Raw genomic sequence first — 72,089 nt, 5'->3', positions numbered from 1 at the left:
TGAATTTTTCAACTCCAATTGAATTGTATGCGAAGGATATCGACTCACAGAGCACAAAAATGTATTTTCTATAAGTTTTGGACTTGTAGTTTTGTTTTTAGAGAATTTTGAATTTTGCAAGTTTTGACCTGTTTAGAAGCTCGGTTAACGAGATATGACGATTTAAAGATTTTGAAATGACATTTTCTTCAAACATGAATTTTTCAACTCCAATTGAATTGTATGCGAAGGATATCGACTCACAGAGCACAAAAATGTATTTTCTATAAGTTTTGGACTTGTAGTTTTGTTTTTAGAGAATTTTGAATTTTGCAAGTTTTGACCTGTTTAGAAGCTCGGTTAACGAGATATGACGATTTAAAGATTTTGAAATGTCATTTTCTTCAAACATGAATTTTTCAACTCCAATTGAATTGTATGCGAAGGATATCGACTCACAGACCACAAAAATGTATTTTCTATATGTTTTGGACATGTAGTTTTGTTTTTAGAGAATTTTGAATTTTGCAAGTTTTGACCTGTTTAGACGCTCGGTTAACGAGATATGACGATTTAAAGATTTTGAAATGTCATTTTCTTCAAACATGAATTTTTCAACTCCAATTGAATTGTATGCGAAGGATATCGACTCACAGACCACAAAAATGTATTTTCTATATGTTTTGGACATGTAGTTTTGTTTTTAGAGAATTTTGAATATTGCAAGTTTTGACCTGTTTAGACGCTCGGTTAACGAGATATGACGATTTAAAGATTTTGAAATGTCATTTTCTTCAAACATGAATTTTTCAACTCCAATTGAATTGTATGCGAAGGATATCGACTCACAGAGCACAAAAATGTATTTTCTATAAGTTTTGGACATGTAGTTTAGTTTTTAGAGAATTTTGAATTTTGCAAGTTTTGACCTGTTTAGACGCTCGGTTAACGAGATATGACGATTTAAAGATTTTGAAATGTCATTTTCTTCAAACATGAATTTTTCAACTCCAATTGAATTGTATGCGAAGGATATCGACTCACAGAGCACAAAAATGTATTTTCTATAAGTTTTGGGGTTGTAGTTTTGTTTTTAGAGAATTTTGAATTTTGCAAGTTTTGACCTGTTTAGACGCTCGGTTAACGAGATATGACGATTTAAAGATTTTGAAATGTCATTTTCTTCAAAAATGAATTTTTCAACTCCAATTGAATTGTATGCGAAGGATATCGACTCACAGAGCACAAAAATGTATTTTCTATAGGTTTTGGGGTTGTAGTTTTGTTTTTAGAGAATTTTGAATTTTGCAAGTTTTGACCTGTTTAGACGCTCGGTTAACGAGATATGACGATTTAAAGATTTTGAAATGTCATTTTCTTCAAACATGAATTTTTCAACTCCAATTGAATTGTATGCGAAGGATATCGACTCACAGAGCACAAAAATGTATTTTCTATAAGTTTTGGACATGTAGTTTTGTTTTTAGAGAATTTTGAATTTTGCAAGTTTTGACCTGTTTAGACGCTCGGTTAACGAGATATGACGATTTAAAGATTTTGAAATGTCATTTTCTTCAAAAATGAATTTTTCAACTCCAATTGAATTGTATGCGAAGGATATCGACTCACAGAGCACAAAAATGTATTTTCTATAAGTTTTGGGGTTGTAGTTTTGTTTTTAGAGAATTTTGAATTTTGCAAGTTTTGACCTGTTTAGACGCTCGGTTAACGAGATATGACGATTTAAAGATTTTGAAATGTCATTTTCTTCAAAAATGAATTTTTCAACTCCAATTGAATTGTATGCGAAGGATATCGACTCACAGAGCACAAAAATGTATTTTCTATAAGTTTTGGACATGTAGTTTTGTTTTTTAGAGAATTTTGAATTTTGCAAGTTTTGACCTGTTTAGACGCTCGGTTAACGAGATATGACGATTTAAAGATTTTGAAATGTCATTTTCTTCAAACATGAATTTTTCAACTCCAATTGAATTGTATGCGAAGGATATCGACTCACAGAGCACAAAAATGTATTTTCTATAAGTTTTGGGGTTGTAGTTTTGTTTTTAGAGAATTTTGAATTTTGCAAGTTTTGACCTGTTTAGACGCTCGGTTAACGAGATATGACGATTTAAAGATTTTGAAATGTCATTTTCTTCAAACATGAATTTTTCAACTCCAATTGAATTGTATGCGAAGGATATCGACTCACAGAGCACAAAAATGTATTTTCTATAAGTTTTGGACTTGTAGTTTTGTTTTTAGAGAATTTTGAATTTTGCAAGTTTTGACCTGTTTAGACGCTCGGTTAACGAGATATGACGATTTAAAGATTTTGAAATGTCATTTTCTTCAAACATGAATTTTTCAACTCCAATTGAATTGTATGCGAAGGATATCGACTCACAGAGCACAAAAATGTATTTTCTATAAGTTTTGGACATGTAGTTTTGTTTTTAGAGAATTTTGAATTTTGCAAGTTTTGACCTGTTTAGACGCTCGGTTAACGAGATATGACGATTTAAAGATTTTGAAATGTCATTTTCTTCAAACATGAATTTTTCAACTCCAATTGAATTGTATGCGAAGGATATCGACTCACAGAGCACAAAAATGTATTTTCTATAAGTTTTGGACATGTAGTTTTGTTTTTTAGAGAATTTTGAATTTTGCAAGTTTTGACCTGTTTAGACGCTCGGTTAACGAGATATAACGATTTACAGATTTTGAAATGTCATTTTCTTCAAACATGAATTTTTCAACTCCAATTGAATTGTATGCGAAGGATATCGACTCACAGAGCACAAAAATGTATTTTCTATAAGTTTTGGACATGTAGTTTTGTTTTTAGAGAATTTTGAATTTTGCAAGTTTTGACCTGTTTAGACGCTCGGTTAACGAGATATGACGATTTAAAGATTTTGAAATGTCATTTTCTTCAAACATGAATTTTTCAACTCCAATTGAATTGTATGCGAAGGATATCGACTCACAGAGCACAAAAATGTATTTTCTATAAGTTTTGGACATGTAGTTTTGTTTTTAGAGAATTTTGAATTTTGCAAGTTTTGACCTGTTTAGACGCTCGGTTAACGAGATATGACGATTTAAAGATTTTGAAATGTCATTTTCTTCAAACATGAATTTTTCAACTCCAATTGAATTGTATGCGAAGGATATCGACTCACAGAGCACAAAAATGTATTTTCTATAAGTTTTGGACTTGTAGTTTTGTTTTTAGAGAATTTTGAATTTTGCAAGTTTTGACCTGTTTAGACGCTCGGTTAACGAGATATGACGATTTAAAGATTTTGAAATGTCATTTTCTTCAAAAATGAATTTTTCAACTCCAATTGAATTGTATGCGAAGGATATCGACTCACAGAGCACAAAAATGTATTTTCTATAAGTTTTGGACATGTAGTTTTGTTTTTAGAGAATTTTGAATTTTGCAAGTTTTGACCTGTTTAGACGCTCGGTTAACGAGATATGACGATTTAAAGATTTTGAAATGTCATTTTCTTCAAACATGAATTTTTCAACTCCAATTGAATTGTATGCGAAGGATATCGACTCACAGTACACAAAAATGTATTTTCTATAAGTTTTGGACATGTAGTTTTGTTTTTAGAGAATTTTGAATTTTGCAAGTTTTGACCTGTTTAGACGCTCGGTTAACGAGATATGACGATTTAAAGATTTTGAAATGTCATTTTCTTCAAACATGAATTTTTCAACTCCAATTGAATTGTATGCGAAGGATATCGACTCACAGAGCACAAAAATGTATTTTCTATAAGTTTTGGACTTGTAGTTTTGTTTTTAGAGAATTTTGAATTTTGCAAGTTTTGACCTGTTTAGAAGCTCGGTTAACGAGATATGACGATTTAAAGATTTTGAAATGACATTTTCTTCAAACATGAATTTTTCAACTCCAATTGAATTGTATGCGAAGGATATCGACTCACAGAGCACAAAAATGTATTTTCTATAAGTTTTGGACATGTAGTTTTGTTTTTAGAGAATTTTGAATTTTGCAAGTTTTGACCTGTTTAGACGCTCGGTTAACGAGATATGACGATTTAAAGATTTTGAAATGTCATTTTCTTCAAACATGAATTTTTCAACTCCAATTGAATTGTATGCGAAGGATATCGACTCACAGACCACAAAAATGTATTTTCTATAAGTTTTGGACATGTAGTTTTGTTTTTAGAGAATTTTGAATATTGCAAGTTTTGACCTGTTTAGACGCTCGGTTAACGAGATATGACGATTTAAAGATTTTGAAATGTCATTTTCTTCAAAAATGAATTTTTCAACTCCAATTGAATTGTATACGAAGGATATCGACTCACAGAGCACAAAAATGTATTTTCTATAAGTTTTGGACATGTAGTTTTGTTTTTAGAGAATTTTGAATTTTGCAAGTTTTGACCTGTTTAGACGCTCGGTTAACGAGATATGACGATTTAAAGATTTTGAAATGTCATTTTCTTCAAACATGAATTTTTCAACTCCAATTGAATTGTATGCGAAGGATATCGACTCACGGAGCACAAAAATGTATTTTCTATAAGTTTTTTACTTGTAGTTTTGTTTTTAGAGAATTTTGAATTTTGCAAGTTTTGACCTGTTTAGACGCTCGGTTAAAGAGATATGACGATTTAAAGATTTTGAAATGTCATTTTCTTCAAACATGAATTTTTCAACTCCAATTGAATTGTATGCGAAGGATATCGACTCACAGAGCACAAAAATGTATTTTCTATAAGTTTTGGAGTTGTAGTTTTGTTTTTAGAGAATTTTGAATTTTGCAAGTTTTGACCTGTTTAGACGCTCGGTTAACGAGATATGACGATTTAAAGATTTTGAAATGTCATTTTCTTCAAACATGAATTTTTCAACTCCAATTGAATTGTATGCGAAGGATATCGACTCACAGAGCACAAAAATGTATTTTCTATAAGTTTTGGACTTGTAGTTTTGTTTTTAGAGAATTTTGAATTTTGCAAGTTTTGACCTGTTTAGACGCTCGGTTAACGAGATATGACGATTTAAAGATTTTGAAATGTCATTTTCTTCAAACATGAATTTTTCAACTCCAATTGAATTGTATGCGAAGGATATCGACTCACAGAGCACAAAAATGTATTTTCTATAAGTTTTGGACATGTAGTTTTGTTTTTAGAGAATTTTGAATTTTGCAAGTTTTGACCTGTTTAGACGCTCGGTTAACGAGATATGACGATTTAAAGATTTTGAAATGTCATTTTCTTCAAACATGAATTTTTCAACTCCAATTGAATTGTATGCGAAGGATATCGACTCACAGAGCACAAAAATGTATTTTCTATAAGTTTTGGACATGTAGTTTTGTTTTTAGAGAATTTTGAATTTTGCAAGTTTTGACCTGTTTAGACGCTCGGTTAACGAGATATGACGATTTAAAGATTTTGAAATGTCATTTTCTTCAAACATGAATTTTTCAACTCCAATTGAATTGTATGCGAAGGATATCGACTCACAGAGCACAAAAATGTATTTTCTATAAGTTTTGGACATGTAGTTTTGTTTTTAGAGAATTTTGAATTTTGCAAGTTTTGACCTGTTTAGACGCTCGGTTAACGAGATATGACGATTTAAAGATTTTGAAATGTCATTTTCTTCAAACATGAATTTTTCAACTCCAATTGAATTGTATGCGAAGGATATCGACTCACAGAGCACAAAAATGTATTTTCTATAAGTTTTGGACATGTAGTTTTGTTTTTAGAGAATTTTGAATTTTGCAAGTTTTGACCTGTTTAGACGCTCGGTTAACGAGATATGACGATTTAAAGATTTTGAAATGTCATTTTCTTCAAACATGAATTTTTCAACTCCAATTGAATTGTATGCGAAGGATATCGACTCACAGAGCACAAAAATGTATTTTCTATAAGTTTTGGAGTTGTAGTTTTGTTTTTAGAGAATTTTGAATTTTGCAAGTTTTGACCTGTTTAGACGCTCGGTTAACGAGATATGACGATTTAAAGATTTTGAAATGTCATTTTCTTCAAACATGAATTTTTCAACTCCAATTGAATTGTATGCGAAGGATATCGACTCACAGAGCACAAAAATGTATTTTCTATAAGTTTTGGACATGTAGTTTTGTTTTTAGAGAATTTTGAATTTTGCAAGTTTTGACCTGTTTAGACGCTCGGTTAACGAGATATGACGATTTAAAGATTTTGAAATGTCATTTTCTTCAAACATGAATTTTTCAACTCCAATTGAATTGTATGCGAAGGATATCGACTCACAGAGCACAAAAATGTATTTTCTATAAGTTTTGGACATGTAGTTTTGTTTTTAGAGAATTTTGAATTTTGCAAGTTTTGACCTGTTTAGACGCTCGGTTAACGAGATATGACGATTTAAAGATTTTGAAATGTCATTTTCTTCAAACATGAATTTTTCAACTCCAATTGAATTGTATGCGAAGGATATCGACTCACAGAGCACAAAAATGTATTTTCTATAAGTTTTGGACATGTAGTTTTGTTTTTAGAGAATTTTGAATTTTGCAAGTTTTGACCTGTTTAGACGCTCGGTTAACGAGATATGACGATTTAAAGATTTTGAAATGTCATTTTCTTCAAACATGAATTTTTCAACTCCAATTGAATTGTATGCGAAGGATATCGACTCACAGAGCACAAAAATGTATTTTCTATAAGTTTTGGAGTTGTAGTTTTGTTTTTAGAGAATTTTGAATTTTGCAAGTTTTGACCTGTTTAGACGCTCGGTTAACGAGATATGACGATTTAAAGATTTTGAAATGTCATTTTCTTCAAACATGATTTTTTCAACTCCAATTGAATTGTATGCGAAGGATATCGACTCACAGAGCACAAAAATGTATTTTCTATAAGTTTTGGACATGTAGTTTTGTTTTTAGAGAATTTTGAATTTTGCAAGTTTTGACCTGTTTAGACGCTCGGTTAACGAGATATGACGATTTAAAGATTTTGAAATGTCATTTTCTTCAAACATGAATTTTTCAACTCCAATTGAATTGTATGCGAAGGATATCGACTCACAGAGCACAAAAATGTATTTTCTATAAGTTTTGGACATGTAGTTTTGTTTTTAGAGAATTTTGAATTTTGCAAGTTTTGACCTGTTTAGACGCTCGGTTAACGAGATATGACGATTTAAAGATTTTGAAATGTCATTTTCTTCAAACATGAATTTTTCAACTCCAATTGAAATGTATGCGAAGGATATCGACTCACAGAGCACAAAAATGTATTTTCTATAAGTTTTGGACATGTAGTTTTGTTTTTAGAGAATTTTGAATTTTGCAAGTTTTGACCTGTTTAGACGCTCGGTTAACGAGATATGACGATTTAAAGATTTTGAAATGTCATTTTCTTCAAACATGAATTTTTCAACTCCAATTGAATTGTATGCGAAGGATATCGACTCACAGAGCACAAAAATGTATTTTCTATAAGTTTTGGACATGTAGTTTTGTTTTTAGAGAATTTTGAATTTTGCAAGTTTTGACCTGTTTAGACGCTCGGTTAACGAGATATGACGATTTAAAGATTTTGAAATGTCATTTTCTTCAAACATGAATTTTTCAACTCCAATTGAATTGTATGCGAAGGATATCGACTCACAGAGCACAAAAATGTATTTTCTATAAGTTTTGGACATGTAGTTTTGTTTTTAGAGAATTTTGAATTTTGCAAGTTTTGACCTGTTTAGACGCTCGGTTAACGAGATATGACGATTTAAAGATTTTGAAATGTCATTTTCTTCAAACATGAATTTTTCAACTCCAATTGAATTGTATGCGAAGGATATCGACTCACAGAGCACAAAAATGTATTTTCTATAAGTTTTGGAGTTGTAGTTTTGTTTTTAGAGAATTTTGAATTTTGCAAGTTTTGACCTGTTTAGACGCTCGGTTAACGAGATATGACGATTTAAAGATTTTGAAATGTCATTTTCTTCAAACATGAATTTTTCAACTCCAATTGAATTGTATGCGAAGGATATCGACTCACAGAGCACAAAAATGTATTTTCTATAAGTTTTGGAGTTGTAGTTTTGTTTTTAGAGAATTTTGAATTTTGCAAGTTTTGACCTGTTTAGACGCTCGGTTAACGAGATATGACGATTTAAAGATTTTGAAATGTCATTTTCTTCAAACATGAATTTTTCAACTCCAATTGAATTGTATGCGAAGGATATCGACTCACAGAGCACAAAAATGTATTTTCTTTAAGTTTTGGACATGTAGTTTTGTTATTAGAGAATTTTGAATTTTGCAAGTTTTGACCTGTTTAGACGCTCGGTTAACGAGATATGACGATTTAAAGATTTTGAAATGTCATTTTCTTCAAACATGAATTTTTCAACTCCAATTGAATTGTATGCGAAGGATATCGAGTCACAGAGCACAAAAATGTATTTTCTATAAGTTTTGGACATGTAGTTTTGTTTTTAGAGAATTTTGAATTTTGCAAGTTTTGACCTGTTTAGACGCTCGGTTAACGAGATATGACGATTTAAAGATTTTGAAATGTCATTTTCTTCAAACATGAATTTTTCAACTCCAATTGAATTGTATGCGAAGGATATCGACTCACAGAGCACAAAAATGTATTTTCTATAAGTTTTGGAGTTGTAGTTTTGTTTTTAGAGAATTTTGAATTTTGCAAGTTTTGACCTGTTTAGACGCTCGGTTAACGAGATATGACGATTTAAAGATTTTGAAATGTCATTTTCTTCAAAAATGAATTTTTCAACTCCAATTGAATTGTATGCGAAGGATATCGACTCACAGAGCACAAAAATGTATTTTCTTTAAGTTTTGGACATGTAGTTTTGTTATTAGAGAATTTTGAATTTTGCAAGTTTTGACCTGTTTAGACGCTCGGTTAACGAGATATGACGATTTAAAGATTTTGAAATGTCATTTTCTTCAAACATGAATTTTTCAACTCCAATTGAATTGTATGCGAAGGATATCGACTCACAGAGCACAAAAATGTATTTTCTATAAGTTTTGGAGTTGTAGTTTTGTTTTTAGAGAATTTTGAATTTTGCAAGTTTTGACCTGTTTAGACGCTCGGTTAACGAGATATGACGATTTAAAGATTTTGAAATGTCATTTTCTTCAAACATGAATTTTTCAACTCCAATTGAATTGTATGCGAAGGATATCGACTCACAGAGCACAAAAATGTATTTTCTATAAGTTTTGGAGTTGTAGTTTTGTTTTTAGAGAATTTTGAATTTTGCAAGTTTTGACCTGTTTAGACGCTCGGTTAACGAGATATGACGATTTAAAGATTTTGAAATGTCATTTTCTTCAAAAATGAATTTTTCAACTCCAATTGAATTGTATGCGAAGGATATCGACTCACAGAGCACAAAAATGTATTTTCTATAAGTTTTGGAGTTGTAGTTTTGTTTTTAGAGAATTTTGAATTTTGCAAGTTTTGACCTGTTTAGACGCTCGGTTAACGAGATATGACGATTTAAAGATTTTGAAATGTCATTTTCTTCAAACATGAATTTTTCAACTCCAATTGAATTGTATGCGAAGGATATCGACTCACAGAGCACAAAAATGTATTTTCTATAAGTTTTGGAGTTGTAGTTTTGTTTTTAGAGAATTTTGAATTTTGCAAGTTTTGACCTGTTTAGACGCTCGGTTAACGAGATATGACGATTTAAAGATTTTGAAATGTCATTTTCTTCAAACATGAATTTTTCAACTTCAATTGAATTGTATGCGAAGGATATCGACTCACAGAGCACAAAAATGTATTTTCTATAAGTTTTGGAGTTGTAGTTTTGTTTTTAGAGAATTTTGAATTTTGCAAGTTTTGACCTGTTTAGACGCTCGGTTAACGAGATATGACGATTTAAAGATTTTGAAATGTCATTTTCTTCAAACATGAATTTTTCAACTCCAATTGAATTGTATGCGAAGGATATCGACTCACAGAGCACAAAAATGTATTTTCTATAAGTTTTGGACTTGTAGTTTTGTTTTTAGAGAATTTTGAATTTTGCAAGTTTTGAACTGTTTAGACGCTCGGTTAACGAGATATGACGATTTAATGATTTTGAAATGTCATTTTCTTCAAAAATGAATTTTTCAACTAAAATTGAATTGTATGCGAAGGATATCGACTCACAGAGCACAAAAATGTATTTTCTATAAGTTTTGGACATGTAGTTTTGTTATTAGAGAATTTTGAATTTTGCAAGTTTTGACCTGTTTAGACGCTCGGTTAACGAGATATGACGATTTAAAGATTTTGAAATGTCATTTTCTTCAAACATGAATTTTTCAACTCCAATTGAATTGTATGCGAAGGATATCGACTCACAGAGCACAAAAATGTATTTTCTATAAGTTTTGGACTTGTAGTTTTGTTTTTAGAGAATTTTGAATTTTGCAAGTTTTGACCTGTTTAGACGCTCGGTTAACGAGATATGACGATTTAAAGATTTTGAAATGTCATTTTCTTCAAACATGAATTTTTCAACTCCAATTGAATTGTATGCGAAGGATATCGACTCACAGAGCACAAAAATGTATTTTCTATAAGTTTTGGACATGTAGTTTTGTTTTTAGAGAATTTTGAATTTTGCAAGTTTTGACCTGTTTAGACGCTCGGTTAACGAGATATGACGATTTAAAGATTTTGAAATGTCATTTTCTTCAAACATGAATTTTTCAACTCCAATTGAATTGTATGCGAAGGATATCGACTCACAGAGCACAAAAATGTATTTTCTATAAGTTTTGGACTTGTAGTTTTGTTTTTAGAGAATTTTGAATTTTGCAAGTTTTGACCTGTTTAGACGCTCGGTTAACGAGATATGACGATTTAAAGATTTTGAAATGTCATTTTCTTCAAACATGAATTTTTCAACTCCAATTGAATTGTATGCGAAGGATATCCACTCACAGAGCACAAAAATGTATTTTCTATAAGTTTTGGACTTGTAGTTTTGTTTTTAGAGAATTTTGAATTTTGCAAGTTTTGACCTGTTTAGACGCTCGGTTAACGAGATATGACGATTTAAAGATTTTGAAATGTCATTTTCTTCAAACATGAATTTTTCAACTCCAATTGAATTGTATGCGAAGGATATCGACTCACAGAGCACAAAAATGTATTTTCTATAAGTTTTGGACATGTAGTTTTGTTTTTAGAGAATTTTGAATTTTGCAAGTTTTGACCTGTTTAGACGCTCGGTTAACGAGATATGACGATTTAAAGATTTTGAAATGTCATTTTCTTCAAACATGAATTTTTCAACTCCAATTGAATTGTATGCGAAGGATATCGACTCACAGAGCACAAAAATGTATTTTTTATAAGTTTTGGAGTTGTAGTTTTGTTTTTAGAGAATTTTGAATTTTGCAAGTTTTGACCTGTTTAGACGCTCGGTTAACGAGATATGACGATTTAATCAGTTTCAAACAGACATTCAAAGCAGATAGACGTGCAGCGGATAGTTTTAAACACTTAACAAAAACAACCACCAAATCTACCAGCGAAGGGTTTTACCTGCGACGATTTTCAAAAGTTTTATTACCCTGTGGTAATAAAACCCGAAATCATTAGCAGAGTTAAGCTACCTAAGCCAACCCTTAATTAATGTGCGCATGAAAGTTTTTCTTAAAATATCGTGCGAGGATTAAACTAAGTGGTGCCATATAATAATTAAAGTAAAAACAATTAGCAGCAATTAAAAATGGGTGAGCCTTTTAATCTTGAAAGTGCGTTTATTGCCCTGGAAGAACTAATTAAGAGGAAATCCGGAAAAGGAGCAACTGCAGCCAAAAAACTAATAATCACGGATTTCTACAAGCAGCCAACATCAGCCAGTTCAAACAAGCCGCCAACAGCACAACAGTCACAAGCTGCAACACAGCCACCAACAGCTAAACAACCAGCAACAGCAAGTACAACTGCCGCCCAGCCAACGCCTCCAATCACCACCACCAAGACAACAGGAATGCCACCAATCTTCTGTTTTTCCGCTAACATCGCGGAAATCAGCAGATTTTGCAAAAATAAAAACATCAAGGTGACATTTAAAAACCGGAGCACAAAGACAACCATCATTTCAACTGGGAACCGCCAATCTTTTGAGGACATTAAAAACTTCCTAAAGGCGAGGAAGATCCAATTTAATACCTTTACACCCCGAGAAGATAGGAAGAACCTACTAATGCTGAAAGGACTTCACTTCACACTCGCAGCCATTGAAATAGAAGATGAACTTAGGATCGAGGGTCTCCCAGTGATCAAAGTCACTGAATTCAAGTCCAAAAAGGCACAGGGCAAAGAATTCAACAACTTCGTCGTAGAACTAAGTAAGAGCTGTGACATCGCCGAGGTCTACTCAAAGACATTGATAATGAACCACCGGGTTCATTGGGAACGTCTTAGGACCAACGACATCGTGCAATGCCGAAACTGCCAACGTTTTGGTCACGTTGCCACAAACTGCGGCCGCCAATATGTTTGCGTTAAGTGCAAAGAAGACCATGAACCAGGACAATGTAGAAGGAAGGAAAACACCGCATCGGATGTATGGTGCGCCAACTGTAAGAAGGAAGGACATCCAGCTAGCTTCAAAGGATGCCCGACACTGAAAGCTAAGCTTACCGAAAGGAATAAGGTGCTGGCGCAGAAAAAGTCTCACCAGGAGTTTGCTGCTAAGTCAGCATGTACCATTACCCGGCCAACAGTGAGCTATGCAGCAATGGCCCTAAAAGCACAACCACCAAAGGCAGCAACACCCAAGCCAATAGCACCAATGAAGAACCAAACACAACAACGGCAAACCAGGACTCCAGCAAAGAGCATCCCAGTTAAGACAGGGCCAACTAAGCCGGCCAAACCAGCATCTACATCAGCACCACCACCGATGAATCTCAACAACGAAGTTGAGCGCCTCTTCGGAAGTGACCTCTTGTCAGTGATGCAGAAAGCCCGGAGTGCCGTTCCGTCTAACTATGGGCTTCTGAGTGATAAAGATAAGTCCGCGGCCTTAGCCACCTTCATCTACACACTATGTCATTAAAGAAGCTCCGCATACTGACGTACAATGTCAATTCATTGTACAGCCTGGAGAAGAGGACATCATTCAACTTGTTCTTGAAGAACAACAGCCCAGACATCGCCCTCATCAGCGAGACCAACGTGACACGGAAAAATAACATTGACATCGTTGGATTTAACACCTTCCGACAGGACAAAGCCGAGAACCGAAGAGGGACTGCAATTTTTGTAAAGAAAAATATAAGCACCAGTGAAACCATCATCAAAGGACTCTCGACCAGTGAAGCTACTGCCGTAATCTTAAACCTAGGAAGAGATGAGACACTCACCATAATAAGCGTGTATACTTCAAATGCAATTCCACGGCCAAAAACATCCAGAGCGACTTACAGACCCTCAACGGCACACTCTCGAGAAGCACTTATGGACTCATCGGCGGTGATTTCAATGCTAGACATCACCTTTGGATGGATACAACAATCAACACTGAAGGGAAGGCAATATCCGACTGGTTGGATTTCAACAGTGCCCAACACTCGTTAGTTGTAATTTCTCAACCGAAACCAACCTACCCAAGAACACCTTCAACATTGGACTTCTTCTTAGTAACATCAAATTTTGTGCATATTCATCCTGATTTCTGCAACTTTATCTGTTCAACAGTATCCAGCGACTCGGACCATGAAGCAGTTCAGCTCAGTATTAAGCTTCATCAGCCCATCAACTTAGTGACACAACCAGCGGAACACTTCATCAACTATAGGAGATTGGATATAGACAGGCTGCAGAGAGAGGTTGAACAATCCATCACTTTCCCACCACACAACAGAAATCTCCAGAATGTTGAAATTGATGCTGCTATTGATTCTCTGGAAACGGCAATCACAAGTGCACTGGACAATCAAAAACAGCCGAAGACATCAAAGGACCGCTACCAACATCTCCCAGTACACGTGCAAAATTTATACGCACACAGACAGCGGTTAAGAAAACGCCTCCAAAGGATCCACAAGCGGGACTTAAACACATCAAATGCCAACTACCGGACAGTGTGGAGTGAGCTGCAGTGCACCAACATCATGCTCCGTAACGCCATTCAACACTTCAACAACACACAGTTCCAGAAGAGACTGCAGTCAATAAAGCCCGGACCTGATGCCTTCAAGAATATCAAACGAATTGTTGGACAGAAGTCACCAATGCCGGAAGTTATTAACACCAACAATGGAGAAGCAACAACATCTCAGGAAAAAGCAGAAGCATTTGCAGCCCACTTCGAAGGTAACTTCACACCGAACCCTTCCGCAGACCCAGTCTTCTTACAGGAAATGGAAGCATCCATCCGAAGGACCTTAGTACCTAACATCGATGTAGCAACATTCAGCAACACCAATCCCGCAAGTGATCCAGTTGACAGCCCAAACCTGAGCACCCCAGAAGAGATTGCCGAAATAATAAGCCTATCCAAACCTAAGAAATCAGCCGGACCGGATGGCATTTCCAACTTCGTCATTAAGAGGCTCCCGCAGACAATATTAATCTTCTTAACCATTATCCTAAACAACTGCATCAACAACAGCTACTTCCCGCAGAAATGGAAAACTGCAAGAATCGTGGCAATTCCTAAGAAAGGTGCGAGGAACATTATATCTAATTACAGGCCAATTTCTCTTCTCAACAACCTAAGTAAGCTCTTGGAAGAGCTGACACTGAGGAAGCTCAAGAAGTTTTGCAGCGATTTCAACATTATCCCAGACATGCAGTTCGGCTTTCGGGAGAAGCACTCCACACTGCATCCGCTCATGAAGTTCCACCAAGACATCACCTCAGCTTTGAACAACCATCAAGTTACCGTCGCATGCTTTCTGGATGTCGAGAAAGCATTTGACAGCGTATGGATAGAAGCCCTTATCCATAAACTTCATTTACTAGGCTTCCCTGTAGCACTAATAAAAATCATTTTTTCTTTTCTTTCTTCTAGGAACTTCTTCGTACAAGTGGAGGATAGAAAATCAGCAAAGAAGTGCATTAGAGCTGGAGTTGCCCAAGGATCAAAACTTGGTCCCTTCCTCTATAGTATCCTGACGTCAGACCAGCCGCTTGCAAGTGAGTGCGAGAACCTGCTTTACGCTGACGATTCGCTCACATACTACAAGTCCGTCTCGCCAACGATAGCTGCCAGGAAAGTTGAAGCTCACATTCGAAAACTGTATGAGTTCTACAGTAAATGGGGTATCCGGATCAACTCATCCAAATCGGAATTACTTTGCTTTAGACGAACAGGAGGACGAAGCATTCGGTCAGCTGCAAACTGTAGGAGCATCACACTTACACTACCTGATGGTACTAAATTGGCAGCCAAACGCAACGCGAAGTATTTAGGGATCAACTTTAACGAGCTCCTGAGGTTCAACCTTCACTCTAGGTCTGTCCTGAAAAAAGCCAACTACGCCTTCCATCGCCTTCACCCCCTGATGAAGAGAAGAAACGGATTAAGCCAACCAACGAAACTCCTGATCTACAAGCAGCTTCTACGACCTGTCATCGCCTATAGCTTTCCGGTATGGTATACCATTTCCAAGACAGCCATGAAGGAACTTCAAATTTTTGAGAGGAAAATCCTGAGGATCTGCACCGGACTTTACTTCGATCGACAGCGACAAAAATACTACAGCAACGAGCGACTTTACGAGGAAGCAAACATCATGACGTTGGAAAAGTATCTGCTGCAATCTGCAAAGAAACTTGTCGGAAGCATCGCCAACCACCCCAATCAGCTGATGAGAAGCATGAGAACCCAACAACGACATCCCGAACCCAGATACCTTAGTGCTTTGGATATTCTGGATGAACACATAATCCCAACCGACAACGAGGAAGTAGTTTACTTTTACGCCGATACGCAATCGGCCTACTACCGCGGCTAAATGCCATACCACCCAACCCACCATTATCAATACCACAACTGGACAACCGGGACGGAACACCCCGAGAATAACCTAGTCAGCAGACTTGTAAAATTAAGCCTATTCATGTACTATATTTATATATATTTTATCTTTTATCCATTGTATAAGGTTAGGCCCCATATGTGCCAACAAATTTTATATCAATCAATGTATCTTATTAGAAATAAGTTAAGCTTAAGTCAATTGTATATAGTATGTTCAATAAAACAAAAATTGAAAAATATGACGATTTAAAGATTTTGAAATGTCATTTTCTTCAAAAATGAATTTTTCAACTCCAATTGAATTGTATGCGAAGGATATCGACTCACAGAGCACAAAAATGTATTTTCTATAAGTTTTGGACATGTAGTTTTGTTTTTAGAGAATTTTGAATTTTGCAAGTTTTGACCTGTTTTTTAAAGATTTTGAAATGTCATTTTCTTCAAACGTGAATTTTTCAACTCCAATTGAATTGTATGCGAAGGATATCGACTCACAGAGCACAAAAATGTATTTTCTATAAGTTTTGGACTTGTATTTTTGTTTTTAGAGAATTTTGAATTTTGCAAGTTTTGACCTGTTTAGACGCTCGGTTAACGAGATATGACGATTTAAAGATTATGAAATGTCATTTTCTTCAAAAATGAATTTTTCAACTCCAATTGAATTGTATGCGAAGGATATCGACTCACAGAGCACAAAAATGTATTTTCTATAAGTTTTGGACTTGTAGTTTTGTTTTTAGAGAATTTTGAATTTTGCAAGTTTTGACCTGTTTAGACGCTCGGTTAACGAGATATGACGATTTAAAGATTTTGAAATGTCATTTTCTTCAAACATGAATTTTTCAACTCCAATTGAATTGTATGCGAAGGATATCGACTCACAGAGCACAAAAATGTATTTTCTATAAGTTTTGGACTTGTAGTTTTGTTTTTAGAGAATTTTGAATTTTGCAAGTTTTGACCTGTTTAGACGCTCGGTTAACGAGATATGACGATTTAAAGATTTTGAAATGTCATTTTCTTCAAACATGAATTTTTCAACTCCAATTGAATTGTATGCGAAGGATATCGACTCACAGAGCACAAAAATGTATTTTCTATAAGTTTTGGACTTGTATTTTTGTTTTTAGAGAATTTTGAATTTTGCAAGTTTTGACCTGTTTAGACGCTCGGTTAACGAGATATGACGATTTAAAGATTTTGAAATGTCATTTTCTTCAAACATGAATTTTTCAACTCCAATTGAATTGTATGCGAAGGATATCGACTCACAGAGCACAAAAATGTATTTTCTATAAGTTTTGGACTTGTATTTTTGTTTTTAGAGAATTTTGAATTTTGCAAGTTTTGACCTGTTTAGACGCTCGGTTAACGAGATATGACGATTTAAAGATTTTGAAATGTCATTTTCTTCAAACATGAATTTTTCAACTCCAATTGAATGGTATGCGAAGGATATCGACTCACAGAGCACAAAAATGTATTTTCTATAAGTTTTGGAGTTGTAGTTTTGTTATTAGAGAATTTTGAATTTTGCAAGTTTTGACCTGTTTAGACGCTCGGTTAACGAGATATGACGATTTAAAGATTTTGAAATGTCATTTTCTTCAAAAATGAATTTTTCAACTCCAATTGAATTGTATGCGAAGGATATCGACTCACAGAGCACAAAAATGTATTTTCTATAAGTTTTGAAGTTGTAGTTTTGTTTTTAGAGAATTTTGAATTTTGCAAGTTTTGCCCTGTTTAGACGCTCGGTTAACGAGATATGACGATTTAAAGATTTTGAAATGTCATTTTCTTCAAACATGAATTTTTCAACTCCAATTGAATTGTATGCGAAGGATATCGACTCACAGAGCACAAAAATGTATTTTCTATAAGTTTTGGACTTGTAGTTTTGTTTTTAGAGAATTTTGAATTTTGCAAGTTTTGACCTGTTTAGACGCTCGGTTAACGAGATATGACGATTTAAAGATTTTGAAATGTCATTTTCTTCAAACATGAATTTTTCAACTCCAATTGAATTGTATGCGAAGGATATCGACTCACAGAGCACAAAAATGTATTTTCTATAAGTTTTGGACTTGTAGTTTTGTTTTTAGAGAATTTTGAATTTTGCAAGTTTTGACCTGTTTAGACGCTCGGTTAACGAGATATGACGATTTAAAGATTTTGAAATGTCATTTTCTTCAAACATGAATTTTTCAACTCCAATTGAATTGTATGCGAAGGATATCGACTCACAGAGCACAAAAATGTATTTTCTATAAGTTTTGGACTTGTATTTTTGTTTTTAGAGAATTTTGAATTTTGCAAGTTTTGACCTGTTTAGACGCTCGGTTAACGAGATATGACGATTTAAAGATTTTGAAATGTCATTTTCTTCAAACATGAATTTTTCAACTCCAATTGAATTGTATGCGAAGGATATCGACTCACAGAGCACAAAAATGTATTTTCTATAAGTTTTGGACTTGTATTTTTGTTTTTAGAGAATTTTGAATTTTGCAAGTTTTGACCTGTTTAGACGCTCGGTTAACGAGATATGACGATTTAAAGATTTTGAAATGTCATTTTCTTCAAACATGAATTTTTCAACTCCAATTGAATTGTATGCGAAGGATATCGACTCACAGAGCACAAAAATGTATTTTCTATAAGTTTTGGACTTGTATTTTTGTTTTTAGAGAATTTTGAATTTTGCAAGTTTTGACCTGTTTAGACGCTCGGTTAACGAGATATGACGATTTAAAGATTTTGAAATGTCATTTTCTTCAAACATGAATTTTTCAACTCCAATTGAATGGTATGCGAAGGATATCGACTCACAGAGCACAAAAATGTATTTTCTATAAGTTTTGGAGTTGTAGTTTTGTTATTAGAGAATTTTGAATTTTGCAAGTTTTGACCTGTTTAGACGCTCGGTTAACGAGATATGACGATTTAAAGATTTTGAAATGTCATTTTCTTCAAAAATGAATTTTTCAACTCCAATTGAATTGTATGCGAAGGATATCGACTCACAGAGCACAAAAATGTATTTTCTATAAGTTTTGAAGTTGTAGTTTTGTTTTTAGAGAATTTTGAATTTTGCAAGTTTTGCCCTGTTTAGACGCTCGGTTAACGAGATATGACGATTTAAAGATTTTGAAATGTCATTTTCTTCAAACATGAATTTTTCAACTCCAATTGAATTGTATGCGAAGGATATCGACTCACAGAGCACAAAAATGTATTTTCTATAAGTTTTGGACTTGTAGTTTTGTTTTTAGAGAATTTTGAATTTTGCAAGTTTTGACCTGTTTAGACGCTCGGTTAACGAGATATGACGATTTAAAGATTTTGAAATGTCATTTTCTTCAAACATGAATTTTTCAACTCCAATTGAATTGTATGCGAAGGATATCGACTCACAGAGCACAAAAATGTATTTTCTATAAGTTTTGGACTTGTAGTTTTGTTTTTAGAGAATTTTGAATTTTGCAAGTTTTGACCTGTTTAGACGCTCGGTTAACGAGATATGACGATTTAAAGATTTTGAAATGTCATTTTCTTCAAACATGAATTTTTCAACTCCAATTGAATTGTATGCGAAGGATATCGACTCACAGAGCACAAAAATGTATTTTCTATAAGTTTTGGACTTGTATTTTTGTTTTTAGAGAATTTTGAATTTTGCAAGTTTTGACCTGTTTAGACGCTCGGTTAACGAGATATGACGATTTAAAGATTTTGAAATGTCATTTTCTTCAAACATGAATTTTTCAACTCCAATTGAATTGTATGCGAAGGATATCGACTCACAGAGCACAAAAATGTATTTTCTATAAGTTTTGGACTTGTATTTTTGTTTTTAGAGAATTTTGAATTTTGCAAGTTTTGACCTGTTTAGACGCTCGGTTAACGAGATATGACGATTTAAAGATTTTGAAATGTCATTTTCTTCAAACATGAATTTTTCAACTCCAATTGAATGGTATGCGAAGGATATCGACTCACAGAGCACAAAAATGTATTTTCTATAAGTTTTGGAGTTGTAGTTTTGTTATTAGAGAATTTTGAATTTTGCAAGTTTTGACCTGTTTAGACGCTCGGTTAACGAGATATGACGATTTAAAGATTTTGAAATGTCATTTTCTTCAAAAATGAATTTTTCAACTCCAATTGAATTGTATGCGAAGGATATCGACTCACAGAGCACAAAAATGTATTTTCTATAAGTTTTGAAGTTGTAGTTTTGTTTTTAGAGAATTTTGAATTTTGCAAGTTTTGCCCTGTTTAGACGCTCGGTTAACGAGATATGACGATTTAAAGATTTTGAAATGTCATTTTCTTCAAACATGAATTTTTCAACTCCAATTGAATTGTATGCGAAGGATATCGACTCACAGAGCACAAAAATGTATTTTCTATAAGTTTTGGACTTGTATTTTTGTTTTTAGAGAATTTTGAATTTTGCAAGTTTTGACCTGTTTAGACGCTCGGTTAACGAGATATGACGATTTAAAGATTTTGAAATGTCATTTTCTTCAAAAATGAATTTTTCAACTCCAATTGAATTGTATGCGAAGGATATCGACTCACAGAGCACAAAAATGTATTTTCTATAAGTTTTGGACATGTAGTTTTGTTTTTAGAGAATTTTGAATTTTGCAAGTTTTGACCTGTTTAGACGCTCGGTTAACGAGATATGAAGATTTAAAGATTTTGAAATGTCATTTTCTTCAAAAATGAATTTTTCAACTCCAATTGAATTGTATGCGAAGGATATCGACTCACAGAGCACAAAAATGTATTTTCTATAAGTTTTGGACTTGTAGTTTTGTTTTTAGAGAATTTTGAATTTTGCAAGTTTTGACCTGTTTAACCGCTCGGTTAACGAGATATAACGATTTAAAGATTTTGAAATGTCATTTTCTTCAAACATGAATTTTTCAACTCCAATTGAATTGTATGCGAAGGATATCGACTCACAGAGCACAAAAATGTATTTTCTATAAGTTTTGGACTTGTAGTTTTGTTTTTAGAGAATTTTGAATTTTGCAAGTTTTGACCTGTTTAGACGCTCGGTTAACGAGATATGACGATTTAAAGATTTTGAAATGTCATTTTCTTCAAAAATGAATTTTTCAGCTCCAATTGAATTGTATGCGAAGGATATCGACTCACAGAGCACAAAAATGTATTTTCTATAAGTTTTGGACATGTAGTTTTGTTTTTAGAGAATTTTGAATTTTGCAAGTTTTGACCTGTTTAGACGCTCGGTTAACGAGATATGACGATTTAAAGATTTTGAAATGTCATTTTCTTCAAAAATGAATTTTTCAACTCCAATTGAATTGTATGCGAAGGATATCGACTCACAGAGCACAAAAATGTATTTTCTATAAGTTTTGGACTTGTAGTTTTGTTTTTAGAGAATTTTGAATTTTGCAAGTTTTGACCTGTTTAGACGCTCGGTTAACGAGATATGACGATTTAAAGATTTTGAAATGTCATTTTCTTCAAAAATTAATTTTTCAACTCCAATTGAATTGTATGCGAAGGATATCGACTCACAGAGCACAAAAATGTATTTTCTATAAGTTTTGGACTTGTAGTTTTGTTTTTAGAGAATTTTGAATTTTGCAAGTTTTGACCTGTTTAGACGCTCGGTTAACGAGATATGACGATTTAAAGATTTTGAAATGTCATTTTCTTCAAAAATGAATTTTTCAACTCCAATTGAATTGTATGCGAAGGATATCGACTCACAGAGCACAAAAATGTATTTTCTATAAGTTTTGGACTTGTAGTTTTGTTTTTAGAGAATTTTGAATTTTGCAAGTTTTGACCTGTTTAGACGCTCGGTTAACGAGATATGACGATTTAAAGATTTTGAAATGTCATTTTCTTCAAAAATTAATTTTTCAACTCCAATTGAATTGTATGCGAAGGATATCGACTCACAGAGCACAAAAATGTATTTTCTATAAGTTTTGGACTTGTAGTTTTGTTTTTAGAGAATTTTGAATTTTGCAAGTTTTGACCTGTTTAGACGCTCGGTTAACGAGATATGACGATTTAAAGATTTTGAAATGTCATTTTCTTCAAAAATGAATTTTTCAACTCCAATTGAATTGTATGCGAAGGATATCGACTCACAGAGCACAAAAATGTATTTTCTATAAGTTTTGGAGTTGTAGTTTTGTTTTTAGAGAATTTTGAATTTTGCAAGTTTTGACCTGTTTAGAAGCTCGGTTAACGAGATATGACGATTTAAAGATTTTGAAATGTCATTTTCTTCAAAAATGAATTTTTCAACTCCAATTGAATTGTATGCGAAGGGTATCGACTCACAGAGCACAAAAATGTATTTTCTATAAGTTTTGGAGTTGTAGTTTTGTTTTTAGAGAATTTTGAATTTTGCAAGTTTTGACCTGTTTAGACGCTCGGTTAACGAGATATGACGATTTAAAGATTTTGAAATGTCATTTTCTTCAAAAATGAATTTTTCAACTCCAATTGAATTGTATGCGAAGGATATCGACTCACAGAGCACAAAAATGTATTTTCTATAAGTTTTGGACTTGTAGTTTTGTTTTTAGAGAATTTTGAATTTTGCAAGTTTTGACCTGTTTAGACGCTCGGTTAACGAGATATGACGATTTAAAGATTTTGAAATGTCATTTTCTTCAAAAATGAATTCTTCAACTCCAATTGAATTGTATGCGAAGGATATCGACTCACAGAGCACAAAAATGTATTTTCTATAAGTTTTGGACTTGTAGTTTTGTTTTTAGAGAATTTTGAATTTTGCAAGTTTTGACCTGTTTAGACGCTCGGTTAACGAGATATGACGATTTAAAGATTTTGAAATGTCATTTTCTTCAAAAATTAATTTTTCAACTCCAATTGAATTGTATGCGAAGGATATCGACTCACAGAGCAGAAAAATGTATTTTCTATAAGTTTTGGAGTTGTAGTTTTGTTTTTAGAGAATTTTGAATTTTGCAAGTTTTGACCTGTTTAGACGCTCGGTTAACGAGATATGACGATTTAAAGATTTTGAAATGTCATTTTCTTCAAAAATGAATTTTTCAACTCCAATTGAATTGTATGCGAAGGATATCGACTCACAGAGCACAAAAATGTATTTTCTATAAGTTTTGGACTTGTAGTTTTGTTTTTAGAGAATTTTGAATTTTGCAAGTTTTGACCTGTTTAGACGCTCGGTTAACGAGATATGACGATTTAAAGATTTTGAAATGTCATTTTCTTCAAAAATTAATTTTTCAACTCCAATTGAATTGTATGCGAAGGATATCGACTCACAGAGCACAAAAATGTATTTTCTATAAGTTTTGGACTTGTAGTTTTGTTTTTAGAGAATTTTGAATTTTGCAAGTTTTGACCTGTTTAGACGCTCGGTTAACGAGATATGACGATTTAAAGATTTTGAAATGTCATTTTCTTCAAAAATGAATTTTTCAACTCCAATTGAATTGTATGCGAAGGATATCGACTCACAGAGCACAAAAATGTATTTTCTATAAGTTTTGGACATGTAGTTTTGTTTTTAGAGAATTTTGAATTTTGCAAGTTTTGACCTGTTTAGACGCTCGGTTAACGAGATATGACGATTTAAAGATTTTGAAATGTCATTTTCTTCAAAAATGAATTTTTCATCTCCAATTGAATTGTATGCGAAGGATATCGACTCACAGAGCACAAAAATGTATTTTCTATAAGTTTTGGACTTGTAGTTTTGGACTTGTAGTTTTGTTTTTAGAGAATTTTGAATTTTGCAAGTTTTGACCTGTTTAGACGCTCGGTTAACGAGATATGACGATTTAAAGATTTTGAAATGTCATTTTCTTCAAACATGAATTTTTCAACTCCAATTGAATTGTATGCGAAGGATATCGACTCACAGAGCACAAAAATGTATTTTCTATAAGTTTTGGACTTGTATTTTTGTTTTTAGAGAATTTTGAATTTTGCAAGTTTTGACCTGTTTAGACGCTCGGTTCACGAGATATGACGATTTAAAGATTTTGAAATGTCATTTTCTTCAAAAATGAATTTTTCAACTCCAATTGAATTGTATGCGAAGGATATCGACTCACAGAGCACAAAAATGTATTTTCTATAAGTTTTGGACTTGTATTTTTGTTTTTAGAGAATTTTGAATTTTGCAAGTTTTGACCTGTTTAGACGCTCGGTTAACGAGATATGACGATTTAAAGATTATGAAATGTCATTTTCTTCAAAAATGAATTTTTCAACTCCAATTGAATTGTATGCGAAGGATATCGACTCACAGAGCACAAAAATGTATTTTCTATAAGTTTTGGACTTGTAGTTTTGTTTTTAGAGAATTTTGAATTTTGCAAGTTTTGACCTGTTTAGACGCTCGGTTAACGAGATATGACGATTTAAAGATTTTGAAATGTCATTTTCTTCAAACATGAATTTTTCAACTCCAATTGAATTGTATGCGAAGGATATCGACTCACAGAGCACAAAAATGTATTTTCTATAAGTTTTGGACTTGTAGTTTTGTTTTTAGAGAATTTTGAATTTTGCAAGTTTTGACCTGTTTAGACGCTCGGTTAACGAGATATGACGATTTAAAGATTTTGAAATGTCATTTTCTTCAAAAATGAATTTTTCAACTCCAATTGAATTGTATGCGAAGGATATCGACTCACAGAGCACAAAAATGTATTTTCTATAAGTTTTGGACTTGTATTTTTGTTTTTAGAGAATTTTGAATTTTGCAAGTTTTGACCTGTTTAGACGCTCGGTTAACGAGATATGACGATTTAAAGATTTTGAAATGTCATTTTCTTCAAACATGAATTTTTCAACTCCAATTGAATTGTATGCGAAGGATATCGACTCACAGAGCACAAAAATGTATTTTCTATAAGTTTTGGAGTTGTAGTTTTGTTATTAGAGAATTTTGAATTTTGCAAGTTTTGACCTGTTTAGACGCTCGGTTAACGAGATATGACGATTTAAAGATTTTGAAATGTCATTTTCTTCAAAAATGAATTTTTCAACTCCAATTGAATTGTATGCGAAGGATATCGACTCACAGAGCACAAAAATGTATTTTCTATAAGTTTTGAAGTTGTAGTTTTGTTTTTAGAGAATTTTGAATTTTGCAAGTTTTGCCCTGTTTAGACGCTCGGTTAACGAGATATGACGATTTAAAGATTTTGAAATGTCATTTTCTTCAAACATGAATTTTTCAACTCCAATTGAATTGTATGCGAAGGATATCGACTCACAGAGCACAAAAATGTATTTTCTATAAGTTTTGGACTTGTATTTTTGTTTTTAGAGAATTTTGAATTTTGCAAGTTTTGACCTGTTTAGACGCTCGGTTAACGAGATATGACGATTTAAAGATTTTGAAATGTCATTTTCTTCAAAAATGAATTTTTCAACTCCAATTGAATTGTATGCGAAGGATATCGACTCACAGAGCACAAAAATGTATTTTCTATAAGTTTTGGACTTGTAGTTTTGTTTTTAGAGAATTTTGAATTTTGCAAGTTTTGACCTGTTTAACCGCTCGGTTAACGAGATATAACGATTTAAAGATTTTGAAATGTCATTTTCTTCAAACATGAATTTTTCAACTCCAATTGAATTGTATGCGAAGGATATCGACTCACAGAGCACAAAAATGTATTTTCTATAAGTTTTGGACTTGTAGTTTTGTTTTTAGAGAATTTTGAATTTTGCAAGTTTTGACCTGTTTAGACGCTCGGTTAACGAGATATGACGATTTAAAGATTTTGAAATGTCATTTTCTTCAAAAATGAATTTTTCAGCTCCAATTGAATTGTATGCGAAGGATATCGACTCACAGAGCACAAAAATGTATTTTCTATAAGTTTTGGACATGTAGTTTTGTTTTTAGAGAATTTTGAATTTTGCAAGTTTTGACCTGTTTAGACGCTCGGTTAACGAGATATGACGATTTAAAGATTTTGAAATGTCATTTTCTTCAAAAATGAATTTTTCAACTCCAATTGAATTGTATGCGAAGGATATCGACTCACAGAGCACAAAAATGTATTTTCTATAAGTTTTGGACTTGTAGTTTTGTTTTTAGAGAATTTTGAATTTTGCAAGTTTTGACCTGTTTAGACGCTCGGTTAACGAGATATGACGATTTAAAGATTTTGAAATGTCATTTTCTTCAAAAATTAATTTTTCAACTCCAATTGAATTGTATGCGAAGGATATCGACTCACAGAGCACAAAAATGTATTTTCTATAAGTTTTGGACTTGTAGTTTTGTTTTTAGAGAATTTTGAATTTTGCAAGTTTTGACCTGTTTAGACGCTCGGTTAACGAGATATGACGATTTAAAGATTTTGAAATGTCATTTTCTTCAAAAATGAATTTTTCAACTCCAATTGAATTGTATGCGAAGGATATCGACTCACAGAGCACAAAAATGTATTTTCTATAAGTTTTGGACTTGTAGTTTTGTTTTTAGAGAATTTTGAATTTTGCAAGTTTTGACCTGTTTAGACGCTCGGTTAACGAGATATGACGATTTAAAGATTTTGAAATGTCATTTTCTTCAAAAATTAATTTTTCAACTCCAATTGAATTGTATGCGAAGGATATCGACTCACAGAGCACAAAAATGTATTTTCTATAAGTTTTGGACTTGTAGTTTTGTTTTTAGAGAATTTTGAATTTTGCAAGTTTTGACCTGTTTAGACGCTCGGTTAACGAGATATGACGATTTAAAGATTTTGAAATGTCATTTTCTTCAAAAATGAATTTTTCAACTCCAATTGAATTGTATGCGAAGGATATCGACTCACAGAGCACAAAAATGTATTTTCTATAAGTTTTGGAGTTGTAGTTTTGTTTTTAGAGAATTTTGAATTTTGCAAGTTTTGACCTGTTTAGAAGTTCGGTTAACGAGATATGACGATTTAAAGATTTTGAAATGTCATTTTCTTCAAAAATGAATTTTTCAACTCCAATTGAATTGTATGCGAAGGGTATCGACTCACAGAGCACAAAAATGTATTTTCTATAAGTTTTGGAGTTGTAGTTTTGTTTTTAGAGAATTTTGAATTTTGCAAGTTTTGACCTGTTTAGACGCTCGGTTAACGAGATATGACGATTTAAAGATTTTGAAATGTCATTTTCTTCAAAAATGAATTTTTCAACTCCAATTGAATTGTATGCGAAGGATATCGACTCACAGAGCACAAAAATGTATTTTCTATAAGTTTTGGACTTGTAGTTTTGTTTTTAGAGAATTTTGAATTTTGCAAGTTTTGACCTGTTTAGACGCTCGGTTAACGAGATATGACGATTTAAAGATTTTGAAATGTCATTTTCTTCAAAAATGAATTTTTCAACTCCAATGTATTTTCTATAAGTTTTGGACATGTAGTTTTGTTTTTAGAGAATTTTGAATTTTGCAAGTTTTGACCTGTTTAGACGCTCGGTTAACGAGATATGACGATTTAAAGATTTTGAAATGTCATTTTCTTCAAAAATGAATTTTTCAACTCCAATTGAATTGTATGCGAAGGATATCGACTCACAGAGCACAAAAATGTATTTTCTATAAGTTTTGGACTTGTAGTTTTGTTTTTAGAGAATTTTGAATTTTGCAAGTTTTGACCTGTTTAGACGCTCGGTTAACGAGATATGACGATTTAAAGATTTTGAAATGTCATTTTCTTCAAAAATTAATTTTTCAACTCCAATTGAATTGTATGCGAAGGATATCGACTCACAGAGCACAAAAATGTATTTTCTATAAGTTTTGGACTTGTAGTTTTGTTTTTAGAGAATTTTGAATTTTGCAAGTTTTGACCTGTTTAGACGCTCGGTTAACGAGATATGACGATTTAAAGATTTTGAAATGTCATTTTCTTCAAAAATGAATTTTTCAACTCCAATTGAATTGTATGCGAAGGATATCGACTCACAGAGCACAAAAATGTATTTTCTATAAGTTTTGGAGTTGTAGTTTTGTTTTTAGAGAATTTTGAATTTTGCAAGTTTTGACCTGTTTAGAAGTTCGGTTAACGAGATATGACGATTTAAAGATTTTGAAATGTCATTTTCTTCAAAAATGAATTTTTCAACTCCAATTGAATTGTATGCGAAGGGTATCGACTCACAGAGCACAAAAATGTATTTTCTATAAGTTTTGGAGTTGTAGTTTTGTTTTTAGAGAATTTTGAATTTTGCAAGTTTTGACCTGTTTAGACGCTCGGTTAACGAGATATGACGATTTAAAGATTTTGAAATGTCATTTTCTTCAAAAATGAATTTTTCAACTCCAATTGAATTGTATGCGAAGGATATCGACTCACAGAGCACAAAAATGTATTTTCTATAAGTTTTGGACTTGTAGTTTTGTTTTTAGAGAATTTTGAATTTTGCAAGTTTTGACCTGTTTAGACGCTCGGTTAACGAGATATGACGATTTAAAGATTTTGAAATGTCATTTTCTTCAAAAATGAATTTTTCAACTCCAATTCTATAAGTTTTGGAGTTGTAGTTTTGTTTTTAGAGAATTTTGAATTTTGCAAGTTTTGACCTGTTTAGACGCTCGGTTAACGAGATATGACGATTTAAAGATTTTGAAATGTCATTTTCTTCAAAAATGAATTTTTCAACTCCAATTGAATTGTATGCGAAGGATATCGACTCACAGAGCACAAAAATGTATTTTCTATAAGTTTTGGACATGTAGTTTTGTTTTTAGAGAATTTTGAATTTTGCAAGTTTTGACCTGTTTAGACGCTCGGTTAACGAGATATGACGATTTAAAGATTTTGAAATGTCATTTTCTTCAAAAATTAATTTTTCAACTCCAATTGAATTGTATGCGAAGGATATCGACTCACAGAGCACAAAAATGTATTTTCTATAAGTTTTGGACTTGTAGTTTTGTTTTTAGAGAATTTTGAATTTTGCAAGTTTTGACCTGTTTAGACGCTCGGTTAACGAGATATGACGATTTAAAGATTTTGAAATGTCATTTTCTTCAAAAATGAATTTTTCAACTCCAATTGAATTGTATGCGAAGGATATCGACTCACAGAGCACAAAAATGTATTTTCTATAAGTTTTGGAGTTGTAGTTTTGTTTTTAGAGAATTTTGAATTTTGCAAGTTTTGACCTGTTTAGAAGTTCGGTTAACGAGATATGACGATTTAAAGATTTTGAAATGTCATTTTCTTCAAAAATGAATTTTTCAACTCCAATTGAATTGTATGCGAAGGGTATCGACTCACAGAGCACAAAAATGTATTTTCTATAAGTTTTGGAGTTGTAGTTTTGTTTTTAGAGAATTTTGAATTTTGCAAGTTTTGACCTGTTTAGACGCTCGGTTAACGAGATATGACGATTTAAAGATTTTGAAATGTCATTTTCTTCAAAAATGAATTTTTCAACTCCAATTGAATTGTATGCGAAGGATATCGACTCACAGAGCACAAAAATGTATTTTCTATAAGTTTTGGACTTGTAGTTTTGTTTTTAGAGAATTTTGAATTTTGCAAGTTTTGACCTGTTTAGACGCTCGGTTAACGAGATATGACGATTTAAAGATTTTGAAATGTCATTTTCTTCAAAAATGAATTTTTCAACTCCAATTGAATTGTATGCGAAGGATATCGACTCACAGAGCACAAAAATGTATTTTCTATAAGTTTTGGACTTGTAGTTTTGTTTTTAGAGAATTTTGAATTTTGCAAGTTTTGACCTGTTTAGACGCTCGGTTAACGAGATATGACGATTTAAAGATTTTGAAATGTCATTTTCTTCAAAAATGAATTTTTCAACTCCAATTGAATTGTATGCGAAGGATATCGACTCACAGAGCACAAAAATGTATTTTCTATAAGTTTTGGAGTTGTAGTTTTGTTTTTAGAGAATTTTGAATTTTGCAAGTTTTGACCTGTTTAGACGCTCGGTTAACGAGATATGACGATTTAAAGATTTTGAAATGTCATTTTCTTCAAAAATGAATTTTTCAACTCCAATTGAATTGTATGCGAAGGATATCGACTCACAGAGCACAAAAATGTATTTTCTATAAGTTTTGGACTTGTAGTTTTGTTTTTAGAGAATTTTGAATTTTGCAAGTTTTGACCTGTTTAGACGCTCGGTTAACGAGATATGACGATTTAAAGATTTTGAAATGTCATTTTCTTCAAAAATGAATTTTTCAACTCCAATTGAATTGTATGCGAAGGATATCGACTCACAGAGCACAAAAATGTATTTTCTATAAGTTTTGGACTTGTAGTTTTGTTTTTAGAGAATTTTGAATTTTGCAAGTTTTGACCTGTTTAGACGCTCGGTTAACGAGATATGACGATTTAAAGATTTTGAAATGTCATTTTCTTCAAAAATGAATTTTTCAACTCCAATTGAATTGTATGCGAAGGATATCGACTCACAGAGCACAAAAATGTATTTTCTATAAGTTTTGGACTTGTAGTTTTGTTTTTAGAGAATTTTGAATTTTGCAAGTTTTGACCTGTTTAGACGCTCGGTTAACGAGATATGACGATTTAAAGATTTTGAAATGTCATTTTCTTCAAAAATGAATTTTTCAACTCCAATTGAATTGTATGCGAAGGATATCGACTCACAGAGCACAAAAATGTATTTTCTATAAGTTTTGGAGTTGTAGTTTTGTTTTTAGAGAATTTTGAATTTTGCAAGTTTTGACCTGTTTAGAAGTTCGGTTAACGAGATATGACGATTTAAAGATTTTGAAATGTCATTTTCTTCAAAAATGAATTTTTCAACTCCAATTGAATTGTATGCGAAGGGTATCGACTCACAGAGCACAAAAATGTATTTTCTATAAGTTTTGGAGTTGTAGTTTTGTTTTTAGAGAATTTTGAATTTTGCAAGTTTTGACCTGTTTAGAAGTTCGGTTAACGAGATATGACGATTTAAAGATTTTGAAATGTCATTTTCTTCAAAAATGAATTTTTCAACTCCAATTGAATTGTATGCGAAGGGTATCGACTCACAGAGCACAAAAATGTATTTTCTATAAGTTTTGGAGTTGTAGTTTTGTTTTTAGAGAATTTTGAATTTTGCAAGTTTTGACCTGTTTAGACGCTCGGTTAACGAGATATGACGATTTAAAGATTTTGAAATGTCATTTTCTTCAAAAATGAATTTTTCAACTCCAATTGAATTGTATGCGAAGGATATCGACTCACAGAGCACAAAAATGTATTTTCTATAAGTTTTGGACTTGTAGTTTTGTTTTTAGAGAATTTTGAATTTTGCAAGTTTTGACCTGTTTAGACGCTCGGTTAACGAGATATGACGATTTAAAGATTTTGAAATGTCATTTTCTTCAAAAATGAATTTTTCAACTCCAATTGAATTGTATGCGAAGGATATCGACTCACAGAGCACAAAAATGTATTTTCTATAAGTTTTGGACTTGTAGTTTTGTTTTTAGAGAATTTTGAATTTTGCAAGTTTTGACCTGTTTAGACGCTCGGTTAACGAGATATGACGATTTAAAGATTTTGAAATGTCATTTTCTTCAAAAATTAATTTTTCAACTCCAATTGAATTGTATGCGAAGGATATCGACTCACAGAGCAGAAAAATGTATTTTCTATAAGTTTTGGACATGTAGTTTTGTTTTTAGAGAATTTTGAATTTTGCAAGTTTTGACCTGTTTAGACGCTCGGTTAACGAGATATGACGATTTAAAGATTTTGAAATGTCATTTTCTTCAAAAATGAATTTTTCAACTCCAATTGAATTGTATGCGAAGGATATCGACTCACAGAGCACAAAAATGTATTTTCTATAAGTTTTGGACTTGTAGTTTTGTTTTTAGAGAATTTTGAATTTTGCAAGTTTTGACCTGTTTAGACGCTCGGTTAACGAGATATGACGATTTAAAGATTTTGAAATGTCATTTTCTTCAAAAATGAATTTTTCAACTCCAATTGAATTGTATGCGAAGGATATCGACTCACAGAGCACAAAAATGTATTTTCTATAAGTTTTGGACATGTAGTTTTGTTTTTAGAGAATTTTGAATTTTGCAAGTTTTGACCTGTTTAGACGCTCGGTTAACGAGATATGACGATTTAAAGATTTTGAAATGTCATTTTCTTCAAACATGAATTTTTCAACTCCAATTGAATTGTATGCGAAGGATATCGACTCACAGAGCACAAAAATGTATTTTCTATAAGTTTTGGACATGTAGTTTTGTTTTTAGAGAATTTTGAATTTTGCAAGTTTTGACCTGTTTAGACGCTCGGTTAACGAGATATGACGATTTAAAGATTTTGAAATGTCATTTTCTTCAAACATGAATTTTTCAACTCCAATTGAATTGTATGCGAAGGATATCGACTCACAGAGCACAAAAATGTATTTTCTATAAGTTTTGGACTTGTAGTTTTGTTTTTAGAGAATTTTGAATTTTGCAAGTTTTGACCTGTTTAGACGCTCGGTTAACGAGATATGACGATTTAAAGATTTTGAAATGTCATTTTCTTCAAACATGAATTTTTCAACTCCAATTGAATTGTATGCGAAGGATATCGACTCACAGAGCACAAAAATGTATTTTCTATAAGTTTTGGACTTGTAGTTTTGTTTTTAGAGAATTTTGAATTTTGCAAGTTTTGACCTGTTTAGACGCTCGGTTAACGAGATATGACGATTTAAAGATTTTGAAATGTCATTTTCTTCAAAAATGAATTTTTCAACTCCAATTGAATTGTATGCGAAGGATATCGACTCACAGAGCACAAAAATGTATTTTCTATAAGTTTTGGACTTGTAGTTTTGGACTTGGAGTTTTGTTTTTAGAGAATTTTGAATTTTGCAAGTTTTGACCTGTTTAGACGCTCGGTTAACGAGATATGACGATTTAAAGATTTTGAAATGTCATTTTCTTCAAACATGAATTTTTCAACTCCAATTGAATTGTATGCGAAGGATATCGACTCACAGAGCACAAAAATGTATTTTCTATAAGTTTTGGAGTTGTAGTTTTGTTTTTAGAGAATTTTGAATTTTGCAAGTTTTGACCTGTTTAGACGCTCGGTTAACGAGATATGACGATTTAAAGATTTTGAAATGTCATTTTCTTCAAAAATGAATTTTTCAACTCCAATTGAATTGTATGCGAAGGATATCGACTCACAGAGCACAAAAATGTATTTTCTATAAGTTTTGGACTTGTAGTTTTGTTTTTAGAGAATTTTGAATTTTGCAAGTTTTGACCTGTTTAGACGCTCGGTTAACGAGATATGACGATTTAAAGATTTTGAAATGTCATTTTCTTCAAAAATGAATTTTTCAACTCCAATTGAATTGTATGCGAAGGATATCGACTCACAGAGCACAAAAATGTATTTTCTATAAGTTTTGGACATGTAGTTTTGTTTTTAGAGAATTTTGAATTTTGCAAGTTTTGACCTGTTTAGACGCTCGGTTAACGAGATATGATGATTTAAAGATTTTGAAATGTCATTTTCTTCAAAAATTAATTTTTCAACTCCAATTGAATTGTATGCGAAGGATATCGACTCACAGAGCACAAAAATGTATTTTCTATAAGTTTTGGAGTTGTAGTTTTGTTTTTAGAGAATTTTGAATTTTGCAAGTTTTGACCTGTTTAGAAGCTCGGTTAACGAGATATGACGATTTAAAGATTTTGAAATGTCATTTTCTTCAAAAATGAATTTTTCAACTCCAATTGAATTGTATGCGAAGGATATCGACTCACAGAGCACAAAAATGTGTTTTCTATAAGTTTTGGAGTTGTAGTTTTGTTTTTAGAGAATTTTGAATTTTGCAAGTTTTGACCTGTTTAGACGCTCGGTTAACGAGATATGACGATTTAAAGATTTTGAAATGTCATTTTCTTCAAAAATGAATTTTTCAACTCCAATTGAATTGTATGCGAAGGATATCGACTCACAGAGCACAAAAATGTATTTTCTATAAGTTTTGGACTTGTAGTTTTGTTTTTAGAGAATTTTGAATTTTGCAAGTTTTGACCTGTTTAGACGCTCGGTTAACGAGATATGACGATTTAAAGATTTTGAAATGTCATTTTCTTCAAACATGAATTTTTCAACTCCAATTGAATTGTATGCGAAGGATATCGACTCACAGAGCACAAAAATGTATTTTCTATAAGTTTTGGACTTGTAGTTTTGTTTTTAGAGAATTTTGAATTTTGCAAGTTTTGACCTGTTTAGACGCTCGGTAAACGAGATATGACGATTTAAAGATTTTGAAATGTCATTTTCTTCAAACATGAATTTTTCAACTCCAATTGAATTGTATGCGAAGGATATCGACTCACAGAGCACAAAAATGTATTTTCTATAAGTTTTGGACATGTAGTTTTGTTTTTAGAGAATTTTGAATTTTGCAAGTTTTGACCTGTTTAGACGCTCGGTTAACGAGATATGACGATTTAAAGATTTTGAAATGTCATTTTCTTCAAAAATGAATTTTTCAAATCCAATTGAATTGTATGCGAAGGATATCGACTCACAGAGCACAAAAATGTATTTTCTATAAGTTTTGGACTTGTAGTTTTGGACTTGTAGAATTTTGAATTTTGCAAGTTTTGACCTGTTTAGACGCTCGGTTAACGAGATATGACGATTTAAAGATTTTGAAATGTCATTTTCTTCAAAAATGAATTTTTCAACTCCAATTGAATTGTATGCGAAGGATATCGACTCACAGAGCACAAAAATGTATTTTCTATAAGTTTTGGAGTTGTAGTTTTGTTTTTAGAGAATTTTGAATTTTGCAAGTTTTGACCTGTTTAGACGCTCGGTTAACGAGATATGACGATTTAAAGATTTTGAAATGTCATTTTCTTCAAAAATTAATTTTTCAACTCCAATTGAATTGTATGCGAAGGATATCGACTCACAGAGCACAAAAATGTATTTTCTATAAGTTTTGGAGTTGTAGTTTTGTTTTTAGAGAATTTTGAATTTTGCAAGTTTTGACCTGTTTAGACGCTCGGTTAACGAGATATGACGATTGAAAGATTTTGAAATGTCATTTTCTTCAAAAATGAATTTTTCAACTCCAATTGAATTGTATGCGAAGGATATCGACTCACAGAGCACAAAAATGTATTTTCTATAAGTTTTGGACTTGTAGTTTTGGACTTGTAGAATTTTGAATTTTGCAAGTTTTGACCTGTTTAGACGCTCGGTTAACGAGATATGACGATTTAAAGATTTTGAAATGTCATTTTCTTCAAAAATGAATTTTTCAACTCCAATTGAATTGTATGCGAAGGATATCGACTCACAGAGCACAAAAATGTATTTTCTATAAGTTTTGGAGTTGTAGTTTTGTTTTTAGAGAATTTTGAATTTTGCAAGTTTTGACCTGTTTAGACGCTCGGTTAACGAGATATGACGATTTAAAGATTTTGAAATGTCATTTTCTTCAAAAATGAATTTTTCAACTCCAATTGAATTGTATGCGAAGGATATCGACTCACAGAGCACAAAAATGTATTTTCTATAAGTTTTGGAGTTGTAGTTTTGTTTTTAGAGAATTTTGAATTTTGCAAGTTTTGACCTGTTTAGACGCTCGGTTAACGAGATATGACGATTTAAAGATTTTGAAATGTCATTTTCTTCAAAAATTAATTTTTCAACTCCAATTGAATTGTATGCGAAGGATATCGACTCACAGAGCACAAAAATGTATTTTCTATAAGTTTTGGAGTTGTAGTTTTGTTTTTAGAGAATTTTGAATTTTGCAAGTTTTGACCTGTTTAGACGCTCGGTTAACGAGATATGACGATTGAAAGATTTTGAAATGTCATTTTCTTCAAAAATGAATTTTTCAACTCCAATTGAATTGTATGCGAAGGATATCGACTCACAGAGCACAAAAATGTATTTTCTATAAGTTTTGGACTTGTAGTTTTGGACTTGTAGAATTTTGAATTTTGCAAGTTTTGACCTGTTTAGACGCTCGGTTAACGAGATATGACGATTTAAAGATTTTGAAATGTCATTTTCTTCAAAAATGAATTTTTCAACTCCAATTGAATTGTATGCGAAGGATATCGACTCACAGAGCACAAAAATGTATTTTCTATAAGTTTTGGAGTTGTAGTTTTGTTTTTAGAGAATTTTGAATTTTGCAAGTTTTGACCTGTTTAGACGCTCGGTTAACGAGATATGACGATTGAAAGATTTTGAAATGTCATTTTCTTCAAAAATGAATTTTTCAACTCCAATTGAATTGTATGCGAAGGATATCGACTCACAGAGCACAAAAATGTATTTTCTATAAGTTTTGGACTTGTAGTTTTGGACTTGTAGTTTTGTTTTTAGAGAATTTTGAATTTTGCAAGTTTTGACCTGTTTAGACGCTCGGTTAACGAGATATGACGATTTAAAGATTTTGAAATGTCATTTTCTTCAAAAATTAATTTTTCAACTCCAATTGAATTGTATGCGAAGGATATCGACTCACAGAGCACAAAAATGTATTTTCTATAAGTTTTGGAGTTGTAGTTTTGTTTTTAGAGAATTTTGAATTTTGCAAGTTTTGACCTGTTTAGACGCTCGGTTAACGAGATATGACGATTGAAAGATTTTGAAATGTCATTTTCTTCAAAAATGAATTTTTCAACTCCAATTGAATTGTATGCGAAGGATATCGACTCACAGAGCACAAAAATGTATTTTCTATAAGTTTTGGACTTGTAGTTTTGGACTTGTAGAATTTTGAATTTTGCAAGTTTTGACCTGTTTAGACGCTCGGTTAACGAGATATGACGATTTAAAGATTTTGAAATGTCATTTTCTTCAAAAATGAATTTTTCAACTCCAATTGAATTGTATGCGAAGGATATCGACTCACAGAGCACAAAAATATATTTTCTATAAGTTTTGGAGTTGTAGTTTTGTTTTTAGAGAATTTTGAATTTTGCAAGTTTTGACCTGTTTAGACGCTCGGTTAACGAGATATGACGATTTAAAGATTTTGAAATGTCATTTTCTTCAAACATGAATTTTTCAACTCCAATTGAATTGTATGCGAAGGATATCGACTCACAGAGCACAAAAATGTATTTTCTATAAGTTTTGGAGTTGTAGTTTTGTTTTTAGAGAATTTTGAATTTTGCAAGTTTTGACCTGTTTAGACGCTCGGTTAACGAGATATGACGATTTAAAGATTTTGAAATGTCATTTTCTTCAAAAATGAATTTTTCAACTCCAATTGAATTGTATGCGAAGGATATCGACTCACAGAGCACAAAAATGTATTTTCTATAAGTTTTGGACATGTAGTTTTGTTTTTAGAGAATTTTGAATTTTGCAAGTTTTGACCTGTTTAGACGCTCGGTTAACGAGATATGACGATTTAAAGATTTTGAAATGTCATTTTCTTCAAACATGAATTTTTCAACTCCAATTGAATTGTATGCGAAGGATATCGACTCACAGAGCACAAAAATGTATTTTCTATAAGTTTTGGACTTGTAGTTTTGTTTTTAGAGAATTTTGAATTTTGCAAGTTTTGACCTGTTTAGACGCTCGGTTAACGAGATATGACGATTTAAAGATTTTGAAATGTCATTTTCTTCAAAAATGAATTTTTCAACTCCAATTGAATTGTATGCGAAGGATATCGACTCACAGAGCACAAAAATGTATTTTCTATAAGTTTTGGAGTTGTAGTTTTGTTTTTAGAGAATTTTGAATTTTGCAAGTTTTGACCTGTTTAGACGCTCGGTTAACGAGATATGACGATTTAAAGATTTTGAAATGTCATTTTCTTCAAAAATGAATTTTTCAACTCCAATTGAATTGTATGCGAAGGATATCGACTCACAGAGCACAAAAATGTATTTTCTATAAGTTTTGGACTTGTAGTTTTGTTTTTAGAGAATTTTGAATTTTGCAAGTTTTGACCTGTTTAGACGCTCGGTTAACGAGATATGACGATTTAAAGATTTTGAAATGTCATTTTCTTCAAACATGAATTTTTCAACTCCAATTGAATTGTATGCGAAGGATATCGACTCACAGAGCACAAAAATGTATTTTCTATAAGTTTTGGACATGTAGTTTTGTTTTTAGAGAATTTTGAATTTTGCAAGTTTTGACCTGTTTAGACGCTCGGTTAACGAGATATGACGATTTAAAGATTTTGAAATGTCATTTTCTTCAAACATGAATTTTTCAACTCCAATTGAATTGTATGCGAAGGATATCGACTCACAGAGCACAAAAATGTATTTTCTATAAGTTTTGGACTTGTAGTTTTGTTTTTAGAGAATTTTGAATTTTGCAAGTTTTGACCTGTTTAGACGCTCGGTTAACGAGATATGACGATTTAAAGATTTTGAAATGTCATTTTCTTCAAAAATGAATTTTTCAACTCCAATTGAATTGTATGCGAAGGATATCGACTCACAGAGCACAAAAATGTATTTTCTATAAGTTTTGGACTTGTAGTTTTGTTTTTAGAGAATTTTGAATTTTGCAAGTTTTGACCTGTTTAGACGCTCGGTTAACGAGATATGACGATTTAAAGATTTTGAAATGTCATTTTCTTCAAACATGAATTTTTCAACTCCAATTGAATTGTATGCGAAGGATATCGACTCACAGAGCACAAAAATGTATTTTCTATAAGTTTTGGAGTTGTAGTTTTGTTTTTAGAGAATTTTGAATTTTGCAAGTTTTGACCTGTTTAGAAGTTCGGTTAACGAGATATGACGATTTAAAGATTTTGAAATGTCATTTTCTTCAAAAATGAATTTTTCAACTCCAATTGAATTGTATGCGAAGGATATCGACTCACAGAGCACAAAAATGTATTTTCTATAAGTTTTGGACATGTAGTTTTGTTTTTAGAGAATTTTGAATTTTGCAAGTTTTGACCTGTTTAGAAGCTCGGTTAACGAGATATGACGATTTAAAGATTTTGAAATGTCATTTTCTTCAAAAATGAATTTTTCAACTCCAATTGAATTGTATGCGAAGGATATCGACTCACAGAGCACAAAAATGTATTTTCTATAAGTTTTGGACTTGTAGTTTTGTTTTTAGAGAATTTTGAATTTTGCAAGTTTTGACCTGTTTAGACGCTCGGTTAACGAGATATGACGATTTAAAGATTTTGAAATGTCATTTTCTTCAAAAATGAATTTTTCAACTCCAATTGAATTGTATGCGAAGGATATCGACTCACAGAGCACAAAAATGTATTTTCTATAAGTTTTGGACTTGTAGTTTTGTTTTTAGAGAATTTTGAATTTTGCAAGTTTTGACCTGTTTAGACGCTCGGTTAACGAGATATGACGATTTAAAGATTTTGAAATGTCATTTTCTTCAAAAATGAATTTTTCAACTCCAATTGAATTGTATGCGAAGGATATCGACTCACAGAGCACAAAAATGTATTTTCTATAAGTTTTGGACTTGTAGTTTTGTTTTTAGAGAATTTTGAATTTTGCAAGTTTTGACCTGTTTAGACGCTCGGTTAACGAGATATGACGATTTAAAGATTTTGAAATGTCATTTTCTTCAAACATGAATTTTTCAACTCCAATTGAATTGTATGCGAAGGATATCGACTCACAGAGCACAAAAATGTATTTTCTATAAGTTTTGGAGTTGTAGTTTTGTTTTTAGAGAATTTTGAATTTTGCAAGTTTTGACCTGTTTAGAAGTTCGGTTAACGAGATATGACGATTTAAAGATTTTGAAATGTCATTTTCTTCAAAAATGAATTTTTCAACTCCAATTGAATTGTATGCGAAGGATATCGACTCACAGAGCACAAAAATGTATTTTCTATAAGTTTTGGACATGTAGTTTTGTTTTTAGAGAATTTTGAATTTTGCAAGTTTTGACCTGTTTAGACGCTCGGTTAACGAGATATGACGATTTAAAGATTTTGAAATGTCATTTTCTTCAAAAATGAATTTTTCAACTCCAATTGAATTGTATGCGAAGGATATCGACTCACAGAGCACAAAAATGTATTTTCTATAAGTTTTGGACTTGTAGTTTTGTTTTTAGAGAATTTTGAATTTTGCAAGTTTTGACCTGTTTAGACGCTCGGTTAACGAGATATGACGATTTAAAGATTTTGAAATGTCATTTTCTTCAAAAATGAATTTTTCAACTCCAATTGAATTGTATGCGAAGGATATCGACTCACAGAGCACAAAAATGTATTTTCTATAAGTTTTGGACTTGTAGTTTTGTTTTTAGAGAATTTTGAATTTTGCAAGTTTTGACCTGTTTAGACGCTCGGTTAACGAGATATGACGATTTAAAGATTTTGAAATGTCATTTTCTTCAAAAATGAATTTTTCAACTCCAATTGAATTGTATGCGAAGGATATCGACTCACAGAGCACAAAAATGTATTTTCTATAAGTTTTGGACTTGTAGTTTTGTTTTTAGAGAATTTTGAATTTTGCAAGTTTTGACCTGTTTAGACGCTCGGTTAACGAGATATGACGATTTAAAGATTTTGAAATGTCATTTTCTTCAAACATGAATTTTTCAACTCCAATTGAATTGTATGCGAAGGATATCGACTCACAGAGCACAAAAATATATTTTCTATAAGTTTTGGAGTTGTAGTTTTGTTTTTAGAGAATTTTGAATTTTGCAAGTTTTGACCTGTTTAGACGCTCGGTTAACGAGATATGACGATTTAAAGATTTTGAAATGTCATTTTCTTCAAACATGAATTTTTCAACTCCAATTGAATTGTATGCGAAGGATATCGACTCACAGAGCACAAAAATGTATTTTCTATAAGTTTTGGAGTTGTAGTTTTGTTTTTAGAGAATTTTGAATTTTGCAAGTTTTGACCTGTTTAGACGCTCGGTTAACGAGATATTACGATTTAAAGATTTTGAAATGTCATTTCCTTCAAAAATGAATTTTTCAACTCCAATTGAATTGTATGCGAAGGATATCGACTCACAGAGCACAAAAATGTATTTTCTATAAGTTTTGGACATGTAGTTTTGTTTTTAGAGAATTTTGAATTTTGCAAGTTTTGACCTGTTTAGACGCTCGGTTAACGAGATATGACGATTTAAAGATTTTGAAATGTCATTTTCTTCAAAAATGAATTTTTCAACTCCAATTGAATTGTATGCGAAGGATATCGACTCACAGAGCACAAAAATGTATTTTCTATAAGTTTTGGACTTGTAGTTTTGTTTTTAGAGAATTTTGAATTTTGCAAGTTTTGACCTGTTTAGACGCTCGGTTAACGAGATATGACGATTTAAAGATTTTGAAATGTCATTTTCTTCAAAAATGAATTTTTCAACTCCAATTGAATTGTATGCGAAGGATATCGACTCACAGAGCACAAAAATGTATTTTCTATAAGTTTTGGACATGTAGTTTTGTTTTTAGAGAATTTTGAATTTTGCAAGTTTTGACCTGTTTAGACGCTCGGTTAACGAGATATGACGATTTAAAGATTTTGAAATGTCATTTTCTTCAAAAATGAATTTTTCAACTCCAATTGAATTGTATGCGAAGGATATCGACTCACAGAGCACAAAAATACATTTTCTATAAGTTTTGGAGTTGTAGTTTTGTTTTTAGAGAATTTTGAATTTTGCAAGTTTTGACCTGTTTAGACGCTCGGTTAACGAGATATGACGATTTAAAGATTTTGAAATGTCATTTTCTTCAAACATGAATTTTTCAACTCCAATTGAATTGTATGCGAAGGATATCGACTCACAGAGCACAAAAATGTATTTTCTATAAGTTTTGGAGTTGTAGTTTTGTTTTTAGAGAATTTTGAATTTTGCAAGTTTTGACCTGTTTAGACGCTCGGTTAACGAGATATTACGATTTAAAGATTTTGAAATGTCATTTCCTTCAAAAATGAATTTTTCAACTCCAATTGAATTGTATGCGAAGGATATCGACTCACAGAGCACAAAAATGTATTTTCTATAAGTTTTGGACATGTAGTTTTGTTTTTAGAGAATTTTGAATTTTGCAAGTTTTGACCTGTTTAGACGCTCGGTTAACGAGATATGACGATTTAAAGATTTTGAAATGTCATTTTCTTCAAAAATGAATTTTTCAACTCCAATTGAATTGTATGCGAAGGATATCGACTCACAGAGCACAAAAATGTATTTTCTATAAGTTTTGGACATGTAGTTTTGTTTTTAGAGAATTTTGAATTTTGCAAGTTTTGACCTGTTTAGACGCTCGGTTAACGAGATATGACGATTTAAAGATTTTGAAATGTCATTTTCTTCAAACATGAATTTTTCAACTCCAATTGAATTGTATGCGAAGGATATCGACTCACAGAGCACAAAAATGTATTTTCTATAAGTTTTGGACTTGTAGTTTTGTTTTTAGAGAATTTTGAATTTTGCAAGTTTTGACCTGTTTAGACGCTCGGTTAACGAGATATGACGATTTAAAGATTTTGAAATGTCATTTTCTTCAAAAATGAATTTTTCAACTCCAATTGAATTGTATGCGAAGGATATCGACTCACAGAGCACAAAAATGTATTTTCTATAAGTTTTGGAGTTGTAGTTTTGTTTTTAGAGAATTTTGAATTTTGCAAGTTTTGACCTGTTTAGACGCTCGGTTAACGAGATATGACGATTTAAAGATTTTGAAATGTCATTTTCTTCAAAAATGAATTTTTCAACTCCAATTGAATTGTATGCGAAGGATATCGACTCACAGAGCACAAAAATGTATTTTCTATAAGTTTTGGACTTGTAGTTTTGTTTTTAGAGAATTTTGAATTTTGCAAGTTTTGACCTGTTTAGACGCTCGGTTAACGAGATATGACGATTTAAAGATTTTGAAATGTCATTTTCTTCAAACATGAATTTTTCAACTCCAATTGAATTGTATGCGAAGGATATCGACTCACAGAGCACAAAAATGTATTTTCTATAAGTTTTGGAGTTGTAGTTTTGTTTTTAGAGAATTTTGAATTTTGCAAGTTTTGACCTGTTTAGAAGTTCGGTTAACGAGATATGACGATTTAAAGATTTTGAAATGTCATTTTCTTCAAAAATGAATTTTTCAACTCCAATTGAATTGTATGCGAAGGATATCGACTCACAGAGCACAAAAATGTATTTTCTATAAGTTTTGGAGTTGTAGTTTTGTTTTTAGAGAATTTTGAATTTTGCAAGTTTTGACCTGTTTAGACGCTCGGTTAACGAGATATGACGATTTAAAGATTTTGAAATGTCATTTTCTTCAAAAATGAATTTTTCAACTCCAATTGAATTGTATGCGAAGGATATCGACTCACAGAGCACAAAAATGTATTTTCTATAAGTTTTGGACATGTAGTTTTGTTTTTAGAGAATTTTGAATTTTGCAAGTTTTGACCTGTTTAGACGCTCGGTTAACGAGATATGACGATTTAAAGATTTTGAAATGTCATTTTCTTCAAAAATGAATTTTTCAACTCCAATTGAATTGTATGCGAAGGATATCGACTCACAGAGCACAAAAATGTATTTTCTATAAGTTTTGGAGTTGTAGTTCTGTTTTTAGAGAATTTTGAATTTTGCAAGTTTTGACCTGTTTAGACGCTCGGTTAACGAGATATGACGATTTAAAGATTTTGAAATGTCATTTTCTTCAAAAATGAATTTTTCAACTCCAATTGAATTGTATGCGAAGGATATCGACTCACAGAACACAAAAATGTATTTTCTATAAGTTTAGGACATGTAGTTTTGTTTTTAGAGAATTTTGAATTTTGCAAGTTTTGACCTGTTTAGACGCTCGGTTAACGAGATATGACGATTTAAAGATTTTGAAATGTCATTTTCTTCAAAAATGAATTTTTCAACTCCAATTGAATTGTATGCGAAGGATATCGACTCACAGAGCACAAAAATGTATTTTCTATAAGTTTTGGAGTTGTAGTTTTGTTTTTAGAGAATTTTGAATTTTGCAAGTTTTGACCTGTTTAGACGCTCGGTTAACGAGATATGACGATTTAAAGATTTTGAAATGTCATTTTCTTCAAAAATGAATTTTTCAACTCCAATTGAATTGTATGCGAAGGATATCGACTCACAGAACACAAAAATGTATTTTGTATAAGTTTAGGACATGTAGTTTTGTTTTTAGAGAATTTTGAATTTTGCAAGTTTTGACCTGTTTAGACGCTCGGTTAACGAGATATGACGATTTAAAGATTTTGAAATGTCATTTTCTTCAAAAATGAATTTTTCAACTCCAATTGAATTGTATGCGAAGGATATCGACTCACAGAACACAAAAATGTATTTTGTATAAGTTTAGGACATGTAGTTTTGTTTTTAGAGAATTTTGAATTTTGCAAGTTTTGACCTGTTTAGACGCTCGGTTCACGAGATATGACGATTTAAAGATTTTGAAATGTCATTTTCTTCAAAAATGAATTTTTCAACTCCAATTGAATTGTATGCGAAGGATATCGACTCACAGAACACAAAAATGTATTTTGTATAAGTTTAGGACATGTAGTTTTGTTTTTAGAGAATTTTGAATTTTGCAAGTTTTGACCTGTTTAGACGCTCGGTTAACGAGATATGACGATTTAAAGATTTTGAAATGTCATTTTCTTCAAAAATGAATTTTTCATCTCCAATTGAATTGTATGCGAAGGATATCGACTCACAGAGCACAAAAATGTATTTTCTATAAGTTTTGGACTTGTAGTTTTGTTTTTAGAGAATTTTGAATTTTGCAAGTTTTGACCTGTTTAGACGCTCGGTTAACGAGATATGACGATTTAAAGATTTTGAAATGTCATTTTCTTCAAACATGAATTTTTCAACTCCAATTGAATTGTATGCGAAGGATATCGACTCACAGAGCACAAAAATGTATTTTCTATAAGTTTTGGACTTGTAGTTTTGTTTTTAGAGAATTTTGAATTTTGCAAGTTTTGACCTGTTTAGACGCTCGGTTAACGAGATATGACGATTTAAAGATTTTGAAATGTCATTTTCTTCAAAAATGAATTTTTCAACTCCAATTGAATTGTATGCGAAGGATATCGACTCACAGAGCACAAAAATGTATTTTCTATAAGTTTTGGACTTGTAGTTTTGTTTTTAGAGAATTTTGAATTTTGCAAGTTTTGACCTGTTTAGACGCTCGGTTAACGAGATATGACGATTTAAAGATTTTGAAATGTCATTTTCTTCAAACATGAATTTTTCAACTCCAATTGAATTGTATGCGAAGGATATCGACTCACAGAGCACAAAAATGTATTTTCTATAAGTTTTGGAGTTGTAGTTTTGTTTTTAGAGAATTTTGAATTTTGCAAGTTTTGACCTGTTTAGACGCTCGGTTAACGAGATATGACGATTTAAAGATTTTGAAATGTCATTTTCTTCAAAAATGAATTTTTCAACTCCAATTGAATTGTATGCGAAGGATATCGACTCACAGAGCACAAAAATGTATTTTCTATAAGTTTTGGACTTGTAGTTTTGGACTTGTAGTTTTGTTTTTAGAGAATTTTGAATTTTGCAAGTTTTGACCTGTTTAGACGCTCGGTTAACGAGATATGACGATTTAAAGATTTTGAAATGTCATTTTCTTCAAACATGAATTTTTCAACTCCAATTGAATTGTATGCGAAGGATATCGACTCACAGAGCACAAAAATGTATTTTCTATAAGTTTTGGAGTTGTAGTTTTGTTTTTAGAGAATTTTGAATTTTGCAAGTTTTGACCTGTTTAGACGCTCGGTTAACGAGATATGACGATTTAAAGATTTTGAAATGTCATTTTCTTCAAACATGAATTTTTCAACTCCAATTGAATTGTATGCGAAGGATATCGACTCACAGAGCACAAAAATGTATTTTCTATAAGTTTTGGAGTTGTAGTTTTGTTTTTAGAGAATTTTGAATTTTGCAAGTTTTGACCTGTTTAGACGCTCGGTTAACGAGATATGACGATTTAAAGATTTTGAAATGTCATTTTCTTCAAAAATGAATTTTTCAACTATAATTGAATTGTATGCGAAGGATAACGACTCACAGAGCACAAAAAATTATTTTCTATAAGTTTTGGACATGTAGTTTTGTTTTTAGAGAATTTTGAATTTTGCAAGTTTTGACCTGTTTAGACGCTCGGTTCACGAGATATGACGATTTAAAGATTTTGAAATGTCATTTTCTTCAAAAATGAATTTTTCAACTCCAATTGAATTGTATGCGAAGGATATCGACTCACAGAGCACAAAAATGTATTTTCTATAAGTTTTGGACTTGTAGTTTTGTTTTTAGAGAATTTTGAATTTTGCAAGTTTTGACCTGTTTAGACGCTCGGTTAACGAGATATGACGATTTAAAGATTTTGAAATGTCATTTTCTTCAAAAATGAATTTTTCAACTCCAATTGAATTGTATGCGAAGGATATCGACTCACAGAGCACAAAAATGTATTTTGTATAAGTTTTGGACATGTAGTTTTGTTTTTAGAGAATTTTGAATTTTGCAAGTTTTGACCTGTTTAGACGCTCGGTTAACGAGATATGACGATTTAAAGATTTTGAAATGCCATTTTCTTCAAAAATGAATTTTTCAACTCCAATTGAATTGTATGCGAAGGATATCGACTCACAGAGCACAAAAAATGTATTTTCTATAAGTTTTGGACTTGTAGTTTTGTTTTTAGAGAATTTTGAATTTTGCAAGTTTTGACCTGTTTAGACGCTCGGTTAACGAGATATGACGATTTAAAGATTTTGAAATGTCATTTTCTTCAAACATGAATTTTTCAACTCCAATTGAATTGTATGCGAAGGATATCGACTCACAGAGCACAAAAATGTATTTTCTATAAGTTTTGGAGTTGTAGTTTTGTTTTTAGAGAATTTTGAATTTTGCAAGTTTTGACCTGTTTAGACGCTCGGTTAACGAGATATGACGATTTAAAGATTTTGAAATGTCATTTTCTTCAAAAATGAATTTTTCAACTCCAATTGAATTGTATGCGAAGGATATCGACTCACAGAGCACAAAAATGTATTTTCTATTAGTTTTGGAGTTGTAGTTTTGTTTTTAGAGAATTTTGAATTTTGCAAGTTTTGACCTGTTTAGACGCTCGGTTAACGAGATATGACGATTTAAAGATTTTGAAATGTCATTTTCTTCAAAAATGAATTTTTCAACTCCAATTGAATTGTATGCGAAGGATATCGACTCACAGAGCACAAAAATGTATTTTCTATTAGTTTTGGAGTTGTAGTTTTGTTTTTAGAGAATTTTGAATTTTGCAAGTTTTGACCTGTTTAGACGCTCGGTTAACGAGATATGACGATTTAAAGATTTTGAAATGTCATTTTCTTCAAACATGAATTTTTCAACTCCAATTGAATTGTATGCGAAGGATATCGACTCACAGAGCACAAAAATGTATTTTCTATAAGTTTTGGACATGTAGTTTTGTTTTTAGAGAATTTTGAATTTTGCAAGTTTTGACCTGTTTAGACGCTCGGTTAACGAGATATGACGATTTAAAGATTTTGAAATGTCATTTTCTTCAAAAATGAATTTTTCAACTCCAATTGAATTGTATGCGAAGGATATCGACTCACAGAGCACAAAAATGTATTTTCTATAAGTTTTGGAGTTGTAGTTTTGTTTTTAGAGAATTTTGAATTTTGCAAGTTTTGACCTGTTTAGACGCTCGGTTAACGAGATATGACGATTTAAAGATTTTGAAATGTCATTTTCTTCAAACATGAATTTTTCAACTCCAATTGAATTGTATGCGAAGGATATCGACTCACAGAGCACAAAAATGTATTTTCTATAAGTTTTGGAGTTGTAGTTTTGTTTTTAGAGAATTTTGAATTTTGCAAGTTTTGACCTGTTTAGACGCTCGGTTAACGAGATATGACGATTTAAAGATTTTGAAATGTCATTTTCTTCAAAAATGAATTTTTCAACTCCAATTGAATTGTATGCGAAGGATATCGACTCACAGAGCACAAAAATGTATTTTCTATTAGTTTTGGAGTTGTAGTTTTGTTTTTAGAGAATTTTGAATTTTGCAAGTTTTGACCTGTTTAGACGCTCGGTTAACGAGATATGACGATTTAAAGATTTTGAAATGTCATTTTCTTCAAACATGAATTTTTCAACTCCAATTGAATTGTATGCGAAGGATATCGACTCACAGAGCACAAAAATGTATTTTCTATAAGTTTTGGACATGTAGTTTTGTTTTTAGAGAATTTTGAATTTTGCAAGTTTTGACCTGTTTAGACGCTCGGTTAACGAGATATGACGATTTAAAGATTTTGAAATGTCATTTTCTTCAAAAATGAATTTTTCAACTCCAATTGAATTGTATGCGAAGGATATCGACTCACAGAGCACAAAAATGTATTTTCTATAAGTTTTGGACTTGTAGTTTTGTTTTTAGAGAATTTTGAATTTTGCAAGTTTTGACCTGTTTAGACGCTCGGTTAACGAGATATGACGATTTAAAGATTTTGAAATGTCATTTTCTTCAAACATGAATTTTTCAACTCCAATTGAATTGTATGCGAAGGATATCGACTCACAGAGCACAAAAATGTATTTTCTATAAGTTTTGGAGTTGTAGTTTTGTTTTTAGAGAATTTTGAATTTTGCAAGTTTTGACCTGTTTAGACGCTCGGTTAACGAGATATGACGATTTAAAGATTTTGAAATGTCATTTTCTTCAAACATGAATTTTTCAACTCCAATTGAATTGTATGCGAAGGATATCGACTCACAGAGCACAAAAATGTATTTTCTATAAGTTTTGGAGTTGTAGTTTTGTTTTTAGAGAATTTTGAATTTTGAAAGTTTTGACCTGTTTAGACGCTCGGTTAACGAGATATGACGATTTAAAGATTTTGAAAAGTCATTTTCTTCAAAAATGAATTTTTCAACTCCAATTGAATTGTATGCGAAGGATATCGACTCACAGAGCACAAAAATGTATTTTCTATAAGTTTTGGACATGTAGTTTTGTTTTTAGAGAATTTTGAATTTTGCAAGTTTTGACCTGTTTAGACGCTCGGTTAACGAGATATGACGATTTAAAGATTTTGAAATGTCATTTTCTTCAAAAATGAATTTTTCAACTCCAATTGAATTGTATGCGAAGGATATCGACTCACAGAGCACAAAAATGTATTTTCTATAAGTTTTGGACATGTAGTTTTGTTTTTAGAGAATTTTGAATTTTGCAAGTTTTGACCTGTTTAGACGCTCGGTTAACGAGATATGACGATTTAAAGATTTTGAAATGTCATTTTCTTCAAAAATGAATTTTTCAACTCCAATTGAATTGTATGCGAAGGATGTCGACTCACAGAGCACAAAAATGTATTTTCTATAAGTTTTATACATGTAGTTTTGTTATTAGAGAATTTTGAATTTTGCAAGTTTTGACCTGTTTAGACGCTCGGTTAACGAGATATGACGATTTAAAGATTTTGAAATGTCATTTTCTTCAAACATGAATTTTTCAACTCCAATTGAATTGTATGCGAAGGATATCGACTCACAGAGCACAAAAATGTATTTTCTATAAGTTTTGGACATGTAGTTTTGTTTTTAGAGAATTTTGAATTTTGCAAGTTTTGACCTGTTTAGACGCTCGGTTAACGAGATATGACGATTTAAAGATTTTGAAATGTCATTTTCTTCAAAAATGAATTTTTCAACTCCAATTGAATTGTATGCGAAGGATATCGACTCACAGAGCACAAAAATGTATTTTCTATAAGTTTTGGACATGTAGTTTTGTTTTTAGAGAATTTTGAATTTTGCAAGTTTTGACCTGTTTAGACGCTCGGTTAACGAGATATGACGATTTAAAGATTTTGAAATGTCATTTTCTTCAAAAATGAATTTTTCAACTCCAATTGAATTGTATGCGAAGGATGTCGACTCACAGAGCACAAAAATGTATTTTCTATAAGTTTTATACATGTAGTTTTGTTATTAGAGAATTTTGAATTTTGCAAGTTTTGACCTGTTTAGACGCTCGGTTAACGAGATATGACGATTTAAAGATTTTGAAATGTCATTTTCTTCAAACATGAATTTTTCAACTCCAATTGAATTGTATGCGAAGGATATCGACTCACAGAGCACAAAAATGTATTTTCTATAAGTTTTGGACATGTAGTTTTGTTTTTAGAGAATTTTGAATTTTGCAAGTTTTGACCTGTTTAGACGCTCGGTTAACGAGATATGACGATTTAAAGATTTTGAAATGTCATTTTCTTCAAACATGAATTTTTCAACTCCAATTGAATTGTATGCGAAGGATATCGACTCACAGAGCACAAAAATGTATTTTCTACAAGTTTTGGAGTTGTAGTTTTGTTTTTAGAGAATTTTGAATTTTGCAAGTTTTGACCTGTTTAGACGCTCGGTTAACGAGATATGACGATTTAAAGATTTTGAAATGTCATTTTCTTCAAAAATGAATTTTTCAACTCCAATTGAATTGTATGCGAAGGATATCGACTCACAGAGCACAAAAATGTATTTTCTATAAGTTTTGGACATGTAGTTTTGTTATTAGAGAATTTTGAATTTTGCAAGTTTTGACCTGTTTAGACGCTCGGTTAACGAGATATAACGATTTAAAGATTTTGAAATGTCATTTTCTTCAAACATGAATTTTTCAACTCCAATTGAATTGTATGCGAAGGATATCGACTCACAGAGCACAAAAATGTATTTTCTATAAGTTTTGGAGTTGTAGTTTTGTTATTAGAGAATTTTGAATTTTGCAAGTTTTGACCTGTTTAGACGCTCGGTTAACGAGATATGACGATTTAAAGATTTTGAAATGTCATTTTCTTCAAACATGAATTTTTCAACTCCAATTGAATTGTATGCGAAGGATATCGACTCACAGAGCACAAAAATGTATTTTCTACAAGTTTTGGAGTTGTAGTTTTGTTTTTAGAGAATTTTGAATTTTGCAAGTTTTGACCTGTTTAGACGCTCGGTTAACGAGATATGACGATTTAAAGATTTTGAAATGTCATTTTCTTCAAAAATGAATTTTTCAACTCCAATTGAATTGTATGCGAAGGATATCGACTCACAGAGCACAAAAATGTATTTTCTATAAGTTTTGGAGTTGTAGTTTTGTTTTTAGAGAATTTTGAATTTTGCAAGTTTTGACCTGTCTAGACGCTCGGTTAACGAGATATGACGATTTAAAGATTTTGAAATGTCATTTTCTTCAAAAATGAATTTTTCAACTCCAATTGAATTGTATGCGAAGGATATCGACTCACAGAGCACAAAAATGTATTTTCTATAAGTTTTGGACATGTAGTTTTGTTTTTAGAGAATTTTGAATTTTGCAAGTTTTGACCTGTTTAGACGCTCGGTATGACGATTTAAAGATTTTGAAATGTCATTTTCTTCAAAAATGAATTTTTCAACTCCAATTGAATTGTATGCGAAGGATATCGACTCACAGAGCACAAAAATGTATTTTCTATAAGTTTTGGACATGTAGTTTTGTTTTTAGAGAATTTTGAATTTTGCAAGCTTTGACCTGTTTAGACGCTCGGTTAACGAGATATGACGATTTAAAGATTTTGAAATGTCATTTTCTTCAAACATGAATTTTTCAACTCCAATTGAATTGTATGCGAAGGATATCGACTCACAGAGCACAAAAATGTATTTTCTATAAGTTTTGGACATGTAGTTTTGTTTTTAGAGAATTTTGAATTTTGCAAGTTTTGACCTGTTTAGACGCTCGGTTAACGAGATATGACGATTTAAAGATTTTGAAATGTCATTTTCTTCAAACATGAATTTTTCAACTCCAATTGAATTGTATGCGAAGGATATCGACTCACAGAGCACAAAAATGTATTTTCTATAAGTTTTGGACATGTAGTTTTGTTTTTAGAGAATTTTGAATTTTGCAAGTTTTGACCTGTTTAGACGCTCGGTTAACGAGATATGACGATTTAAAGATTTTGAAATGTCATTTTCTTCAAAAATGAATTTTTCAACTCCAATTGAATTGTATGCGAAGGATATCGACTCACAGAGCACAAAAATGTATTTTCTATAAGTTTTGGAGTTGTAGTTTTGTTTTTAGAGAATTTTGAATTTTGCAAGTTTTGACCTGTTTAGACGCTCGGTTAACGAGATATGACGATTTAAAGATTTTGAAATGTCATTTTCTTCAAAAATGAATTTTTCAACTCCAATTGAATTGTATGCGAAGGATATCGACTCACAGAGCCCAAAAATGTATTTTCTATAAGTTTTGGAGTTGTAGTTTTGTTTTTAGAGAATTTTTAATTTTGCAAGTTTTGACCTGTTTAGACGCTCGGTTAACGAGATATGACGATTTAAAGATTTTGAAATGTCATTTTCTTCAAACATGAATTTTTCAACTCCAATTGAATTGTATGCGAAGGATATCGACTCACAGAGCACAAAAATGTATTTTCTATAAGTTTTGGAGTTGTAGTTTTGTTTTTAGAGAATTTTGAATTTTGCAAGTTTTGACCTGTTTAGACGCTCGGTTAACGAGATATGACGATTTAAAGATTTTGAAATGTCATTTTCTTTAAAAATGAATGTTTCAACTCCAATTGAATTGTATGCGAAGGATATCGACTCACAGAGCACAGAAATGTATTTTCTATAAGTTTTGGACATGTAGTTTTGTTTTTAGAGAATTTTGAATTTTGCAAGTTTTGACCTGTTTAGACGCTCGGTTAACGAGATATGACGATTTAAAGATTTTGAAATGTCATTTTCTTCAAAAATGAATTTTTCAACTCCAATTGAATTGTATGCGAAGGATATCGACTCACAGAGCACAAAAATGTATTTTCTATAAGTTTTGGACATGTAGTTTTGTTTTTAGAGAATTTTGAATTTTGCAAGTTTTGACCTGTTTAGACGCTCGGTTAACGAGATATGACGATTTAAAGATTTTGAAATGTCATTTTCTTTAAAAATGAATGTTTCAACTCCAATTGAATTGTATGCGAAGGATATCGACTCACAGAGCACAAAAATGTATTTTCTATAAGTTTTGGACATGTAGTTTTGTTTTTAGAGAATTTTGAATTTTGCAAGTTTTGACCTGTTTAGACGCTCGGTTAACGAGATATGACGATTTAAAGACTTTGAAATGTCATTTTCTTCAAACATGAATTTTTCAACTCCAATTGAATTGTATGCGAAGGATACCGACTCACAGAGCACAAAAATGTATTTTCTATAAGTTTTGGAGTTGTAGTTTTGTTTTTAGAGAATTTTGAATTTTGCAAGTTTTGACCTGTTTAGACGCTCGGTTAACGAGATATGACGATTTAAAGATTTTGAAATGTCATTTTCTTCAAACATGAATTTTTCAACTCCAATTGAATTGTATGCGAAGGATATCGACTCACAGAGCACAAAAATGTATTTTCTATAAGTTTTGGAGTTGTAGTTTTGTTTTTAGAGAATTTTGAATTTTGCAAGTTTTGACCTGTTTAGACGCTCGGTTAACGAGATATGACGATTTAAAGATTTTGAAATGTCATTTTCTTCAAACATGAATTTTTCAACTCCAATTGAATTGTATGCGAAGGATATCGACTCACAGACCACAAAACTGTATTTTCTATAAGTTTTGGACATGTAGTTTTGTTTTTAGAGAATTTTGAATTTTGCAAGTTTTGACCTGTTTAGACGCTCGGTTAACGAGATATGACGATTTAAAGATTTTGAAATGTCATTTTCTTCAAAAATGAATTTTTCAACTCCAATTGAATTGTATGCGAAGGATATCGACTCACAGAGCACAAAAATGTATTTTCTATAAGTTTTGGACATGTAGTTTTGTTTTTAAAGAATTTTGAATTTTGCAAGTTTTGACCTGTTTAGACGCTCGGTTAACGAGATATGACGATTTAAAGATTTTGAAATGTCATTTTCTTCAAACACGAATTTTTCAACTCCAATTGAATTGTATGCAAAGGATATCGACTCACAGAGCACAAAAATGTATTTTCTATAAGTTTTGGACATGTAGTTTTGTTTTTAGAGAATTTTGAATTTTGCAAGTTTTGACCTGTTTAGACGCTCGGTTAACGAGATATGACGATTTAAAGATTTTGAAATGTCATTTTCTTCAAACATGAATTTTTCAACTCCAATTGAATTGTATGCGAAGGATATCGACTCACAGAGCACAAAAATGTATTTTCTATAAGTTTTGGAGTTGTAGTTTTGTTTTTAGAGAATTTTGAATTTTGCAAGTTTTGACCTGTTTAGACGCTCGGTTAACGAGATATGACGATTTAAAGATTTTGAAATGTCATTTTCTTCAAACATGAATTTTTCAACTCCAATTGAATTGTATGCGAAGGATATCGACTCACAGAGCACAAAAATGTATTTTCTATAAGTTTTGGAGTTGTAGTTTTGTTTTTAGAGAATTTTGAATTTTGCAAGTTTTGACCTGTTTAGACGCTCGGTTAACGAGATATGACGATTTAAAGATTTTGAAATGTCATTTTCTTCAAACATGAATTTTTCAACTCCAATTGAATTGTATGCGAAGGATATCGACTCACAGAGCACAAAAATGTATTTTCTATAAGTTTTGGAGTTGTAGTTTTGTTTTTAGAGAATTTTGAATTTTGCAAGTTTTGACCTGTTTAGACGCTCCGTTAACGAGATATGACGATTTAAAGATTTTGAAATGTCATTTTCTTCAAACATGAATTTTTCAACTCCAATTGAATTGTAGGCGAAGGATATCGACTCACAGAGCACAAAAACGTATTTTCTATAAGTTTTGGACATGTAGTTTTGTTTTTAGAGAATTTTGAATTTTGCAAGTTTTGACCTGTTTAGACGCTCGGTTAACGAGATATGACGATTTAAAGATTTTGAAATGTCATTTTCTTCAAACATGAATTTTTCAACTCCAATTGAATTGTATGCGAAGGATATCGACTCACAGAGCACAAAAATGTATTTTCTATAAGTTTTGGAGTTGTAGTTTTGTTTTTAGAGAATTTTGAATTTTGCAAGTTTTGACCTGTTTAGACGCTCGGTTAACGAGATATGAGGATTTAAAGATTTTGAAATGTCATTTTCTTCAAACATGAATTTTTCAACTCCAATTGAATTGTATGCGAAGGATATCGACTCACAGAGCACAAAAATGTATTTTCTATAAGTTTTGGAGTTGTAGTTTTGTTTTTAGAGAATTTTGAATTTTGCAAGTTTTGACCTGTTTAGACGCTCGGTTAACGAGATATGACGATTTAAAGATTTTGAAATGTCATTAACTTCAAACATGAATTTTTCAACTCCAATTGAATTGTATGCGAAGGATATCGACTCACAGAGCACAAAAATGTATTTTCTATAAGTTTTGGAGTTGTAGTTTTGTTTTTAGAGAATTTTGAATTTTGCAAGTTTTGACCTGTTTAGACGCTCGGTTAACGAGATATGACGATTTAAAGATTTTGAAATGTCATTTTCTTCAAATATGAATTTTTCAACTCCAATTGAATTGTATGCGAAGGATATCGACTCACAGAGCACAAAAATGTATTTTCTATAAGTTTTGGACATGTAGTTTTGTTTTTAGAGAATTTTGAATTTTGCAAGTTTTGATTTAAAGATTTTGAAATGTCATTTTCTTCAAACATGAATTTTTCAACTCCAATTGAATTGTATGCGAAGGATATCGACTCACAGAGCACAAAAATGTATTTTCTATAAGTTTTGGAGTTGTAGTTTTGTTTTTAGAGAATTTTGAATTTTGCAAGTTTTGACCTGTTTAGACGCTCGGTTAACGAGATATGACGATTTAAAGATTTTGAAATGTCATTTTCTTCAAACATGAATTTTTCAACTCCAATTGAATTGTATGCGAAGGATATCGACTCACAGAGCACAAAAATGTATTTTCTATAAGTTTTGGAGTTGTAGTTTTGTTTTTAGAGAATTTTGAATTTTGCAAGTTTTGACCTGTTTAGACGCTCGGTTAACGAGATATGACGATTTAAAGATTTTGAAATGTCATTAACTTCAAACATGAATTTTTCAACTCCAATTGAATTGTATGCGAAGGATATCGACTCACAGAGCACAAAAATGTATTTTCTATAAGTTTTGGACATGTAGTTTTGTTTTTAGAGAATTTTGAATTTTGCAAGTTTTTGAAATGTCATTTTCTTCAAAAATGAATTTTTCAACTCCAATTGAATTGTATGCGAAGGATATCGACTCACAGAGCACAAAAATGTATTTTCTATAAGTTTTGGAGTTGTAGTTTTGTTTTTAGAGAATTTTGAATTTTGCAAGTTTTGACCTGTTTAGACGCTCGGTTAACGAGATATGACGATTTAAAGATTTTGAAATGTCATTTTCTTCAAATATGAATTTTTCAACTCCAATTGAATTGTATGCGAAGGATATCGACTCACAGAGCACAAAAATGTATTTTCTATAAGTTTTGGACATGTAGTTTTGTTTTTAGAGAATTTTGAATTTTGCAAATTTTGATTTAAAGATTTTGAAATGTCATTTTCTTCAAACATGAATTTTTCAACTCCAATTGAATTGTATGCGAAGGATATCGACTCACAGAGCACAAAAATGTATTTTCTATAAGTTTTGGAGTTGTAGTTTTGTTTTTAGAGAATTTTGAATTTTGCAAGTTTTGACCTGTTTAGACGCTCGGTTAACGAGATATGACGATTTAAAGATTTTGAAATGTCATTAACTTCAAACATGAATTTTTCAACTCCAATTGAATTGTATGCGAAGGATATCGACTCACAGAGCACAAAAATGTATTTTCTATAAGTTTTGGAGTTGTAGTTTTGTTTTTAGAGAATTTTGAATTTTGCAAGTTTTGACCTGTTTAGACGCTCGGTTAACGAGATATGACGATTTAAAGATTTTGAAATGTCATTTTCTTCAAACATGAATTTTTCAACTCCAATTGAATTGTATGCGAAGGATATCGACTCACAGAGCACAAAAATGTATTTTCTATAAGTTTTGGACATGTAGTTTTGTTTTTAGAGAATTTTGAATTTTGCAAGTTTTGATTTAAAGATTTTGAAATGTCATTTTCTTCAAACATGAATTTTTCAACTCCAATTGAATTGTATGCGAAGGATATCGACTCACAGAGCACAAAAATGTATTTTCTATAAGTTTTGGAGTTGTAGTTTTGTTTTTAGAGAATTTTGAATTTTGCAAGTTTTGACCTGTTTAGACGCTCGGTTAACGAGATATGACGATTTAAAGATTTTGAAATGTCATTTTCTTCAAACATGAATTTTTCAACTCCAATTGAATTGTATGCGAAGGATATCGACTCACAGAGCACAAAAATGTATTTTCTATAAGTTTTGGAGTTGTAGTTTTGTTTTTAGAGAATTTTGAATTTTGCAAGTTTTGACCTGTTTAGACGCTCGGTTAACGAGATATGACGATTTAAAGATTTTGAAATGTCATTTTCTTCAAACATGAATTTTTCAACTCCAATTGAATTGTATGCGAAGGATATCGACTCACAGAGCACAAAAATGTATTTTCTATAAGTTTTGGAGTTGTAGTTTTGTTTTTAGAGAATTTTGAATTTTGCAAGTTTTGACCTGTTTAGACGCTCGGTTAACGAGATATGACGATTTAAAGATTTTGAAATGTCATTAACTTCAAACATGAATTTTTCAACTCCAATTGAATTGTATGCGAAGGATATCGACTCACAGAGCACAAAAATGTATTTTCTATAAGTTTTGGAGTTGTAGTTTTGTTTTTAGAGAATTTTGAATTTTGCAAGTTTTGACCTGTTTAGACGCTCGGTTAACGAGATATGACGATTTAAAGATTTTGAAATGTCATTTTCTTCAAACATGAATTTTTCAACTCCAATTGAATTGTATGCGAAGGATATCGACTCACAGAGCACAAAAATGTATTTTCTATAAGTTTTGGAGTTGTAGTTTTGTTTTTAGAGAATTTTGAATTTTGCAAGTTTTGACCTGTTTAGACGCTCGGTTAACGAGATATGACGATTTAAAGATTTTGAAATGTCATTAACTTCAAACATGAATTTTTCAACTCCAATTGAATTGTATGCGAAGAATATCGACTCACAGAGCACAAAAATGTATTTTCTATAAGTTTTGGAGTTGTAGTTTTGTTTTTAGAGAATTTTGAATTTTGCAAGTTTTGACCTGTTTAGACGCTCGGTTAACGAGATATGACGATTTAAAGATTTTGAAATGTCATTTTCTTCAAACATGAATTTTTCAACTCCAATTGAATTGTATGCGAAGGATATCGACTCACAGAGCACAAAAATGTATTTTCTATAAGTTTTGGAGTTGTAGTTTTGTTTTTAGAGAATTTTGAATTTTGCAAGTTTTGACCTGTTTAGACGCTCGGTTAACGAGATATGACGATTTAAAGATTTTGAAATGTCATTTTCTTCAAACATGAATTTTTCAACTCCAATTGAATTGTATGCGAAGGATATCGACTCACAGAGCACAAAAATGTATTTTCTATAAGTTTTGGAGTTGTAGTTTTGTTTTTAGAGAATTTTGAATTTTGCAAGTTTTGACCTGTTTAGACGCTCGGTTAACGAGATATGACGATTTAAAGATTTTGAAATGTCATTTTCTTCAAACATGAATTTTTCAACTCCAATTGAATTGTATGCGAAGGATATCGACTCACAGAGCACAAAAATGTATTTTCTATAAGTTTTGGACATGTAGTTTTGTTTTTAGAGAATTTTGAATTTTGCAAGTTTTGACCTGTTTAGAGGCTCGGTTAACGAGATATGACGATTTAAAGATTTTGAAATGTCATTTTCTTCAAACATGAATTTTTCAACTCCAATTGAATTGTATGCGAAGGATATCGACTCACAGAGCACAAAAATGTATTTTCTATAAGTTTTGGAGTTGTAGTTTTGTTTTTAGAGAATTTTGAATTTTGCAAGTTTTGACCTGTTTAGACGCTCGGTTAACGAGATATGACGATTTAAAGATTTTGAAATGTCATTTTCTTCAAACATGAATTTTTCAACTCCAATTGAATTGTATGCGAAGGATATCGACTCACAGAGCACAAAAATGTATTTTCTATAAGTTTTGGACATGTAGTTTTGTTTTTAGAGAATTTTGAATTTTGCAAGTTTTGACCTGTTTAGACGCTCGGTTAACGAGATATGACGATTTAAAGATTTTGAAATGTCATTTTCTTCAAACATGAATTTTTAGACGCTCGGTTAACGAGATATGACGATTTAAAGATTTTGAAATGTCATTTTCTTCAAACATGAATTTTTCAACTCCAATTGAATTGTATGCGAAGGATATCGACTCACAGAGCACAAAAATGTATTTTCTATAAGTTTTGGAGTTGTAGTTTTGTTTTTAGAGAATTTTGAATTTTGCAAGTTTTGACCTGTTTAGACGCTCGGTTAACGAGATATGACGATTTAAAGATTTTGAAATGTCATTTTCTTCAAAAATGAATTTTTCAACTCCAATTGAATTGTATGCGAAGGATATCGACTCACAGAGCACAAAAATGTATTTTCTATAAGTTTTGGACATGTAGTTTTGTTTTTAGAGAATTTTGAATTTTGCAAGTTTTGATTTAAAGATTTTGAAATGTCATTTTCTTCAAACATGAATTTTTCAACTCCAATTGAATTGTATGCGAAGGATATCGACTCACAGAGCACAAAAATGTATTTTCTATAAGTTTTGGAGTTGTAGTTTTGTTTTTAGAGAATTTTGAATTTTGCAAGTTTTGACCTGTTTAGACGCTCGGTTAACGAGATATGACGATTTAAAGATTTTGAAATGTCATTTTCTTCAAACATGAATTTTTCAACTCCAATTGAATTGTATGCGAAGGATATCGACTCACAGAGCACAAAAATGTATTTTCTATAAGTTTTGGAGTTGTAGTTTCGTTTTTAGAGAATTTTGAATTTTGCAAGTTTTGACCTGTTTAGACGCTCGGTTAACGAGATATGACGATTTAAAGATTTTGAAATGTCATTTTCTTCAAACATGAATTTTCAACTTCAATTGAATTGTATGCGAAGGATATCGACTCACAGAGCACAAAAATGTATTTTCTATAAGTTTTGGACATGTAGTTTTGTTTTTAGAGAATTTTGAATTTTGCAAGTTTTGACCTGTTTAGACGCTCGGTTAACGAGATATGACGATTTAAAGATTTTGAAATGTCATTTTCTTCAAACATGAATTTTTCAACTCCAATTGAATTGTATGCGAAGGATATCGACTCACAGAGCACAAAAATGTATTTTCTATAAGTTTTGGAGTTGTAGTTTTGTTTTTAGAGAATTTTGAATTTTGCAAGTTTTGACCTGTTTAGACGCTCGGTTAACGAGATATGACGATTTAAAGATTTTGAAATGTCATTTTCTTCAAACATGAATTTTTCAACTCCAATTGAATTGTATGCGAAGGATATCGACTCACAGAGCACAAAAATGTATTTTCTATAAGTTTTGGAGTTGTAGTTTTGTTTTTAGAGAATTTTGAATTTTGCAAGTTTTGACCTGTTTAGACGCTCGGTTAACGAGATATGACGATTTAAAGATTTTGAAATGTCATTTTCTTCAAAAATGAATTTTTCAACTCCAATTTAATTGTATGCGAAGGATATCGACTCACAGAGCACAAAAATGTATTTTCTATAAGTTTTGGACATGTAGTTTTGTTTTTAGAGAATTTTGAATTTTGCAAGTTTTGACCTGTTTAGACGCTCGGTTAACGAGATATGACGATTTAAAGATTTTGAAATGTCATTTTCTTCAAACATGAATTTTTCAACTCCAATTGAATTGTATGCGAAGGATATCGACTCACAGAGCACAAAAATGTATTTTCTATAAGTTTTGGAGTTGTAGTTTTGTTTTTAGAGAATTTTGAATTTTGCAAGTTTTGACCTGTTTAGACGCTCGGTTAACGAGATATGACGATTTAAAGATTTTGAAATGTCATTTTCTTCAAACATGAATTTTTCAACTCCAATTGAATTGTATGCGAAGGATATCGACTCACAGAGCACAAAAATGTATTTTCTATAAGTTTTGGAGTTGTAGTTTTGTTTTTAGAGAATTTTGAATTTTGCAAGTTTTGACCTGTTTAGACGCTCGATTAACGAGATATGACGATTTAAAGATTTTGAAATGTCATTTTCTTCAAACATGAATTTTTCAACTCCAATTGAATTGTATGCGAAGGATATCGACTCACAGAGCACAAAAATGTATTTTCTATAAGTTTTGGAGTTGTAGTTTTGTTTTTAGAGAATTTTGAATTTTGCAAGTTTTGACCTGTTTAGACGCTCGGTTAACGAGATATGACGATTTAAAGATTTTGAAATGTCATTTTCTTCAAACATGAATTTTTCAACTCCAATTGAATTGTATGCGAAGGATATCGACTCACAGAGCACAAAAATGTATTTTCTATAAGTTTTGGAGTTGTAGTTTTGTTTTTAGAGAATTTTGAATTTTGCAAGTTTTGATTTAAAGATTTTGAAATGTCATTTTCTTCAAACATGAATTTTTCAACTCCAATTGAATTGTATGCGAAGGATATCGACTCACAGAGCACAAAAATGTATTTTCTATAAGTTTTGGAGTTGTAGTTTTGTTTTTAGAGAATTTTGAATTTTGCAAGTTTTGACCTGTTTAGACGCTCGGTTAACGAGATATGACGATTTAAAGATTTTGAAATGTCATTTTCTTCAAACATGAATTTTTCAACTCCAATTGAATTGTATGCGAAGGATATCGACTCACAGAGCACAAAAATGTATTTTCTATAAGTTTTGGAGTTGTAGTTTTGTTTTTAGAGAATTTTGAATTTTGCAAGTTTTGACCTGTTTAGAAGCTCGGTTAACGAGATATGACGATTTAAAGATTTTGAAATGTCATTTTCTTCAAACATGAATTTTTCAACTCCAATTGAATTGTATGCGAAGGATATCGACTCACAGAGCACAAAAATGTATTTTCTATAAGTTTTGGACATGTAGTTTTGTTTTTAGAGAATTTTGAATTTTGCAAGTTTTGATTTAAAGATTTTGAAATGTCATTTTCTTCAAACATGAATTTTTCAACTCCAATTGAATTGTATGCGAAGGATATCGACTCACAGAGCACAAAAATGTATTTTCTATAAGTTTTGGAGTTGTAGTTTTGTTTTTAGAGAATTTTGAATTTTGCAAGTTTTGATTTAAAGATTTTGAAATGTCATTTTCTTCAAACATGAATTTTTCAACTCCAATTGAATTGTATGCGAAGGATATCGACTCACAGAGCACAAAAATGTATTTTCTATAAGTTTTGGAGTTGTAGTTTTGTTTTTAGAGAATTTTGAATTTTGCAAGTTTTGACCTGTTTAGACGCTCGGTTAACGAGATATGACGATTTAAAGATTTTGAAATGTCATTTTCTTCAAAAATGAATTTTTCAACTCCAATTGAATTGTATGCGAAGGATATCGACTCACAGAGCACAAAAATGTATTTTCTATAAGTTTTGGAGTTGTAGTTTTGTTTTTAGAGAATTTTGAATTTTGCAAGTTTTGATTTAAAGATTTTGAAATGTCATTTTCTTCAAACATGAATTTTTCAACTCCAATTGAATTGTATGCGAAGGATATCGACTCACAGAGCACAAAAATGTATTTTCTATAAGTTTTGGAGTTGTAGTTTTGTTTTTAGAGAATTTTGAATTTTGCAAGTTTTGACCTGTTTAGACGCTCGGTTAACGAGATATGACGATTTAAAGATTTTGAAATGTCATTTTCTTCAAACATGAATTTTTCAACTCCAATTGAATTGTATGCGAAGGATATCGACTCACAGAGCACAAAAATGTATTTTCTATAAGTTTTGGAGTTGTAGTTTTGTTTTTAGAGAATTTTGAATTTTGCAAGTTTTGACCTGTTTAGACGCTCGGTTAACGAGATATGACGATTTAAAGATTTTGAAATGTCATTTTCTTCAAACATGAATTTTTCAACTCCAATTGAATTGTATGCGAAGGATATCGACTCACAGAGCACAAAAATGTATTTTCTATAAGTTTTGGACATGTAGTTTTGTTTTTAGAGAATTTTGAATTTTGCAAGTTTTGACCTGTTTAGACGCTCGGTTAACGAGATATGACGATTTAAAGATTTTGAAATGTCATTTTCTTCAAACATGAATTTTTCAACTCCAATTGAATTGTATGCGAAGGATATCGACTCACAGAGCACAAAAATGTATTTTCTATAAGTTTTGGAGTTGTAGTTTTGTTTTTAGAGAATTTTGAATTTTGCAAGTTTTGACCGTTTAGACGCTCGGTTAACGAGATATGACGATTTAAAGATTTTGAAATGTCATTTTCTTCAAAATGAATTTTTCAACTCCAATTGAATTGTATGCGAAGGATACCGACTCACAGAGCACAAAAATGTATTTTCTATAAGTTTTGGAGTTGTAGTTTTGTTTTTAGAGAATTTTGAATTTTGCAAGTTTTGACCTGTTTAGACGCTCGGTTAACGAGATATGACGATTTAAAGATTTTGAAATGTCATTTTCTTCAAACATGAATTTTTCAACTCCAATTGAATTGTATGCGAAGGATATCGACTCACAGAGCACAAAAATGTATTTTCTATAAGTTTTGGAGTTGTAGTTTTGTTTTTAGAGAATTTTGAATTTTGCAAGTTTTGACCTGTTTAGACGCTCGGTTAACGAGATATGACGATTTAAAGATTTTGAAATGTCATTTTCTTCAAACATGAATTTTTCAACTCCAATTGAATTGTATGCGAAGGATATCGACTCACAGAGCACAAAAATGTATTTTCAATAAGTTTTGGAGTTGTAGTTTCGTTTTTAGAGAATTTTGAATTTTGCAAGTTTTGACCTGTTTAGACGCTCGGTTAACGAGATATGACGATTTAAAGATTTTGAAATGTCATTTTCTTCAAACATGAATTTTTCAACTCCAATTGAATTGTATGCGAAGGATATCGACTCACAGAGCACAAAAATGTATTTTCTATAAGTTTTGGACTTGTAGTTTTGTTTTTAGAGAATTTTGAATTTTGCAAGTTTTGACCTGTTTAGACGCTCGGTTAACGAGATATGACGATTTAAAGATTTTGAAATGTCATTTTCTTCAAACATGAATTTTTCAACTCCAATTGAATTGTATGCGAAGGATATCGACTCACAGAGCACAAAAATGTATTTTCTATAAGTTTTGGACATGTAGTTTTGTTTTTAGAGAATTTTGAATTTTGCAAGTTTTGACCTGTTTAGACGCTCGGTTAACGAGATATGACGATTTAAAGATTTTGAAATGTCATTTTCTTCAAAAATGAATTTTTCAACTCCAATTGAATTGTATGCGAAGGATATCGACTCACAGAGCACAAAAATGTATTTTCTATAAGTTTTGGAGTTGTAGTTTTGTTTTTAGAGAATTTTGAATTTTGCAAGTTTTGACCTGTTTAGACGCTCGGTTAACGAGATATGACGATTTAAAGATTTTGAAATGTCATTTTCTTCAAACATGAATTTTTCAACTCCAATTGAATTGTATGCGAAGGATACCGACTCACAGAGCACAAAAATGTATTTTCTATAAGTTTTGGAGTTGTAGTTTTGTTTTTAGAGAATTTTGAATTTTGCAAGTTTTGACCTGTTTAGACGCTCGGTTAACGAGATATGACGATTTAAAGATTTTGAAATGTCATTTTCTTCAAACATGAATTTTTCAACTCCAATTGAATTGTATGCGAAGGATATCGACTCACAGAGCACAAAAATGTATTTTCTATAAGTTTTGGAGTTGTAGTTTTGTTTTTAGAGAATTTTGAATTTTGCAAGTTTTGACCTGTTTAGACGCTCGATTAACGAGATATGACGATTTAAAGATTTTGAAATGTCATTTTCTTCAAACATGAATTTTTCAACTCCAATTGAATTGTATGCGAAGGATATCGACTCACAGAGCACAAAAATGTATTTTCTATAAGTTTTGGACATGTAGTTTTGTTTTTAGAGAATTTTGAATTTTGCAAGTTTTGACCTGTTTAGACGCTCGGTTAACGAGATATGACGATTTAAAGATTTTGAAATGTCATTTTCTTCAAACATGAATTTTTCAACTCCAATTGAATTGTATGCGAAGGATATCGACTCACAGAGCACAAAAATGTATTTTCTATAAGTTTTGGAGTTGTAGTTTTGTTTTTAGAGAATTTTGAATTTTGCAAGTTTTGACCTGTTTAGACGCTCGATTAACGAGATATGACGATTTAAAGATTTTGAAATGTCATTTTCTTCAAACATGAATTTTTCAACTCCAATTGAATTGTATGCGAAGGATATTGACTCACAGAGCACAAAAATGTATTTTCTATAAGTTTTGGAGTTGTAGTTTTGTTTTTAGAGAATTTTGAATTTTGCAAGTTTTGACCTGTTTAGACGCTCGGTTAACGAGATATGACGATTTAAAGATTTTGAAATGTCATTTTCTTCAAACATGAATTTTTCAACTCCAATTGAATTGTATGCGAAGGATATTGACTCACAGAGCACAAAAATGTATTTTCTATAAGTTTTGGAGTTGTAGTTTTGTTTTTAGAGAATTTTGAATTTTGCAAGTTTTGACCTGTTTAGACGCTCGGTTAACGAGATATGACGATTTAAAGATTTTGAAATGTCATTTTCTTCAAACATGAATTTTTCAACTCCAATTGAATTGTATGCGAAGGATATCGACTCACAGAGCACAAAAATGTATTTTCTATAAGTTTTGGACATGTAGTTTTGTTTTTAGAGAATTTTGAATTTTGCAAGTTTTGACCTGTTTAGACGCTCGGTTAACGAGATATGACGATTTAAAGATTTTGAAATGTCATTTTCTTCAAACATGAATTTTTCAACTCCAATTGAATTGTATGCGAAGGATATCGACTCACAGAGCACAAAAATGTATTTTCTATAAGTTTTGGACATGTAGTTTTGTTTTTAGAGAATTTTGAATTTTGCAAGTTTTGACCGTTTAGACGCTCGGTTAACGAGATATGACGATTTAAAGATTTTGAAATGTCATTTTCTTCAAACATGAATTTTTCAACTCCAATTGAATTGTATGCGAAGGATATCGACTCACAGAGCACAAAAATGTATTTTCTATAAGTTTTGGAGTTGTAGTTTTGTTTTTAGAGAATTTTGAATTTTGCAAGTTTTGACCTGTTTAGACGCTCGGTTAACGAGATATGACGATTTAAAGATTTTGAAATGTCATTTTCTTCAAACATGAATTTTTCAACTCCAATTGAATTGTATGCGAAGGATATCGACTCACAGAGCACAAAAATGTATTTTCTATAAGTTTTGGAGTTGTAGTTTTGTTTTTAGAGAATTTTGAATTTTGCAAGTTTTGATTTAAAGATTTTGAAATGTCATTTTCTTCAAACATGAATTTTTCAACTCCAATTGAATTGTATGCGAAGGATATCGACTCACAGAGCACAAAAATGTATTTTCTATAAGTTTTGGACATGTAGTTTTGTTTTTAGAGAATTTTGAATTTTGCAAGTTTTGACCTGTTTAGACGCTCGGTTAACGAGATATGACGATTTAAAGATTTTGAAATGTCATTTTCTTCAAACATGAATTTTTCAACTCCAATTGAATTGTATGCGAAGGATATCGACTCACAGAGCACAAAAATGTATTTTCTATAAGTTTTGGACATGTAGTTTTGTTTTTAGAGAATTTTGAATTTTGCAAGTTTTGACCGTTTAGACGCTCGGTTAACGAGATATGACGATTTAAAGATTTTGAAATGTCATTTTCTTCAAACATGAATTTTTCAACTCCAATTGAATTGTATGCGAAGGATATCGACTCACAGAGCACAAAAATGTATTTTCTATAAGTTTTGGAGTTGTAGTTTTGTTTTTAGAGAATTTTGAATTTTGCAAGTTTTGACCTGTTTAGACGCTCGGTTAACGAGATATGACGATTTAAAGATTTTGAAATGTCATTTTCTTCAAACATGAATTTTTCAACTCCAATTGAATTGTATGCGAAGGATATCGACTCACAGAGCACAAAAATGTATTTTCTATAAGTTTTGGAGTTGTAGTTTTGTTTTTAGAGAATTTTGAATTTTGCAAGTTTTGACCTGTTTAGACGCTCGGTTAACGAGATATGACGATTTAAAGATTTTGAAATGTCATTTTCTTCAAACATGAATTTTTCAACTCCAATTGAATTGTATGCGAAGGATATCGACTCACAGAGCACAAAAATGTATTTTCTATAAGTTTTGGAGTTGTAGTTTTGTTTTTAGAGAATTTTGAATTTTGCAAGTTTTGACCTGTTTAGACGCTCGGTTAACGAGATATGACGATTTAAAGATTTTGAAATGTCATTTTCTTCAAACATGAATTTTTCAACTCCAATTGAATTGTATGCGAAGGATATCGACTCACAGAGCACAAAAATGTATTTTCTATAAGTTTTGGAGTTGTAGTTTTGTTTTTAGAGAATTTTGAATTTTGCAAGTTTTGATTTAAAGATTTTGAAATGTCATTTTCTTCAAACATGAATTTTTCAACTCCAATTGAATTGTATGCGAAGGATATCGACTCACAGAGCACAAAAATGTATTTTCTATAAGTTTTGGAGTTGTAGTTTTGTTTTTAGAGAATTTTGAATTTTGCAAGTTTTGACCTGTTTAGACGCTCGGTTAACGAGATATGACGATTTAAAGATTTTGAAATGTCATTTTCTTCAAAAATGAATTTTTCAACTCCAATTTAATTGTATGCGAAGGATATCGACTCACAGAGCACAAAAATGTATTTTCTATAAGTTTTGGACATGTAGTTTTGTTTTTAGAGAATTTTGAATTTTGCAAGTTTTGACCTGTTTAGACGCTCGGTTAACGAGATATGACGATTTAAAGATTTTGAAATGTCATTTTCTTCAAACATGAATTTTTCAACTCCAATTGAATTGTATGCGAAGGATATCGACTCACAGAGCACAAAAATGTATTTTCTATAAGTTTTTGAGTTGTAGTTTTGTTTTTAGAGAATTTTGAATTTTGCAAGTTTTGACCTGTTTAGACGCTCGGTTAACGAGATATGACGATTTAAAGATTTTGAAATGTCATTTTCTTCAAACATGAATTTTTCAACTCCAATTGAATTGTATGCGAAGGATATCGACTCACAGAGCACAAAAATGTATTTTCTATAAGTTTTGGAGTTGTAGTTTTGTTTTTAGAGAATTTTGAATTTTGCAAGTTTTGACCTGTTTAGACGCTCGGTTAACGAGATATGACGATTTAAAGATTTTGAAATGTCATTTTCTTCAAACATGAATTTTTCAACTCCAATTGAATTGTATGCGAAGGATACCGACTCACAGAGCACAAAAATGTATTTTCTATAAGTTTTGGAGTTGTAGTTTTGTTTTTAGAGAATTTTGAATTTTGCAAGTTTTGACCTGTTTAGACGCTCGGTTAACGAGATATGACGATTTAAAGATTTTGAAATGTCATTTTCTTCAAACATGAATTTTTCAACTCCAATTGAATTGTATGCGAAGGATATCGACTCACAGAGCACAAAAATGTATTTTCTATAAGTTTTGGAGTTGTAGTTTCGTTTTTAGAGAATTTTGAATTTTGCAAGTTTTGACCTGTTTAGACGCTCGGTTAACGAGATATGACGATTTAAAGATTTTGAAATGTCATTTTCTTCAAACATGAATTTTTCAACTCCAATTGAATTGTATGCGAAGGATATCGACTCACAGAGCACAAAAATGTATTTTCTATAAGTTTTGGAGTTGTAGTTTTGTTTTTAGAGAATTTTGAATTTTGCAAGTTTTGACCTGTTTAGACGCTCGGTTAACGAGATATGACGATTTAAAGATTTTGAAATGTCATTTTCTTCAAACATGAATTTTTCAACTCCAATTGAATTGTATGCGAAGGATATCGACTCACAGAGCACAAAAATGTATTTTCTATAAGTTTTATACATGTAGTTTTGTTTTTAGAGAATTTTGAATTTTGCAAGTTTTGACCTGTTTAGACGCTCGGTTAACGAGATATGACGATTTAAAGATTTTGAAATGTCATTTTCTTCAAACATGAATTTTTCAACTCCAATTGAATTGTATGCGAAGGATATCGACTCACAGAGCACAAAAATGTATTTTCTATAAGTTTTGGAGTTGTAGTTTTGTTTTTAGAGAATTTTGAATTTTGCAAGTTTTGACCTGTTTAGACGCTCGGTTAACGAGATATGACGATTTAAAGATTTTGAAATGTCATTTTCTTCAAACATGAATTTTTCAACTCCAATTGAATTGTATGCGAAGGATATCGACTCACAGAGCACAAAAATGTATTTTCTATAAGTTTTGGAGTTGTAGTTTTGTTTTTAGAGAATTTTGAATTTTGCAAGTTTTGACCTGTTTAGACGCTCGGTTAACGAGATATGACGATTTAAAGATTTTGAAATGTCATTTTCTTCAAACATGAATTTTTCAACTCCAATTGAATTGTATGCGAAGGATATCGACTCACAGAGCACAAAAATGTATTTTCTATAAGTTTTGGACATGTAGTTTTGTTTTTAGAGAATTTTGAATTTTGCAAGTTTTGACCTGTTTAGACGCTCGGTTAACGAGATATGACGATTTAAAGATTTTGAAATGTCATTTTCTTCAAACATGAATTTTTCAACTCCAATTGAATTGTATGCGAAGGATATCGACTCACAGAGCACAAAAATGTATTTTCTATAAGTTTTGGACATGTAGTTTTGTTTTTAGAGAATTTTGAATTTTGCAAGTTTTGACCTGTTTAGACGCTCGGTTAACGAGATATGACGATTTAAAGATTTTGAAATGTCATTTTCTTCAAACATGAATTTTTCAACTCCAATTGAATTGTATGCGAAGGATATCGACTCACAGAGCACAAAAATGTATTTTCTATAAGTTTTGGACATGTAGTTTTGTTTTTAGAGAATTTTGAATTTTGCAAGTTTTGACCTGTTTAGACGCTCGGTTAACGAGATATGACGATTTAAAGATTTTGAAATGTCATTTTCTTCAAACATGAATTTTTCAACTCCAATTGAATTGTATGCGAAGGATATCGACTCACAGAGCACAAAAATGTATTTTCTATAAGTTTTGGAGTTGTAGTTTTGTTTTTAGAGAATTTTGAATTTTGCAAGTTTTGACCTGTTTAGACGCTCGATTAACGAGATATGACGATTTAAAGATTTTGAAATGTCATTTTCTTCAAACATGAATTTTTCAACTCCAATTGAATTGTATGCGAAGGATATCGACTCACAGAGCACAAAAATGTATTTTCTATAAGTTTTGGACATGTAGTTTTGTTTTTAGAGAATTTTGAATTTTGCAAGTTTTGACCTGTTTAGACGCTCGATTAACGAGATATGACGATTTAAAGATTTTGAAATGTCATTTTCTTCAAACATGAATTTTTCAACTCCAATTGAATTGTATGCGAAGGATATCGACTCACAGAGCACAAAAATGTATTTTCTATAAGTTTTGGACATGTAGTTTTGTTTTTAGAGAATTTTGAATTTTGCAAGTTTTGACCTGTTTAGACGCTCGGTTAACGAGATATGACGATTTAAAGATTTTGAAATGTCATTTTCTTCAAACATGAATTTTTCAACTCCAATTGAATTGTATGCGAAGGATATCGACTCACAGAGCACAAAAATGTATTTTCTATAAGTTTTGGACATGTAGTTTTGTTTTTAGAGAATTTTGAATTTTGCAAGTTTTGACCTGTTTAGACGCTCGGTTAACGAGATATGACGATTTAAAGATTTTGAAATGTCATTTTCTTCAAACATGAATTTTTCAACTCCAATTGAATTGTATGCGAAGGATATCGACTCACAGAGCACAAAAATGTATTTTCTATAAGTTTTGGACATGTAGTTTTGTTTTTAGAGAATTTTGAATTTTGCAAGTTTTGACCTGTTTAGACGCTCGGTTAACGAGATATGACGATTTAAAGATTTTGAAATGTCATTTTCTTCAAACATGAATTTTTCAACTCCAATTGAATTGTATGCGAAGGATATCGACTCACAGAGCACAAAAATGTATTTTCTATAAGTTTTGGAGTTGTAGTTTTGTTTTTAGAGAATTTTGAATTTTGCAAGTTTTGACCTGTTTAGACGCTCGGTTAAGGAGATATGACGATTTAAAGATTTTGAAATGTCATTTTCTTCAAACATGAATTTTTCAACTCCAATTGAATTGTATGCGAAGGATATCGACTCACAGAGCACAAAAATGTATTTTCTATAAGTTTTGGAGTTGTAGTTTTGTTTTTAGAGAATTTTGAATTTTGCAAGTTTTGACCTGTTTAGACGCTCGGTTAACGAGATATGACGATTTAAAGATTTTGAAATGTCATTTTCTTCAAACATGAATTTTTCAACTCCAATTGAATTGTATGCGAAGGATATCGACTCACAGAGCACAAAAATGTATTTTCTATAAGTTTTGGACATGTAGTTTTGTTTTTAGAGAATTTTGAATTTTGCAAGTTTTGACCTGTTTAGACGCTCGGTTAACGAGATATGACGATTTAAAGATTTTGAAATGTCATTTTCTTCAAACATGAATTTTTCAACTCCAATTGAATTGTATGCGAAGGATATTGACTCACAGAGCACAAAAATGTATTTTCTATAAGTTTTGGTGTTGTAGTTTTGTTTTTAGAGAATTTTGAATTTTGCAAGTTTTGACCTGTTTAGACGCTCGGTTAACGAGATATGACGATTTAAAGATTTTGAAATGTCATTTTCTTCAAACATGAATTTTT

This window comes from Episyrphus balteatus, chromosome 2 (genome assembly GCF_945859705.1).
Source record: "Episyrphus balteatus chromosome 2, idEpiBalt1.1, whole genome shotgun sequence".
Lineage (NCBI taxonomy): Eukaryota > Metazoa > Arthropoda > Insecta > Diptera > Syrphidae > Episyrphus > Episyrphus balteatus.
The sequence above is the reverse complement of the archived record's forward strand: the minus strand, read 5'-3'. Positions refer to the sequence as shown.